Here is a 63,470-nt window from a genome sequence, read left to right as displayed (position 1 = left end):
AAATGTTTTCGGTATTTCAGTATTCCCAATTCAATTTTAACTGAATTTAAAAACTGATTAAGAAGATGACGACACCATATCAACAAAGCTTGTTCAGTGATATACTCAAAGCATTTCTAACCTCATTATAGTCGTATCGATCAAACAGAACTAAGGTTAACTCAAAGATTGCAACACTTGCATAAGCAAAACAGTCCAAGACCGCTTTCTTCCTCTGCTTCCTTTGTTTAAAACAAATTTGATAAATCCTTTACTCCCTCCGAACAACCCCAATATGTTCCTAACATCAAAAGCTTAAGGTAAAATATATACACATAAAAAATAAAAAATAAAATTTTAAAAAAGGACAATAATAATCATACTTAACCAAAATAAATGTATATATATCTTTGGTTCAGTATGAGATTCCCGAACCATTGAATATATAATCCCGATTCCCGTACCAAAGGGTTTGGAATCGGCTCAATATGGATCCTGAAAATTTCGATATTATTGGTTTGGGAATTTTTTGGTATGGGATCAAGATTCTTTTTTGTTTAGTTTGGGATTTTCGAGAAAATTTTCCAGCCCTAGCCGTAGTTGTTACATTTTGGAAACAATGAACAAATCCAAGGTCATGCTTAACGCTGTTCAATGTTTATCTCTGCTTGGACAACTTTGGGTGTAAATTATTGGATTGGGTTTGTGGGATAATTTAGGTTAACTCCTGGGTTTAAAAAGATAATAATATTAGATAAGTTAAATACAATATGATGTAGTGGGTAAGTAGGCTGTAGAGAGATATAAGATGGGTTTAAATAAAATTTTCCCTATTGATTTGAGCAGGTGAGAATATTTTATTGATTTTTTTATCAATTTCAGATTAAAAATTGAATCATTATTAGTTATGTGGGTCAACGTTTTTATTACTACCCGCTCTAAGAGCAACTCCACCCCTATCCACTTTGCACCAGCACCCAGCGCATTTATCCACTTAATTGAACAGTAATAGACCCAATGAACAGTAATAGGCCAAAGCATCTCCACCCCAAAAAAAATGTGCTGGCACCCAGTCTAAAAAATGCGCTGGCACAAACGATCTTCACCCCTACAAAATGCGCTGGCACCCAGTCCATTTAAAATATTAAATAATTTTTTTATAAAATAAAAAAAAAATAGTTTTAATTTCGGATAGGATTTTTAACCAATCTCGTCACGCCACGTGTCATTATCCGAACGTACTATTCTTTTAATAGATTTCCGCTAAGATTTTCAACCAATCCCGACAACCCACGTGTCACTTCCTGTTTACAATAATTTAGGCAAGATGTCGATAAGATTTTAAACCAATCTCGTCACGCCACGTGTCATTATCTGAACGTACTATTTTTTTAATAGATTTCCGCTAAGATTTTCAACCAATCACGTAGTGCCACTTGGCATTGTCCAGAACCTCATCTTCTTTTTTTTTGTCCATATAAACCCTACATCCCTACATCCATCCTCACACTAAACTCAATCCTTTTTTTTAGCTCAGAATTCTTCTTTATCGTTTTCAAATCTTGAGTTCTTTTACAATGTCTTCTTCAAGGAGAGCATATAAACAATTGCAAGAGCAGCAGAAAAGGTTGTTGGCACAACAGGAAGAATTGGTCAATCTTGACCAAGGTGGAGGTGGAGATGAGGCCTTCGCAATGGAGGAGGAAGAGGATGATCACCATAGAAGGCGGAGGGCCTCACATTCCCGCCGTATCATGGAAGCTATGGGTCAGATAGCCAAACCCGGACGTGCGGCAAACATCGATAAAAGAAGGGAAAGACGAGGTAAAGATCTCTTGGAAGATTATTTTATTCCCAACAGCGTTTACCCTGATCATGTTTTTAGACGTCGTTTTAGAATGCAACGAAGTTTGTTCGCTAAAATCATGAGTGATGTTTGCAACCATGATTCATATTTTGTGCAAAAAGATGATGTTTTTCATGTTCTAGGTCTTCTTCCTGAGCAAAAAATTACGGTTGCCTTGCGAATGCTTGCATATGGAGCATCTGCAGATCAAGTGGATGAGATCGCAAGGATGGGAAAAACAACAGTTCTGGAGTCCCTGATGCGGTTTTGCTCTGCAATTGAAGCCCTCTACACTAATGAGTACCTTCGGCAACCCACGACAAGGGACATGCGAAGGCTTCTGAGGAAGGGTGAGATGCGAGGCTTCCCTGGCATGATTGGAAGCATCGACTGCATGCACTGGACATGGAAAAACTGTCCAAGTGCATGGCAATGAGCTTATGGCGACAGAAAAGGAGCCAAAAGCATCATTCTGGAAGCGGTGGCTTCTTTTGATACATGGATTTGGCATGCTTTTTTTGGTGTTCCAGGAGCTCAGAATGACCTAAATGTCCTTGCCCAATCTCCAGTGTTTGACGAACTGCTACAAGGGCGTGGGCCGAGATGCACATATTGGGTTAATGGTAATAAATACGAGGGACCATACTACCTTGCAAATGGTATTTACCCAAGGTGGTCAACATTTGTCAAAACAGTCCCACACCCTAAGAGTGAAAAAGAGAAACACTTCGCAAAGTGTTAAGAAGGGTGTAGGAAGGATGTCGAGCGTTGTTTTGGTATCCTGCAAGCTCGTTGGGCCATTGTCAGGGCTGCAGTTAGAATGTTTGATGTCGAGGCTCTTCGATCCATCATGATGACGTGTATTATTCTCCACAACATGATTGTTGAAGACGAGTATGATTATGATTCCGTCGATGAATACAAGCCGGATCCGATGAACAACTCAAGAACACAAATCTACTATGCTCATGACCGGACCGAAGATCCCATGCAACACGAGCCGTTGGAACGGGATGGACGTTACAATGAATTGATCGTTCAACGATACACTTCATTGCAAGAGCCATACTGGCACATAGCCCGCCAGAATGACTTGATTGACCATCAGTGGAGATTGCACGAAGGCGAAGATAATTAAAATAAGGCTTGTGGTTGAAGAATAAAGTGTATTGTTTTTTAAGTAATCTTATTTAGTGTGTTTGCTTTTTTTTTTAAGTTTAAATGGTGAGGTTATGTAATTTTATTTCGTGTTTTAAGTTTAAATGGTGAGGTTATGTAATTTTATTTCGTGTTCTAAAAATAAATAAGAAATTACATAAAAAATAAGAAATTACATAAGAAATTAAATAAAGTTCTAAAAGTAAATAAGAAATTACATAAGAAATTAAATAAAATTCTAAAAATAAATAAGAAATTACATAAGAAATAAGAAATTACATAAGAAATTAAATAAAGTCTGTGGAGTTAGGATATGTGGTGCTAGGATCTTGGTTGCTAGGATTTCTGTAGCTGGAACCCCCTTGACTTGTTTCGGCATCTCTTGCACGCCTCCTTCGCACGACATCTCTTTTTTCTGATGTCCAAAAATATTTTGAATTCGGAGACAGTCCTACTAGAGACTTGTTCATAGTGTCACGATCTGTTTGAGCCATCCTTTCTTCTCTAAGCATCTCATTCTCTCGATGAAGTGCTTCTCTAATCATCTCGTTCTCTCGATTAACTATTTATCTTTGTCTCTCAGCCGCCGCATCACGAGCCTCAGTAGCTGCAATAATTGCTGCCATAGCAGCAGCTTTTTCCTCATCTCTAGTCTTTTCCCATGCCATGTTCAGTTCACCTTGACGAGTAAGTTCCTCCATATATTTAGTGTAGTCATTTTTGGAAGAACTACCTTTTTTCTTTGATGCCTTTTTACCTTGAGGCCTGAGGGACTGACGAGTCGGTTGGGTCTCTGGCACTTGTTCAAGCATCCCTTCCGTGTCTTCAAATGTGTTGGCTTCTTGTTCGGCTGTGTCTGCTTCTGGCGAACTGTGTAGACCCATACCGTGCATGACAACTTCTGGACCGGTTGCCACAATTTGGTATTTAGGGCAATCTTTGACAATTTGCCAACATTCCCATTTGTTGAATGATTTGTTATGGTTCTTTGCATTGTAGAATGCTTGTGCTTGTAGTGTCTATAAAAATTACATAAAAATTACATAAGAATTGTGGAATTCATAAAAATTATATAAAAATTACATAAGTATTGTGGAATGCATATTACATAAAAATTACATAAGAAATTAAATAAATTAAAATATTGATGTGGGTGGAATGCATATAAATAAATAAAAATATTGTTACCTCATCCGCTAAACTTGTCCCACTACGCAAATTACCAGAAGCATGAGAGAGGGCGTTTTTCCAACAAGTAAAGGATGCGTTGAGTTTTTTCCAACGACCTTGAAGACCTTGACTAGATCTTGCATCTTTTCCATGTACATCTTTTCCATGTACATCGTTGAACGATTTCGTAATTTTACTCCACATTTCTCGCTTATCTATCTCATTACCCGTAATTGGGTCATGAGTAGTGCGAACCCAACATTCACACAACGTAACATCTTCACTGAGCTTCCACGAAGTCATTTTTTTTCTCTCAAAGTGTACAAAATATTCAAATGTAGAAAGTGTAGAAAGTGTAGAAAATATTGAAATGTGGTGTAAGGTGGAAGATGAGGGTTAGGTATTTATAGAAAAAAAAAATTAATTTTTTAAAATTTTTCTGTATTTTTTAAAAAAATTTTGACATTTTTTAATTAATTTTTAATAAATTTTAATGTTGTAATTAATCTGGACCGTTGGATTTGAAAAATAATCAAATCCAACAGCCAACACGATGCCACGTGGCCAACGGTCAAATTTCTGACCGTTGGGCCTTTTTTTTTTTTTTTTTTTTTTAATTTTTGGTGAAATAAACGTGGACCGTTGATATGTGATCGGACGGTCCAATTTAAAATTTAAATTTAAATTTTTTTTACCGTTGGAAATCCAACGGCCTACAAAAACAAGCCGTTGGAAATCCAACGGCTCGGAGGAGGGCCACGTAGCCCCTACCCGGATGATTGCAAGTGGACCTGCACGCGGGCCCCAGCGCCTGCACAGCCTGTCGGCTACTCGCCTGGGCACCCGCGTGTTGTGCACGCGCCAAGCAGAAAGCCCGGCTCCTGGGTCTGTCCATTTTGGGCTGGGCTGTTGACTGGCACGGGCTGGGTGCCAGTCAATTGTGCGGGCTGGAGCTCATTTTAGGCAAACCGGGCCATTTTCTTCACTTGGTGCCAGTCAACTCCAACCGGGCTGGAGTTGCTCTAAAGATCTTAAGAAAATTGGAGTTTTAACGAAAAACCCGTAATATTGTTCACTTTAACGAAAAACCACATTTTTACAAAAGTCAAACCTGATACTATTCACTTTATCCTTTATTTTGTTATTAACAACATTTGCTTTTTTCCCAAAAAAAGATAATTCTCACGAGTTTAATCAGTTTTGCGAAGTTCTACAACAAGACCTATCTTCGTAGAATTTGCATGCACCGTAAGATTCTCATAAGGGAGCATAAACTACAAGTAAAGATATACTTCAACTACAATCTGCTCTTGTTTTGGTGTTCCACTCTTCCTTTTATGCTTGGTACAACATCCATCAAAGATCTCCTCTCATAAAACGAATGGTGAATAGTGGTAAGAACAAATATATGTGAATGGTTTTGGAAATGAATCGAAATCTGGATATCAAATTACCAATTTTGCATATTAATTAACAATGTTAGATGACATGCACAATCTTATTCAGTCTATTTGATCCCAATTTAATCCTTCTACTTTTTTCTTTTGATCCTCTTACTTGTAAGCTAAGATACACACAATGGTTCACCCTAAATCCCAAACCAAACCTTTAACATGGAAAATGGAAAGTGCCAAGTGGAAGAAAATTTGTGTGGGATATGAAATTGGTCCAAAATGTAGAACCAAAAAAAGAGACAAATTTGCCATATAAACATGCAAATGTCTCGGATCAACTTTCACATCCGCAAATATTTCCCTCCTTGCCATAGTCCACATTCAACCCCAAAAAAATCGGATTTTCTCTCTTCTAATAATAGCATATAAGATTTTCTAACACACTCAGAAAAAAAATTGCTAGAAACCCGAGTTTTCGATCGATAGTGTGTATATTATCAGACATCTATCTCCTTATATTTTTGTGTTTGATGGAATTTTTTAACCAGTTTTGCTTGTCGAATTTTGAGTGTTGAAGTGATAACAATGGTGGTAGCAAAGAGGGTTCTGTTGATTTCTTTTGTTCTTTTGGTTGTCTCGGCCAGTCTAGGTTATGCCAAAGGTAACAAGGCAGCTCCTGCTGCGGATGGGGAAACAGTGGAGGATACGGTTGAAGGGGAAGAGCCGGTTGTTGGAAAGAGCGAGAAGAAACTTGAAGTCGGGCAGGTGACATATGATGGCAGGTCCATCATGATCAATGGAAAACGAGAGATTTTCTTTTCAGGTTCAATTCATTATCCGCGGAGCACGGTGGATGTAAGTTTTTTAAATGTCTGTCTTCTATATTTCTTTTTGCACAAAGGAGATTACTTAAAATGAAAGCAATATGTATGTTATCCTCAGTGAGGTGAAGGAGTGAATGCTCTGAAGAAATGGAGCTACTAGCTCCCGCGTCTATCTGCTAATTTTATTTCTCGTGTTTGGTGATGAAATTCAATTGTTAACGTTTACTCTCAACTGAGTTTTTTCAGATGTGGCCTGATCTTCTCAAGAAGGCTAAGCGAGGAGGTTTGAATGTGATTCAAACTTATGTCTTTTGGAACCTTCATGAGCCTGTGAAAGGCAAGGTACTATGAAAAGTATACAGATTGTTGCTTAAATTACATGGATAAGATGAAATTAAACTGTGAAAATTATGGCTTGCACTAAATCTTGTTCTAGTGCTGCAGTGGAATTTCGAGGGAAACGCGGATGTGGTGAAGTTCATCAGGCTAGTTCAGGAGAACAAAATGTATGTCACCCTTAGGGTAGGGCCCTTCATCCAAGCCGAATGGAACCACGGGTATATACATATATAATATGTAACATTGATTTTCATCTTCATTCCCTTCCAATGGTGAATTATTTCTAACATATTTCGATTTAGAGGGCTTCCATATTGGCTGAGGGAGGAACCAAACATCGTTTTCCGTTCAGATAATCCAGCATACAAGGTACATCACACCTCAATGTGCAAAACTAGTATGATTTGAGGAGCCAGTGACTAATATTATAAGACCTTAAATTCCATTTGCAGCAACACATGGAGGCTTACGTGACGAAGATAATGAAGATGATGAAAGATGAGAAGCTATTTGCTCCACAGGGAGGTCCAATCATCTTAGCCCAGGTTGGTACTTGGTTCCACTCCGAAAATTGTACTCCAGGGAAGCGTTATTCATCTGATCGGGCTAACCTATTATGTTTCATGACACAGATTGAAAATGAGTACACTCATGTCCAGCTTGCATATAAAGAGTTGGGGACCAATTATGTGCAGTGGGCAGCAAATATGGCGCTTGCGCAGAACATCGGCGTGCCATGGATCATGTGCAAACAGACGAATGCTCCTGATCCAATCGTAAGTTTGCAAACTTAATTTCCGTTGATTCTAAGACAAATTAAGCATTAAAATTTACCGGTAGAACAAAGTTTGATCTGTTTTTCTGTCCTTTGATCGTAAAGAAAAAAAAAATCTTTCGTGTGTTCAGATTAATACTTGCAATGGAAGGCACTGTGGAGACACTTTTGCAGGCCCTAATAAGCCTCATAAGCCTTCTCTATGGACTGAGAACTGGACTGCTCAGTGAGTAGATATACAGAATATTTAGCGATTACATAAAAAAGACACTGGTTTTCTGACCACATTTCTTCTTTTTCATGATTACAGGTACAGAGTATTCGGTGATCCTCCTTCACAAAGATCGGCAGAAGACATTGCGTTTTCAGTTGCTCGATTTTTCTCCAAGGACGGAACCCTAACCAACTACTATATGGTAATTAATCGGTCACCTTTAATTATTTACAATGTATTAAAAGCGTAAGGTGTGGGCGAGGCGTTCAAGGGATAGCCTAGCCTAGGCATGAGGCGAACCCTCACGAGACCTAAATTTTTTAATATATACACTGAGCGTACACACATATATATATATATATATATATGTATATATGCAGGCCCTTTAAGGGAAGGGATTCCCATTTTTCTAAAAAAAAAAAAATGAGGACATCCTCTTCACCATTAGATTTGATTTTAATGAAATTCTGTGACTGAGATTAAATCACAGATCACAGAATCTCAACCACAGGATTTTATTAAAGCCAAATCTAACGGTCAAGAGGATGTCCCCATTTTTTTTGAAAAATGGGGATCCCTTCCCTTAAAGGCTTCCTATATATATAAAATAGAGGATGAAAAGCACAATGAGCACACATATAACAATGCACGCAAATAGCACACACATCCATTATATATATAAAAATTTTTTTAAAAAAAGGCAGAGAAACGATAATGCAAGGAAGAGGTATGAGGCAGTTAAAACCCTACCCAAAATTTTATATATATATATATAATAGAGGATGAAAAGTACAATGAGCACACATATAACAATGCACGCAAACAGCACACACATCCATTATATATATAAAAAAAATAAAAAAATAAAAATAAAGGCAGAGAAACGATAGTGCAAGGAAGAGGTATGAGGCAGTTTAACCCTACCTAAAATTTGAGTTTGGGAGTAAAAATAAAAAAATAAAAAAATAAAAAATCCCCAAAGGCACACCTTCTGCTGCCTTCTGCCCACTTCCTCAAAACAGAGGCGGCAACCCTCAAGCCTAGCTTCACAGGGCGCCTAGGCGCGTCCTGAGGCGAGCCTTTTAAAACATTGATTATTTACAAAATCATCACTTGCGGAATGCTATATAAAGCAACCTTATTTGACCCTTGCAGTACCATGGTGGAACAAACTTTGGAAGAACAAGTGCTATTTTCACAACAACTCGATACTATGACGAAGCTCCTCTCGATGAATATGGTAAAAGATCTTAAATTTTTTTTTCATCTACGATGATGATTCTAGATGGTTTCTCATCATATAACCGGGGCTTATTTTATTTTCGATGCAGGTTTGCAAAGGGAGCCGAAATGGAGTCACCTAAAGGACTTGCACAAGGCTTTGAATCTATGCAAGAAGCCTTTGTTTGCGGGCGTTTCTGGAGTACTAAGGTTGGGCAAAGAAACTGAGGCAAGTATCGGCATGTCCCCATAAATTGAGAATTAAGCAGGAAGAGAAGGAGAAGAAAGTGTCACTAATACGTTAAATCCCTTCTGCTTTGTAGGCTCGTTTCTATGAGAAGCCCGGAACAGACAGTTGTGTTGCTTTCTTGGCAAACAACCACTCAAAATTAGAAACAAGTGTCACTTGGCGTGGGCAGGAGTATTTCCTGCCACCACATTCCATTAGCATACTTCCGGATTGCAAGACCGTGGTCTTCAATTCTCAACAGATTGTGTCACAGCATAATTCGAGGAACTTCGTTCGATCAAAGGCTGCTAATAAACTCAACTGGGAAATGTCTCCAGAACCAATTCCAACCGTTGAGCAAGTGCCAGTGAATCAAAAGAAACCACAGGAACTTTACCACTTCCTCAAAGATGCCACAGACTATGGATGGTTCACCACTAGGTAAGTTCATGCGTGCACATGTTAGGATTTACAAAAATTTGACTTTTACTGCTTACTTGACTATTTTTTTGTGATTGCAGCCTTAACCTGGGTCCATATGACTTGCCGATGAAGGATTCTATTCGCCCAGTTCTCCGAATCCCAAGTCTTGGTCACGCAATGGGCGTATTCGTCAACGGTGAATATATTGGTAAGAGCACAGCAACAGTCCTGCATACATTACATCCGTCCATACTTCGTCAATGTCAATGTCAAGGTTAGTGACAGGGCATGCCCTGCACTTTCTTATGACTTTATGACTAAGCGATTCGAGGATGTTTTCAGGAAGTGAACATGGAAGCCACGAGGAGAAGGGATTTGTCTTCGAAAGACCTGTCACATTCAAACAAGGGATCAACCACATATCACTGCTTTGCATGACAGTGGGACTCCCAGTAAGTCAGCTCATAATTTGAATAGTACTGTTTGAGTAGGGTTTAGGGTTTAAAACAGGTGCTGACTAATTTATTCTCCATCGATGAAGGATAGTGGAGCATACATGGAGCACAGATACGCTGGACCCCGAACTATAAACGTCCTAGGACTGAATACCGGAACACTTGATCTCTCACAAAATGGTTGGGGGCATAGGGTATGTACCATTGAATTCTTCTCGTTATAACAAACAAATGATTTCTGCACTTCCGTTTTTCTTAAGAGGGAGGGCAGAAGGAGAAAACATGAGTGCGATATTCATTTCCCTTGGAATATTGAAATGGAGATGATGTCCAATTTTGTTGGCTCCCATTTTTCAGGTTGGTTTGAATGGCGAAAATCTACAAGTGTTCACTGAAAAAGGAGCACAGAAAGTCCAATGGACTAAAGCTGTAGGCAAAGGAAGGGGTCTCACATGGTACAAGGTAAAATTTCCAAAGCCAACATTTTCAACTCCGATTCGTTTTAACAATTTCTACATTGCAGTATTTCATATCCAATGCTTTTGTTGCAGACATATTTTGATGCTCCTGAAGGGAGAGACCCCGTTGCTATCCGGATGACTGGAATGGGAAAGGGAATGATTTGGGTGAATGGTTTAAGCATCGGGCGGCATTGGATGTGCTTCCTCTCTCCTCTTGGACAGCCTACTCAAACCGAGTAAGTGAAATTACACACTGGAAAAAGCGTACACTGATAGTGATGCAATATATCAATATAAATCTCCACGAAAACTGCAAAGTTAAGTTGCGATTTGTAATCCCTGTGATCAGGTACCATATTCCAAGATCCTTTATCAAGCCGAGCAAAAATTTCCTTGTTGTATTGGAGGAGCAGGGTGCTGACCCCAAAGACATTGAGATCCTAACAGTCAACAGAGATACAATCTGTTCCATGAGTACACAGATGCATCCTCCACATGTTAAGGCATTCGACAGAAAGGCAGGCAAGCTCAAAGTTGTTGCAGGCGTCCCTGGTGCAACTGCTCAGCTCAATTGTCCAAACTACAAAAAGATTGTTGCTGTTGAGTTCGCAAGCTTTGGTAGTCCTGAAGGCGCATGTGGAACCTATGCCATTGGCAAATGTGATGCGCCGGGAACCAAGAAGATCGTTGAAGAGGTAACAATCTCCCTGGTCATAATGCAGGTTCTTCAACCAATGTGATAAATTATGAATTCTGAAGTTCTAACCGATGTTTTTGTTTTGGCTTTTTTCAGAAGTGCTTAGGACAGACTACATGTACAGTCCCTAGTGACCCCAATCTTTTCTTCAAAGTGGATCCTTGCCCAGATGTCAAGATCAAAACACTTGCGATCCAAGTAAAGTGTTCCCACTAAGGGGTTAGAGGGTTTGATAGAAATGTTTCGGGGAGATCTGAAGATCCTGCAGCTAGTTTGCGGTGGTTTGAGATGGCTAAGTAGAATTTGGGATCTTAGAAGCTCAAAATATATGTTCTTAGTAAAACACGTCCCGTAAAGCTTTGTTTTCATCACTTGAAGCTGATCGATCAAGTGGTTTATCTCGAGCAAACGAGGCAAAACTTGTTTTACAAGTAATATAATCAAGGGGCATGACATTATGATTTTGCCAAAAATATTAAAAAATTATTGTAAGTTCATCTTCTTTGATACATCAGACTACAAGTGTCTACCAGAAACACTCACTTTCTTTGGTCGTGAAAAATGCAAAGCTGCATACGAGGAAGATACTTTATGCAGTGTATTACCACCAACAGAAAGAAAACCATTCAAACTTTTCAACAAATAAACACATCGCTATTCACCGGAAAGATGCACGAGCTCAGAGCCTGTTTGATAATCATTCACTTTTTAGGTTGTACTTTTAATTTTTCTGGATAAAGATAGAAAGAAAAGTGTGTGGAAGAAAATACGAATCAAGAGGGGTGAAGGAAGATGGAGACATGAAGAACATATGAAACAAAAACTTGAAAGTGAAACTATATTAAAATTAAAAATACTTAGTTGCTTACATGTTAGGAGAATCTCCTTTCTTCATGTATAAGAAATTTTGATTTTCATTGTTTTGATCAACTACTTCAATATATGTCGGCTTGTGATTTATAAGTAAGAAGAAATTGACTTTCACCTCCAACATAAAAAACAAAGTTTAAAAACAAAAAAACAAAAAATTTAAATATGAGTCGGTCATCTCTCTTTGTTGTCTCAGGTCTGCCTTAGATAAGACCATTCACCATATTGAAGGCATTTTGAAGGAAGAATTGAATGACTTCCTCCTTATCTCGTCTGAGTTGAAGGTTAATCATGAAGAGAGCTTGTTTCTTTCATCCTATCATATTTGTGGGAATTAGTAGGGATATATATTTTCTTCATGTCTAACCTTTAACTTGGACAAAATAAAGAAGCGATCATTCCCTTAAATATACCATATAGCCCTGTCCAAGCCAATCCTTTCTAACAAACGAAGCCTTAAATGTACAATTAGCAACTTCTTTTCGAATCAAGAGAATTTGAACTAGAGACCACCTAAGAAAAACATAGCTAGACAAAAGGCTAGTTGGTGCAAAACTAGCAACTTGACATATGTTTTGTTTCTTCATATTCCTAATGTCGTGGTTTGATGATTAGTTTCGGTTTCTTTATACCAGCCACCAGGCCAGCAGCGACTGGGCACCGGCGGCCGGCCGCCAGCCACTCGGTTTCGTTACGACATGCAAAGGTGGGGGATTGATGAAAAATGGAAATGAGCTGGAACAAATTTATTTGAAATCAGAATTGGAATGAAATTACAAGGCATAAAAATGTTTCACATGTTTTTGTTTCCCTTTCATCCTTTATACCGCCATACATGTATATTCTACCACCCTATATTTATTTACAGTCCTTGGCGGCTCAAACTGCTCTCTCCATTCACTCTCTACTGTTTAAAATTGCGTCGATCCAACCTGAAATGAATACGACCAACTTCAGAACCAAACCAAGTAAACTCAGAGAAAAGCACAAACACAGTGAATAACAATGCGTGAAGAATCAAAATTTTTGCAACTTTGGAACCGAAACAACGGAGAACCATCTGAAAACGTAAAGAAACTGACCTCAACAATGTTGATAAGTTTAGAACCGCGCCAACGACAAAAGCCATTATTTGAGTGGAGAAGTAGAAATGCCACTTCCAACATCAAAAGTCATCCAAGGCTAAGGCTAATAATTAATTGCAAGCGGAAGACAAAACACTCCTAATCGTTTTGAATGTAATTAATATACACGGATCAATACGGCTAATCCCCAAAAGCTCATGACAAATCAAAGGATCCTTGCCCTTCACTGATTGCATACAATAATTTCTTGAACATAATTTCCTGTTTGAGGCATCAGTCACAGCACACAATATCAATAATAATTCCAGTATATGACGGAAATTATGTTTGTGCATTAATAAACTTAAAACAATAATACCTTGGTTGAATAAGGAGGAAGCTTCAGGTAATTAGCGCATGTCATGACACTGGGCAGGTCATCATCTGCCAACTCTGAAACCCCAGTCCCGTTGGTTGCCGCATTATTTGCAGTCGAAGAATGCTGCACCAAAAATTGAATCATTTGACACCATCCTAAGTAAGCATGACCATTCTAAACATAACGTTATCATTCAATTACAAAACAGATGCCCAAAAAAATAGATCCTCAACTTTATAGGATACATCACTCGAAACACTCATCTTATACTGCATTTGCGTAAGGAACGAATTGCAACAGCCCACCTGTATTTAAATCAGTTGTACCATACCTTTCTCACAATCGTCAGTTTTGGATTCAGCACCGCCAAACCACCAGGTGGAAGCCGAGGTGCACCAGTAACAAACTGGCAGAAGGCACGCTGCTGCTCTGGCGTGAACTCACCCATAATCTCGAGCAACTACAAAATTATAAACAAGACCCATATAAGAACAAAACAGAACAATTCATCCCCAGAGCACTCCCATGGATACAGAACAAGAAGTTACATTAAGTATTGCAGGGCTCTTGGCATTGTATCCATGATCAAACTTTATATGATCAGCAAGGGTCTCCGCCTGCAAAAGATCAGAAGGAAAAAAGATAAAATAAGTTAGCAATGTTCCAATTAAAATAGTGTAGTTTAGCGAAGGGAAATAAGTAAACAATTACCTCCCACAACTCTCTACGACCACAAAGCAGATAGTCCAACTCATGTGGAGTAAATATTTGTAAAGACGATATGTCAAAGACCTGAAAGTCATGTAGTAAACACGAATGGAATTAATAATTGGACAGAAGAGAATTCTCACACAGCGCACAGAGAAAAATACAACTATCACAATTGAATACTAACTACCAGGTTTTAAGCTAGAGAGAGGCGCTTATAAAATAATTACAAAATAAAACTAGTGAGTACCAGACCAAAAAGTTAATAAACTACAGTGATAGGCCTGGTCCAGCAACCTACTCAACACCAGGTGCGGTTATTCACTGTTACAGAAGCATACACCCTTTTTACTCAATAAATTTTCAAATTCCTTCTCCCTCCACCACCATCACCTTCCCCCGAAACCTTCGTAGGTTTGAGTTCACTTGCAGTTGGAAGATACAATAAAATAATGCATATTAATTACAATCGCAGCAGGACATTGAACTAAACAATGATATTTGAAAGAATCCTAGCACATAAAATGAAACTTCAAACATTCAATGAATTTATTACGAACTCAATAATAATCAGATAAAAAAAACTGAACCTGATTAAACCCTGCTCTAAATGCTTCAATTTGCCTCATTATCCCAGTCTTCACTGTTGCGTCAACAACTAAAGATATGTACTCCTCCAAGTTATTGATGTCAACCTAGAAATTAAACAGTATGTTAAAAAATGTCATTGCACAATAGAAACCGAAAAAAGTAAATGAAGGCACAAAAATAAAAATAAACCAGAAGACAATTTTGCTCACATTTTCATCTCCAGGTTTCAACACATAATCTGGATAGCCAGGGAGTGTAAAATCTAAACACAGGTCATCAATTGACACTCCACGTAAACGCAATTCAACAATGGCATCACGATTATCACCATTTGATTCTAAATATAGTTTCCGGCAGACAAGATTATGTAATTCTTGCAGAGTCTTTCCAAGCTCAGCATCAAAGGAAAGGATATCATGTAAATCAAGCTCCTGAAAGAATGGGAAGAATGGAAGGAAAATGGGTTTAATTTCTACATCAAAACTGTTTTGGTAAAAATATAATACTAAAACACTTCAATAAAACTATATGTGAAACGAAAAAGGTTATTCTTCCACTGGCTTACTTGACCAAGCAAAAGCTTATAAAATGCTGTTGATAGTGGCAAGTCCAATAGCCGCCCGTCTTGAAGAGCCTTCGCCATCACACGCCCGACCAACCTAAAGTATTCTATCACTTTTGAAAACTGGCTACCATCAGAAGCAACAGCGTTTGGAGGCCAGGGACGAGGGAACAACCCAAGCGGAGCTTGGACAATGTCACCATTGCTTTTGCCATCTTTATGTTCGTCTCCATCAATATCCATTGATGTTTTCTCCATTGAAGAATTTGACCTCCACATGCCAAGTCTAACTCTTTGTAGGTCATGACTTAAAAGTGTGTAGAACTCAAGCGTAGGACCCAAGCCAGTGCCCACTTCACCAAAATATTCTACTTCAAGCACAGATTTTTGGCTGGAATACATCTCCATTACTTTTGCAGCAGAATCCAAAATCCGGTTTCGGGAAACGCGGACTTTCTGCCTTTGCAATCTCCCAACTCTCACCTCTCGTTCATTTGCACCATGACCATCAGCACCCTGCTGCTGCTGAAGACGGTACAGAGCGCGAGACAATCCAAAAGCTGTTGAATAGAAATACTGTCTCCGAGTCTCAAAAGGAAACAAAAATGGACATGCTTTTGTCAACTGGTAACACCAAGAAGGAAGACTCCCACTGCACAAGGCAAGGGCATCTTGAATTTGCCGGGCTAATTTGGGAGTGAGTTTGCTGTTAATAAATTCCTCATGAAAAACTCTAGCACCAGTTGTACTGAAGTCATCCAAATTCAAAACTTTACCCTCAGCAAAACTGTCGGAAACTATCTGAGCTCTCAGGCGAGGTGCAAGCTGATTCAAGCCCTCTAATACACGCAGTAGTGCCAGTATATTATAGGTAGGATTAGATTTTTCTAAATCACAAGGAAGCTCTCCCTGCAAAATACTATCCAAAAGTGACATTCGATGCAATTGAGATTCGGAGTTGGAATTGGAAGCAGAGCCAGATTTCCCAGATTTTGTTGCAGTTGTAGGACTTGCACCTCCGACAGATGCCCTGTCAGTTTGATTGTCTGGCCTCTGGTATGTGATAGTGTAAATATCACTCCATAGCCTGCTACCTTCACTGGATACAAAATCACTCCCAGCATACCTTTCATCATCATCCTCATCCTGCACAAGCTGTCTCTGAATAGCCTGATAGATAGTCAGATGCCTATTAAGCTGCTTCCCTCCAGAAGTAAAAATCAACTTAGGAGGATCACTAGAACTGCCAAAAATAGGACGTCCTTGTCTATCTCTGCCTCCCCTAATGCCCCTGCTGGCAGATCCAAGCCCAGCCATGGCGGCAGCAGCAAATGACATCGCACCTTTTGAACCATAAGCAGAATTACTACTCCTATGCTCAGCAGAATCTGAGCCTCTACCTGTAGCAACTCTGCTACTAGAGCCAGAAGCTGGGTTAGTCTGATTGTCACTTGTGGCTGAAGCTGCAGTAGCATCCTCAGTTGAGTCTCCCAATTTGACATCGTGTACTTTATCCGGCATGCAAACAGGAAGAGAGTCATCTCTTAGAACCTGCAAAAGTACCCATAATAGCAATGAGTAAAATACTCAAAGTATCCAATATCTCCTGTCCAGGACAATAAAAATTAAAGACTCAAATAACATACATCATGGTCATCATCTTCGTCATCTGAGATGTCATCATCTTCAATAACCAGTTCATCCATCTCAACAGGCGATATATCCAATTCCTCATCCTACAGAAAGACAACATCAATGACTGTTCAGACAGAAATATGTAAAAGGCAGATATGGGTGAACTATGGCAGCGATTACCTCCAAATCAAACAAAACGAAAAGCAAAATACACTAGAAAGAGGTCGTAGTGTATTAAACAAACCTCCTACAGATGAGTCTAAGGAAGTGAATTGCCAACCAACTTTAACCAATAAGGAAATTTTAGCATTAAAAGATAAGTGCTTAAAGAGCGACGGGGTGTCTACATATAGGGACACCAAAGTTAATGCACTGCCTTACCCCGCATACCATTCTAAATTCCCTTAGAAGGTTTGGTTTCACCAAATACCCAATAAACCCTTTGTTGAATAAAGTAGCCCATCAGAACAAGACCTTCTCATAATTCTGTCCGTTAGAATTTACATCTTTAATTGGATAATCAACACACTAAGCTCGGATGCAAACTGAATCCATATCGGAACCCCAATGCCATATCAAAACCCATCAGATATGCAAAGAAAGAGATTGCATTAGTGAAAAAGTACTACTAGAAGTGTTTGTTAGCATGAACAAAAATAACCCAAACACTGCATAATTCAACAATTAAAAATAATTATGAATGTCACTTTGGTATCAGTAACAAACCTCAGAAGTAGTGTCCCCATTTGTGGGCTTCATTTGAACATCTTTATCAAGAGCTGCTCGTCTACGAGCTGCATTTCTCGTTTGAGGTCCTCTTGCTTCCTCCTGAGAAGGCTTCAAAACAGCTTTACCCTTCCCTTTTGATGAGCTTGCGCTCTTCTCTTGTGATGGTTCCCTCCTAGCTGTATCTCCTATATTCACTGATGTTCTGGATCGCGTTGAATGGCGATGAGTGGTGGTAGCAGGATTTGAGGTAGACAGAGATGAAGCACCAGCACCTGTAGGTGTAGTTCCAGATTCCGAGTTTCCAGCAGAGGCGGCAGGCTTCTGACCAGATTCCCCTCGCTGTACTCGAGGCCAAAGAAAGTCTTCTACAGCAGCTAAACTTGCTAATGGATCAATCAGAACAACGTTCGATGAATAGTCTCGGAGGGTCTTTTCTCCTTGTGCTCGACAAAGACGCAACTTAAAGGGCTGAGATAATGCACTAAGTCCAGAGGAGAGGCGTGCGCTCCCAGTGGATGACCTAGATGAATGACTCAGCACGACCGGAAAACGCTCTAAGGACGACAAAGCATTTTGGAGCTTCTGAACAAGGACAGTCATTGGTGCTACACTTCCTTCATTAATACTGAAAGGAAGAGCAACAGCAACAAATGACTTAAATCTTCTAAGTGCTTGCTCATGAAGCTTGGGCAAATTAGCTTCCGAAATCCTCTCCTTCGAGAAGTACCCATAAGAAAAATAGTTGAGCAATGCTGCCACAACACCACTACCAATGAACTCAAAAGTGGATACCCCGTCCCCTTTGCTTAGTTCGGCTAGCATCTCAGATACCACACCAATCATGTACTCCTCCTTACTTGCAGAACTATCAACCAAGCGAGACCCAAAAGCTTTCGACTTTCCCTTTGCTTTCGTTTTTTGGTCATCAACACCTGAATTCAACTTCATGCATAGATTCTTTAAATGTAATAGATCATCTGTAACTCCAACTTCAACAGCCCCAGGATCTGAAGGGAAGTACTTGTCTTTAAAAGCTTTAGCACATGCACTGACAGCCATTCGAAGGCTGGAGTTAACAGTAGGAATCTCCACTGAACTTGGAGGTGAACCGATATTTGCTGAAGGGGGACTCTTAGTTTCTTCCAATGAATTTCCATCTGGATTTGAGTTACTGTTGCGTCGTCTATAACGCCTAGAACGTGATGATGTTCCAGGAACAGGATCACTATCCTTTTCAGCAGAAGATACTGGGACAGGAACTGAATTTGGAGTACCAGGTAAGATGAGTTGGTCCACGGCATGAACAACACCTTCTCTCACAAACACCTTGGAGAAAGTATTGGGAAGCTTCTCCATGAGTATCTCAGCAATTTGGAGAGCAGGAACCAAGACATGCGGATCTTTCCATGCTAAGACACCGGCTAAGAAACTATCAAATCATTTAATAACATACAAGTTAGTAACTGTAGTACCATGCTGTCCTCATATCAAGAGATCTGATAAAGAAATATAGGATACCTTGAAATATTTGTTGAACTTAATAAAGACTGTATCATCTCTGCATTGCTGAAGTACATTAATTTCCCAATTACTGAAAGACATTTGTGGCGAACAGGGCCATTAACGCTAGAACCATAAATCTGTTTGGCAGGTACACAAAAATCAATTATCAAATATAAACAGTTAATAAAATCAGCTGAATGCCAAATACTAACCTGTATTAAAACAGGAAGGAGATCCATTCCAAATTGCTGGAGAAGCCCAGGCTGTTCATTCAATAATTTCTCACGAGCTGAAACCTCAGAACCAGTTCCATTGGTGTCTTCTTGTTTCCCAGAGCCGCTAGCAGACGACTTTTTCACAACAGGACCCTTCATAAATACATTGAAGCTGGATGGAATGGAAATGGTTCCTTGTGGCAATGGAGGAAGTAGCTCATTTGCCAGATTGACAATCTCAAAGATCTAGCCAGAGTATAAAAAATCAAAAGAATTTAAATAACAATAATAAGAATAAATTGCAAGATTAAAAAATGGTAACCACCATATAAAAAACTTTCCACTAACAATTCAAAACCCACTCAACAATTCTAAACCAACCAAGTTTGCTTCTTTTAGCCGTCCAGAAAAACTACCCGACGCAATGGGCAGTTAGACAAGTTTTCATTGTTATCTCAAAGTGATTATACAAGGTCCAACGAAGTTCCATGTGGTATAGATGTCCATACTACACAGCATTCAGTTACAAACCCTGTACTGATGCTCTCTCATGGATGAACTCCCATGAAAAACATGCAATTTCCCAACTCAACCCTACTAAAAAAATATTTTGATAACACCACCATCAACGTGAATTTCAACCCAACTGAAAAAAGAGCTTGATAACAGCACCATCAATACCATTTTCAACCCAACTCAAAAGAAACTGATTCTATGTCATAAGTTTATAAATGCACAGAAAATACATTAACTTTCAGAATAATCATTAGCTTACAAATGTAACATAGGTACATACTCAGAATAAAAACTTTTCAGTTTACCCAAACAGAAGAAATAATTAAACGGAGAAGCTAAAATGTAACCAACAAAAAAAATTTACCTGCTCTGGTGGCTTACTTAAAGCAGGAGAAACTGATGTGCTAGAAGAAATTCCAGAACCTGAAAGTACATCTTTAAGAATTCCACTGATCCCAAGAAGAAGCAAAGTTTTAGACCCTAATGGGGAACCACTTGCACAGGTTGATAGTAGTCGAATTAAACCCTGGATGGTTTTCCAGTCAAAGTTTGAAACTTTTTCACGGGCATATGTGGTAAATGTTCAAAGTATCAAAATAAATAAAAAATAAAACTAAAAACAAACTGCACTCACAGTATAAGTAGGTGTACTTAGAGTTGACTGACCACCTCCAGAATTGCTGGTGGAAATAAGGGACGCAGCTTGAGTAACTAGCCCATGGTTGCATAATTCGTCAAGTTTGTCAGGAGATGATGCAAATGCTTCAGCAATTCGTGTCAGACATACAGAAGCATGTTCCAAAACCTACATAATAACAAAAGGGGAACATTACGCAATGGAAACGAAAACTAGATAGACTTCTGCTGTTTTAACTTAGAAACTCTGGAAAGATGAACTTACCTTTGCATCATGATACTGCAGAAGGTTTGTCAACAATGGGACAGCTTCCATCACAAAGTCAGCTGCATCTAAAGGAAGTTTCTTGCACATATTCGCAGCAGTTGATAATGCCACACGCTGTAACATAGAAACAGTTGAAGAAAATCCAAAGTAAAAATAAAACCTTACTCAGCATATACCTAATTAAATTACAATGTGAAAAGTTAACTAGCAGGATTACCTGGACTCCTGTGGAGAAAAAATCCAGATAAGAAAGCACTGCCATAAGAGCACCGGCTCGAAGACAGGCAGTTGGGTGTTCTTGTGATATTTTCTTGAGAGCTTGCAGTGACTGTTTGCATCATAACAACCGTAGAAATTAGAACAGAGTAATCCAAACGTGCATCTAAAATGTGCACAAAAAAACATATATAAAAAGATTCTCAGGAAATACCAATACTTCTGCTCATTACACAGCAATCAACTTAATATATGAACAACAAAGACAAACCTGCTCTGCCAAGTCCATGTACTCAATCGTCAACAACCTTGCACAAAAGCAAGAAACAGCACCATAATGTACCACGGCGGCACAAGACGATGGAAGCACATCGCAAAGATGAGTGAGTGCTCTAGCTGCAAGAAGCATAATATCTGGATTGCTCTCATGATTAAGCAATCCCACAAGCACAGGCACAAATGAATCAACCGAAAACGTGCTCAACGACTCCTCAGTTCCAATTGAAAGCATTTCACACAGCTGAGTCAAAGCTTCCACCTGTTTCCCTTCTTCCCCATCAGCTCTTAACCCAGATAAAATCTTCTTCAGCCTCCCGCTCTGGTGCGAGGACGAAGCCGAACCCATTGCCGAAGAAGGAAGTAGGTCATCCAGTCCGGCACCGATCTTCCTAAGAAGCCCCTGAAGGGCACTACTCGCTGAAGTCAAGTTCTGGTGCAAAATCCCAACACCGCCTTCGCTATCATTGTCATCGTCGTCGCCAGTTCCACCTGCATCCATATTCAACCCTAGGTTTCTCTCAGCTTCCCTCTCTCTTTCCCTCTCCCTCTCCCTCTCTCTTTCCCTATCCCTAACCCTAACCTCATGCTCCTTCTCCTTCCCTTTATCCGAGCCATCCTTATCGGAACTCTTGTTGCGGCGGCCGCGCGAGCCGGACGATTCATTCGTGGGGTCCATGGGTGCGGCGGGTGCGGGTTCGTTTTGGGTGCGAGAGGCGCGGGACCGGGTCGTAATCGGAGTGGGGCTAACAGAAGATAATGAAGAAGCAGAAAGACGAGCGCGCTTGGAAGAACGAGTGGTGCGACCAGACGAAGAAGAAGAAGGGGCTGCTGAGGTGGCCTCCGCCCGCTTCCGGCTCCGAGTTTCCATACAAGAACCCCAACCCCCGGAAATTCGTTTCACTCGCTCGCCACCGAGCGGCGATCACACCATAGCGGATCCGATTGTCGCCTGCGTCAAATCCTAAAGCCCTAGGAAGATGAAAAGATCGAACCTTTGTCGAATTCAGCTCAGCAGGAGCAAAACCCCCAATCTGAAACCCTAGATTATTCGCACTATAAATTATTGAAACAAAAAAATCCTAAAAATCCACAATTGAACGCGAACCTGTATTATTCGGGGACATAATTGATTGGATTATACAGGGATTGGGATTGACAAATGAAATTCCAGTTCGATTTTTCGATTAGAGAGACGTACTGAGGACGAGAGTGTGAAAGGGGAAACGGAGGAATGAAACCCTAAAAAGTGACTGGAGAATAAAGAAAAGAAAGAGGAGCAGACCTCTATATATATATATATATATATATTCGTTAATTTTATTTTATTTTTGTTTGTTTTTTTAATTTAGTTGGGAAAGGCAAATTGGGAAATCTCGGTTGCTGTCTTGGTTGGACCGTGTTGGTGTCGATGTTGGTGTTGGTGTCGGTGTTGGAGAAATATATAAGGTGGTTGTGTGTGAAGGCTTGTGAGCTATCATGGCGGGTGATTATCTGTTGGGCTTTTTTAGTTTCTTTTCTAATGATCACATGGAACGGGTCGAGTACCCATGTTTAAAGCGTTTAATCCATGACGAACTTTATTTTTAGACTGAAATTTTATCAAACGGATAGTTGAATTGTAATTTGATGAAATTTATTAGGCCATGCTTTCAGCCAAAATGGTATCAGGCTGGCCAACAACAACCTTCCTACCAGCCCAATTTTTGGGGCCCAACACCAGAGCTTCATATAACCCAATAATAGTGTTTGAAATAATCCAACAGAACTCAAATTGGTAATTCTCAAAAGAAATCAAATATGTTGGACCCCTAGCTGCAAATCAAATGTTTCGAAAAAAAACTCAGGCTTGTAAAAATCGATTGATAAATCCACACAAGAGTGAGACGTAGAGCAGAAAGAGAAGGAGAGAGATTTTGTGAAAATTTTACTTGTAGTGGAGGACTAGCGACTCGTGAAGAAGGAGAGGGTTATGCCGTTTTTCTTCCATTTCAATATTTTACCTTCAACGGTGCATTTTGATGGGAGATCCAAAAATATTGTATGGTCTTTTTTTGGTACAGCAAACTATGGTCTATTAATAGAAATTGGATAACTATGTGCCCCTCTCTCTCCCAAAAACCCCTAAACTTCTGAAACCCACCTTGCCATCGGCCTTAGCTCCAACTTGGGGTTGGTGGTAGTCCAATGCTCTCCCCTCCTCGCTCTCACCCTTTCTTCCACCCTCTTGTTTCCTCCCTTTCTCACCATCTCTCCCTATTTTTTCAATCACATCCATCTTCCCCTTTCTTCCACCACGTTCTTTTGGTTTCCACCCTTTCCTCTTATTTCGCCCACTCTTTCCATTCCCAACACCTTTCTTCCCCCCATCCCCCACCCCCACCACTCCTTTGCTTCCCCTTTTCAAGTTTTCCTTTACTTTCCTTTACTTTCCTTTTTCTCCTCTATTTATGGTTTTTTTTCCTACACTACTGTATTGTTGATTTACTTTGGCTTTCCTTGAGCTTTGTCTCAATTCTTTGGGCTTTGTCTTAATTCCCCTGAGTTTGTCTCAGATTATGGCATTTATGCACCTTTCTTTCTCTAATGCTTTTTTCCATCGCATGTCCTCAACTACCAACCACTGCTACTCAGCTTGAGTGCTTCTCCTCAGTGATGCACTTTGGTTTTCGGTCGCTGTTAAAGTGCAATTAGCGTTATTTGGTAGGATTATGGGAGCACTCACTACGCGGGTGGCCCACTCACCCTTATTTGTTGTTGATCCAGTTGTTCCATTTCGTTCGTTCTCTTAGTGGTAGTGGCCTTACGATGGAGGCGCGTTGGCTGACTTAGTGGTGGATGCTGGTTTCCTCTCACTTTTTAGGGTTTTTTGTTGTTTCTCAGTTGGGTCCTTTTAGGCTTTTTGTTGTATTTGCTTGTCCCTGTTGGGCTTGTATTTAGGTTATGGGCTTTCTTTTCCTTGCACTAGTCTTTTTATTTAATGAAAGTAACTTAGTTTGACTAAAAAATTATTTATTGCAAGGTTATAATTTTGGATGAGGCTATGTTTAGCCTTATGGTTGGAGATGGCCTAAGGCAATGACTCGTATGATATGACAACATTGCTAATGTGTACCCGTGACATCCAATGTCATGTAAGTTGTTTTCTCAAGTAGAAATTGACACAAGGCTTTTAGGCATGTTTAGATGACTTACATAAAATAAAGACGCCAATTTGGTGGTGTCCTAAATCATCGTGAAATGTCTGATAAAATAAAAGTAGTTAGAGATGTTTTATTAGTTTAAGATGTCATATTTATGTCTTGACATGTGTAAGCAAGTCTTTCTCATTAGATACATGCCTTCATACAAAGTATTTCTGCTCATGTTTCAAACCACTTCTAGTAGAAGTACGTGATATTATTGATACTCAAGTACTTTATGGAAAAGAATTTTAGAAATACTTCTTGAACAAGCACTTATTCTTAAATAATTATCTTTTTTTCAAGTAAACATTTTTCCAAGTGTTTTAACCATTATAAGTACTACCAAACCGATCTTAATTTGACTAATGATTATTGAGTTCATGCCCAAATAAAACAAAATTTAATCAGACGAAACCAAAATTGAATCCAACCGATCATCTTGTTCGGATGCTTTTGGATTTGATGAAAACCAAACTAGACAATGTTCACTTCAACTTTTTCTTCTCACTATTCTAGTCCCTTTTTTGTTTGGTCGAATGGTCTCATTGCATGTATATCTTTTAATACACAAAATTGATGTTTGTATTAGAGGATGTGTAAGAAAAATGTTTCAGTGTGCCAAAAATCTGATCATGTACACTAAGTGTTATAATATAAGTGGTTGGAATTTTTCTTTCAAGTATCTAATAACTTGTATTATAACACTTTATATACCGTTGAAGTGTATTGGGTGCAATCCCCATTTACACACGAATCAAGTGCAAATTCAACAAAAACAAGTTGCATGGCAACAAACAATGATTGGCCTATTTGAGATTTAATGGGCCTTTCACTAATAGAGGCAAGTAGACCCTCCCATTTTAAAATATTATTAGTTGCTCCATGATTTGAGACAAAAAATACTTTAAAGCCCACTATCCTCTATGAGAAATTTTGATAAAACAAATATAAATCTCAAATGTCCCCTTCTAAAAAAAAATCTTATGGGGAAGACTTGACGTGCAAGGGTAAATGACATAAAAAATAATATGAGTTCTTATATCAAAAAGGGAAAATACAAATTTAAAGGAAAATCTTTTTAGTTGTGACAACATGTTCTATCCAACTAAAATATGCTTTGAAGCATGTATCATCACTATTTAATATTTATCAACTTCCCCCTTCCCCTCACTCCATTTTTTAGATAGAGTACTCATATAAAACTAATGTTTGAAATATCTTGAATATGCTCGATATTTCTATGAAAATATCCAAAATTTTAGGAAACGATAGGGAACCATATCCGCGATATTTTTGGAAATCAGTCAATTTCCTCAGTATTTAATGTATCTTGAAAAAATTTTGACAACAAATTTGTAGATGGTTTTTTAGGGACACAAGATGAATGGCGTTTCAAGATGAATCATTTTTGGTCATCTATACAGTCTGGGGTTTCAAGATCAAGCTTCGAATTTGACGCAGTTGTCTAGTGCACTCTTGCACGTAATCTGTTTGACGAAATGTATCAATGAATAATTTGGTTTCTGAGTATCAACAGTACCAAATTATTGGAAGTGGGTAGCGTGTCTTAACAAATGATGGTACCGGTGGGAGAAAATATAACAGAGAGGATGATGGTGGTGGGGAGGAAGACAAGGGACTTAATGATGGAGGAGATGAACAAGAAAGTGATGGACTTACATGCTTGAACCCGTTGACTAGTGAGGATGTCTTTACTCATGCCACCTAAGATGAAGATCATGGTTGTAGATAAGCTGGTGTAGGCATTGGTGCAATTGGAAAGTATTAAAGGAAGGCCAAATCAAAATTAAAGATTTACTATCAGTTTTAACTCTCTGGGCCTATGCATTCTTTATGGTTTAATTTGTTTATTTATGGTAGTCGTTTACTTCAATAAAATCCGTGATGCTTTCATGATGAAAATTTCAATTAAATTATGTATAATTTATTCGTTTTAGTGAAATGTTTTATTTTATTACTTGTCATTAGAAATAAGTTTTCTTTCTCACATATCACATACTTATTTTTTACACAGTATCTACTCCTTAATTCTTGATTCATATGTGTATTGTGACTTCATATGACATTTCCTAGACAATAACTTTAAATTTTCATGTTTTTGAGCAAATTTCCACCATTTTCACCAAAGGCAATCGAAATCGATATATCCATCAATATTTCCAACGATACAAATATTTTAAACATTGTATAAAACAAGTTTCACTGTTACCATAATGTCATGATCTTATGATATAATGTTGTGTATTTTTTTTATATGATATTGCATATGAATTATAACATCATGTGGCTTTGAATCTCTTTCATGTCAGTTAATCTCCTTTACACAAAGTTTGTCCAACATCCCTAGTTATTTCATCCAAAAAAATGGAACTTCAAACTATGTTGTAGGTATCTGTTTTGCCATTATAGTTAGAGCACCTCTAACGGGAGTAACAATTGGGTAACAAAGTTAAATTTTTTTATGCCATGTAAGAAAAATGCATCTCCAATAAAAGTAGCAACCCAATTAGCAAATTAAAGAATTGGCAGCTAACCTTGTAAATACAAGATCCATTAGGTACCGTTTGGTACGTGGGACGGGACGGAACAGAGTGGGACAAGGCGTTCCGTCCCACGTTTGGTGCGCCTAAAACGGGTGGAACGAGCTGTTCCACGCTACGAGTTTTGGGTGAATTTTCATTCCACCTCACCCTCCTAGAACGACTCGTTCCACATCCGTAGGACACAAAATTATAACCTCTTCGTCTCCTTCTTCTTCCTCCTTGTTTCCATCCGAGGGCATCTTTGCTCCCGCTCCGTTCCGTTCCGTTCTGTCCCGTCCCGTCCCATTCCGTTCCGTCCCGTTCTGTCCCGTCCCATCCCATTCCGTTCCGTCCCGTCCCGTCTGCATACCAAACAATACCTTATTACTTCTTCAAGTTAGTAATTGGGTCCCACAATATATTTTGCTCCAAAGTATTATTTGGTAAAGAGTTAAAAGAAAATTTGGGTCCTATAAAATAAGATAACGTTAATATATTAATATTTTAAAATAAACGTAAAATTTGAATAGCTAATTGGAGAGCATGTTGAAGTGATAAATTTTTAAAGTGATATAAAAGTGCCAAATAAATCAGCAAATGACACTTTTAATTTCTTTTTTACTAATTTCTTCAAATATGCTTTTATAAAGTCACGTAAAATTAGAGTTATAAGTTCTTGAAAAATGGGCAAGCAAATTTTACCAAAAATAAGGAAAAATGGGCAAGCAAACTATCACATCACTCTAAGACAATCTCCAACCCTTAGGGATAAAGCTTAAAAATTTAAGTCATAAGCCAAAAACTGTTTTTCTTCTCCAACCCTTATGGTTTAAAATTTTAGCCCGAGATTACTACATATGTTATAAACTTCTTATTTAAGTGTGAATGTGTAAATCCTAAATTATATTTGATTATAGTTATTATCCTTATTAGGACTGTATTTCTTGGAGGAGAAGGATTTCGTCCCTCTCTTATTACTATAAATAAAGGCACTGCTTAGAAGGAATAACACATCCTCTACACAGCCCTACAAACGCATATTTCTCTATATTTTCTCTATGCCGCCAACCCCCTCTTTTTGTCAGTTAAATATAGGCCACAACACGTTATCAACACGCTTTTACTATTGCGCTTAGGAATCTGACGTGAAAATTATTCGTCTCCAATCAGGGGAGTATTACGTTTTAATTATTTTTAATTGATTAAATTTTGATTTTACTAATTCATATACTTTTATTGATTCAATTTAAATTTTTTGTATTGAACGTGATACAAGCTTTGGAGATGAAAAGCCAAAATTGAAGAAAAATTTTCTGCATCAAACCAGTTCATCAATATCATCACGCAATCAGGTTTTTCCAAAACAACGGTTTTTATCTTGATATAAGCCCTGATATCCTGAACATTCACCATAATGCATAACTCAACTTTACGTTTTTTGAATTTTAGATTCTACATAAATTATGTATGCATTATATTCATAATTGTTGAATTATGTGAATTGATATTGCTATGAATCATGTTGAATATATGCTTATGCATTAATTGTATAGTTTGATTGTGCATGAATTCAATTGAATTGAATTGGAAAAAAAAAAAAAAAAAAAAAAAAAAAGAAAAAAAAAGTTAAGGTTATAGAACCCACACTATGCAGCGACCTCGAGCAGCGCCGCCGACCCCTGAGCCTAAGCCGGAGCCAAAAGCTCTAACCCTTTGGAACCTAAACCCACGACGTCATTTGGACGTCATCCACCCACCCAAAATCTTGACGTTTTTCACGGTGTCACATGCATGGCCCGTGGCCATGCCCAGCCACCACGACTGCCATCTCCGATGACCTGTAGTCATTATTGACCATGATTTTGGCCAAGATTCGTATGAATCTCCATGAATTTTGAAAACCCCAATTTGAATCTGAGGGTTTTTGGTTTATGGACGTTGAGATTTTTCGTTCTCCGTCACACCATCGAGGTTCCACATCAAACTCGTGACTCATTCCGAGTTCTTTGACCAAAACATGGCTGCCTGAAGCTGTGGCGTCGACCTTCTTCCCCGGTGACCATACCCAGTGAAGTTGGGGTGTTCTTGAGCTGAAAAAAAAAAGTTTTTTTCCTTGTTTTGGGCTCGCATACAGCAACCCATTACTTTGGTTCAGCTTGCATGACATTTCCCGTGAGGCTATGGTGTCTCAGTGCACCGTGATGCACACGATCACATCCTTGTATGGTTGTGGTGCTCCTTTACAACTTGCCGCACCAGATCGCAACCACAAGCTGGTGCATCCGTGCATACAAAGCACACGATCGGTGCCCTCATCAGGTTGCTGGATCTTACCCAGTTTTGGGCCTGCTTCCTGACTCTTGGCCCGTGACATTCCAGCCCATTTTTGGGCTTGAATCCCATTATTTTCACGGTTTTTAAAAGCCCATTAGGGCTTTGGTCCAATGTTTTGGACCACCAATTATATTGCCTTTTTTTTAGGCCTTATGGGTTTTAATTTTTTCGCCCAAACTTTAATTTTGGTCCGAAGTCCAAATAATTAATTCAATTATAATCATAGGCCCCGAAGGCCTACTTGTATATATTTGTTGCATATTTTTGTATATACATGGGTCTGTTTGTAGGTACTATGAACCTGAAGTTCACAAACTTTTCTCGAAAAAAAAAAATTGAATGGTTTTAAGTTTTCAAACTTTTATGCATGTGACTGGTTCAATTAATTTTATTTCTAGGTATGACTAGTGGGATTAGTGCAACCACGCACACCGTTTTCCGTGAACGCATCTATTTCACTAACTTCATACATAAGAATGCACCTCTGACAACCCTATCAGGCATCCAAATTGATCGAAGGATACGGAAAGGCTTGCATAATGTTGTCCAATGGCATTATTTTGACCATTCAAAAGACAAATTATTCTGCACGTTCTGAAAGAAAATTGTTGAGCGTTAAAGATATTCGAGATAATAATTCAACAAGAACTACCACGTTGAAACCTATGTAGAAAACAAAGTTGAATTTATGTGCATCACTTCATACAAATATGGGCAGAAGCGTATTCTAGAGAATATGGAGCATATCCCGAGTAGTTTGTTTACTACAACCATACGCCCTATAGAGAGCTACTATGTGGTCGGCCCTACCTCAGGGACCGCGCATGAAATTACACTTTGGCATGATCATTTAGGACACCCTAGACGAACAGTAATGCGCCGTATCCTCAAATCATCACACGGTCATCCACTGACTTGAAGTTTAGGTTTGATTCAAGGAATCGCATGTCAAACCTGTTCTATGAGAAATCTTATTATTAAGCTTTCTTATGACAAGATTCGTTCAAATAATCCTATTTTTCTACAAAGGATTCAAGGGGACATTAGTGGACTGATTCACCCTCCATGCTGACCATTTAGATATTTTATGGTATTGGTTGATGCTTCCACATGTTGGTCACATGTGTGCTTGTTGTCCACAAGGAACACTGCATTCTCCACACTAGTGGCTCAGATTAACAAGCTCAGGGCTCACCACCCTGATTATCCAATCAAATCTATTTGATTAGATAATGTTGGTAGAATTCGCATATAAAACTTTTGATAACTATTACATGTTGGTTGAGGTTGAATTGAACATCAAGTACCTCATGTTCATGCCCACAATTGCCCAGTAGAGGCATTCATTAAGCGCTTACAAATGATTGCTCGATCGTTGGTCATACGTACCAAGCTCCCAATCACTGCTTGAGGACATAAAATATTTCATGTAGCCATGTTAGTCCGCCTGAGGCCTGTTGTGACCCAACCATATAGCGTCACTCAGTTGGTTACCGAATACGAATTCGACATATTGCTTCTGTGCGTTTTTTGTTCTGCGGTTTATGTGCCGATTTTGCCGCCCTTATGTACAAAAATAGGACCTCAGTGAAGGATGGGAATATATGTCTGATATGATTCTTCTATGAGACAATATTCCCGTCGTTAGGGGGAGATAAGAACATCAATGTTCTTAAAGAACGACGCGAATTATCGTGGACGACTCCCACTTTGTCTCATTTAGATCCCCGCACCACTCAGTTTGAAATTGAAGTGTAGCTAATATTATATCTTCAAAGCATAGCTCAGAGCATGCCAGATGCTTTCACTGATCTAGCGCGAGTAACAAGATCACATATTCCAGCTACGAATGTGTCTGCAAAGATAGATGTACCAAATGTACAACAAATTTCCCTCTTGGAGACCCGAGACGCCACTTTGGTCTATCCACGTACATTAGCGGCTAGCCAATCATCTGCCCCTACACAAAAGCGTGGCAAACCTTTTGGTTTAAAGGATTCACATCCCCGAATGAGGAAACCCACGACATAAGCCCCTGAAGAGCCTACTGTGAATTTGACTGTCGCTTACTTATTATATCTAACTCATGAGGAAAATTTAGATTACGAAAGCGTCATTGAATAGACGAATCCACCTCTCGAGAATCATGAGATTTCGGTTCATTATTCTAGCTTGGATGATGTTTGGTGTATAAATTAGGGGTGGGCCATGCAACCGCACCGAAACAGAAACTTTTTGCGTTGCAGTTCGGTGTGATTTTAAAGCCAAAATTGAAATGAAATCAAAAGTTTGATTCAGTTCGATGTGGTTTCAAATGGTTTCGGTTTGATTTTTTGAGAAAAAATTACAATTTTAAATTTACACCTATTTACTCATAAGACGATCTCATTTTCCTTGTACATAAATCAATGAACCTGCAACAAAAAAGTTCAAAAAAAAAAAAAAACTGCAGTTAAGGAAGTCAGAGATAGAGAGATTTGTCTGACCATATGCAATAGTAGCACAAATCTACAGCACACAACCATTAAAGAAAGTATATATGTATATATTTTTCATACTGCACAATTTGTATAAGTTATATATCAAGATAAACATTGTTATTAAGCACATTTCTCAAGCAAAAGAATGCTGATATTTACAAGTGTGTTGCATTAATCAGATTCAAGCTTCTAGCACATCTATGAACTTTGTGCGTTATTTAGATCGACTGAAGTGTTATGATCAAGGGTTGGAATTAGTAATTATACTGCAATATAAGTCCTATTGACTGCACAGCTTATTGTGTATGGCCAGATAGATAAACATGAGTTTTGAGAGAGAGAGATGTATGGACTCGAATAGAAGTGCAAAATTTGATGACATTCTATTCTAGTTTAGTTTAGTCCATACTAGAAATGTATAGACTATAATAAAGAACCAATTAGAACATAACATTCAATATATGGTGTGGTTTTGGTTTTGGTGCAATTTTGAAAACCCAAAACTGAAGCCAAACCTTTTTCTTAGCCGTTGTTCAGTTTCAAAATTGCAAAACTGAACAGTTTGGTGTGTTCCAATTTGATTCATGTTTTGGTTTTAGTTTTCGGTTCTAAGTGCCCATCCCTAGTAAAAATGAGATGATCGTCGACGATGCATTAACATATACAGTAGCTACTGAGATTATGTTGAGTGATGACATTGAACCCCGTTTCGTTGATGAATGTTTACGTAGAATTGATTGGTCAAACTGGAAACAAGCAATCTAAGTCAAACTTGATTCGCTTGTGAAACGTAAGGTGTTTGGACTTGTAGCTTGTCACATCCCAGTCCGGGCCCCCACCACATCCCAGACTCGACTCCACTGTAACACGATATTGTCTACTTTGGGCCCCGACCACACCCTCACAGTTTTGTTTCTGGGAATTCACACGAGAACTTCCTAGTGGGTCACCCATCCTAGGATTGCTTTCGCGCGAACTCGCTTAACTTCGGAGTTCTGATGGAACCTGAAGCCAGTGAACTCCCAAAAGGCTTCGTGCTAGGTATAGATGAAAATATACATATAAGGCATAGAGGATCCATTTCCCTGGGTAATGTGGGATGTTATAATCCACCCCCCTTAGGGGCCCGACGTCCTCGTCGGCACACTTCCGGCCAAGGATTAGCTCTGATACCAAATTGTCACATCTCGGCCTGAGCCCCCACAACATCCTAAGTTCGACTCCACCGTATCACGATATTGTCCCTTTTGGGCCCCGATTATGTCCTCACAGTTTTGTTTCTGCGAACTCACACGAGAACTTCCTAGTGGGTCACCTACCCTGGGCTTGCTTTCGCGCGAACTTGTTTAACTTCGGAGTTCCGATGGAACCCGAAGTCAGTGAGCTTCCAAAAGGCCTCGTGCTAGGTAGAGATGGGAATATACATATAAGGCATAGAGGATCCACTCCCTTAGACGATGTGAGATGTTACATAGCTCCTACTCCTCCACATATGAAGCCCGTTTGATACAAGTGTGTTTTCATTTGGAAGCGTAATGAGAAGAACAAAATGTGCATTACAAAGCTCGTCTTGTTGCGCAAGGCTTCTCACAATGCCCCTGGATTGATTATGACGAAACTTATTCACTCATTATGGATGTGATTACTTTTCGCTACCTTATCAGTTTTGTAGTTTCTGAAAAACTGAGTATGCAGTTAATGGACGTAGTAACTGTGTATCTCAATGAGGATCTTGATACAGAAATTTATATGAAAGTTCCCAAAGGACTTACATTGGCTAGATCAAATATTTCCAAATCCCGGAACACACTCTCAATTCAATTGAGGCGTTCACTCTATAGTTTGAAGCAATCCGAAAGAATGTGGTATAACCGTTTGAGTGAGTATTTGACTAGTTAGGGATATGTGAACAATGAACTATGCCCTTGTGTGTTCATTAAGAAGTCACATTCTAGTTTTGCGATAGTTGTAGTTTATGTCGACCATATGAACCTCAATGGAACTCCTGAAAAGCTCGAGAAAACAGCCACGCACCTTAAGTTGAAATTTGAGATGAAAGATCTAGGAAAGAATTCATACTGTCTTGGTCTCGTGATAGAGCACCGTTTGGATGGAATCTTAGTACATCAATCAAACTACACCTAGAAAGTGTTGGGTCGATTTAACGAGGATAAAGCGAAGCCTTCAAGTACTCATATGGTCGATAGATTGCTAGATGCAGAATGAGATCCATTCCGTCCGAATGAGGGATGATGAATAGATTTTGAAGCCTAAAGTTCCTTATCTAAATGCGATAGACGCTTTATTATAATTAGCTCAATACACTAGACCCGACATCTCCTTCGCTGTTAATCTTTTGGCAAGATATAGTAATGCACCAACACGCAGACACTGGATTGGTGTTAAAGACATTTTCCATTATCTTAAGGGTAACATGGATTTGGGCTTGTTCTATCCTCATGGATCCTTGAGTGATGTTGCACCCCTTATCTCGAGTCGGTTATCACCTTGTTGGTTATGTTGACGCAGTATACTTATCTGATCCGCACAAGGCGCGCTCTCAAACGGGTTATGTCTTTATCGTTTGAGGCACCACGTTCTCTTGGAGGTTAACTAAACAGACCTTAGTTACCACTTCGTCTAACCATGCTGAAATTCTCGCCCTATATAAAGCAACTCTAGAATGCTTATGGCTAACAGTAATTGTGGGCCATATTTGAAGCTCTTGCGATCTTTACCTCGTCGGTGACGTCCCGATGATGATTTGTGAAGACAAAGTAGCATGCATCGAACAACTCAAGAAGGGTTACATCAAATGAGACAACACTAAGCACATTGCACCGAAGGTTTTTTTCTCACATCAACAGCAAGAGCATCAGAAGATTGAAGTCATGCAAATCTGTTCATAAGACAATTTGGCCGACCTCTTCACCAAATCACTACTGAAGGCGACGTTTCAGAAGCTTGTTCAAGGAATTGGTATGCGTAAACTTTATGAGTTGTAACATTTTTAGTTCTCTTTGAAATTATGTCAAACTTAAGGGGAGTATCCCAAAGTATACTTGCTTGATCTTAATGTACTTTTTTTCCCTACGATTAGCAACATTTTTCCCACTAGGTTTTTGCTACCTAACAAGGTTTTGACGAGGCACCCACCTTGGGTTGATCATATCCCTGATGTCATCTCGTAGACGTTTCATTTGACTTTGTATTTCTCACACATTTTCCTTAGCTTATGGGTTTTGTCCCCACTCAGGTTTTACCATAGTCATTGGGTTTTTTGTGAGACTTAGTTCTATATGCAAGTTCCTACTGTACTTTGAGACTAGTGTGTTCCCAAAATCAATGCCGACGAGTCGGCTTTCTCAACTCTATATAATGCCAAATCTACTTGAGTATTTACACACTCAAGGGGGAGTGTTATAAACTTCTTATTTAAGTGTGATTGTGTAAATTCTAGATTAGATTTGATTCTAGTTATTCTTCCCTATTAGGACTTATATTCCTTGGAGGAGAATGATTTCTTCCCTCCCTAATTACTATAAATAAATAAGGGCACTGCCTAGGGGAAATAACACATCATCTACACAATCCATCAAACATCTCTCTATATTTTCTCTGTGTCTCTGGCCCCCTCTCCTTGTCAGTTAAACATAGGCCACAACAAAATAATGATTTTAGCCTAACTTTTAGTTTTCGGTAACTTTTTTTTGAAAATAAAATTTATTTGGATTATCCTAATTTATTTTTATGAACATTTTAATCTAAAAATATTTAAATTCCGGTAAGTAATTAAAAATCATACAAATACATAGGTATTTATAAAGTTTTAAGTTAAATTTGATTTAAATTATTTTAAACGTTAGATTTAATTTTAAGTAGTCAATTTTTTTTTTCTTTTTTTTTTTACTATTAGATTTGATCTCATCACACCATTAGTCACGCTGTAACATCGCATGACAACCTTGAATCAATTAATCAAGAGAATGACACTCCACCAAACGGCGCTCGACCCCTTTATATGATTGTTTGACTTCAAGTTCGATTCACTCCAATATGAGAAAAATAATTATAGGGAAATCAAAATTGAACAAAGGTTAAGACCTTAAATTATGATATTTTAATTGAAAAATTAATTGAACAATGATATCTAAACTACATATTAATAGAACCTTTTTTGTCTATCAAAAGTGGGTGAAAAAACTATTTAGTCTTCTATCACACCAAAAAAGGTAAGGGCAGTAACATAATTTTACAAAATAATATTTTACTGTTTTTTGTATAAGCCTCATCTATAGGTGATTTTAACATCTCTAATTTAAAAAAAATTATAAAATAAAAAATAAAGAATAAGCCTCTCTCCCTTTCTCCCCACTACCATGTTCTCTCTCACTCTCTTCATTTTCCTTTCAATTTTAAAAACAAAAATAAAAAAATTTGACTATACTAGCAGTTAAACCAAATCTAACAAAATGGAAAATTAATTGAACTTTGAATTTTCTATTTCTGAGAAGACTGAAATGACCATTATGACCTTGTGAACACGGCGAGTGCGGGTCCGTTTGAAGGCTGGTTTGGTATTGCGGTGCTTTGAAAAAAAACTACTTTTGCTGTATTGTGAGGATAAGTAGCTGTGAAATAAAGCAGCAGAATGTTTGGTAAACTTTTTTTGTAAAAGTGCTTTTGAAAAAATAAAGCAATATTATAGTGTTTGATAAACTTTTATGTAAAACAGGTGTGAAAAAGCTAGTTTTTCAAAGTTAAATTTTACAGCTTCGTATTTTTGACTTTTTTTTCACCAAAAATTATGAAAAAAAATTAGAACTAAATATTTACCAAACATAATAAAGCTGGCAGCTTTTTTTTATAACCATTTTTTTCATAATCAGTATGAAACTAGGCGGACTCAGGGCTGGTTTGGTATTGCTGTGCTTTGAAAAAAAGCTGATTTTGCTGTGCTGTGAGAATAAGCGGCTGTGAAATAAAGCAGCAGAGTGTTTGATAAACTTTTTTGTAAAAGTGCTTTTGAAAAGAAAAAAAAAACAGTATTATAGTGTTTGGTAAACTTTTATATAAAACAGATGTGAAAAAAAGCCAATTTTTCAAAGCTGGGTTTTGCAGCTTCTTATTTTTGGCTTTTTTTTCACCTAAAACTGTGAAAAAAAACTGAAACTGAATGTTTACCAAACATAAAAACATCTTCCAACTTTTTTTTATATCAGCTTTTTTCAAATCAAACCGGTCTCAATCTCCTCATTTGCCGGGGCCGTTGGCTCTCTCCCTTTCAAAATCTCATTTGCACAGTTGCAGTTGCACTGTCACTCTCATTGTTCTCTCTTCGCTCCGAGTCGCAGTCGAGCACCGACTTCCAGTTCCGATGACATCGACGCTCGTTGACAAAGAGTATTTCAATGAAATCGACAAGGCCCGCCGCCATCTCCGCGCTCTCATTTACAGCAGAAGCTGCGCTCCGATCATGCTCCGCTTGGCGTATGCTCTCTCTCTCTCTCACTCTTCTGTTTGTTTCCCGAGAAATTTTTCGATGAATGAAAAATCCGATTCGGTAGCTTGCGTTTTCTCAGTAGCCAACATAAGTTTTACTGTTGCTCGGTGTTTCATACTTACAGAATGGCCTTTGATTTCTCTTTGTAAATGAAGTGTTTGCATGTCATTGTTTGTATCGATTTTGTTAGAGTTATGGTGATTGATTGTTTTCGGAGGTGTGAATTTGTAGGTGGCACGATGCTGGGACCTACGATGCCAAGACGAAAACGGGTGGGCCGAATGGGTCGATTCGTAACGAGGAAGAGTACTCTCATGGTTCCAACAATGGCTTGAAGAAGGCTATTGATTTTTGCGGTATGTTCGTTTCTGTTGTTCCGTATCGTCAATCTTTATTGGATTTACGAAACTTGATCAGTTGATCTTATGGTTGAAAAAGACCAGTAATTAATTTATGCAACATTCAATTCTGTATACGAGAATCCAGATGATTGTAAGTTTTTTTTTTTTTTTTTTTTTTTTTTTTTCTTTGTGTGTCATGTGACATGCTATGCAAGCTTAATTGATTCATTGGTTGTTTCTGTGAGTTTATCGGTGATACTGAATGTGCATCTATGTTACAATTGGTCTTTGTTTGCAATTCAGACAGCGAAAGTCCTTAATGCCAAGGATTTAACAAGTTTAGATGGTTTCACTGTCTTGTATATGTAACTGAGAAGACAATGTGCTTACTTGGGTTAGCTTCAATTCTGATTTTCTAAATGAAACTGATGAGGGAACTATAACGAAACCATACGTAAGCAACTATGTATTGAAGTTGTCATTATGTAGCATATTATGTTGTCTCCAAGGTGCTTTACAAGTTTCAGTATTTGTGTAATAATAGTGCCATCCTTTTGGCCATTATACAAGATTGTATGATCACTAATTCAACAAAGAGTACCTACAATTAATGCGTTTGAGAGTCATGCTTTTGGGATAGATATACAATGTAAGGTGTTTTGACGGGTGCTTCTTTTTTATGTCAGAGGAAGTGAAGTCTAAGCATCCAAGGATTACATATGCAGACCTATACCAGGTGATTATAGTTCTGAATGATTTACTCAGCCTGTTATATAATTTTAGCTCATCAAATTATTTGCAAATGAAGAGCTTGTACAAAGATCATCATAGTTTTTCCTAAAAAATACGTGGGAGATAGCATGGATTCTTTTATGAAGATAGCAACTAAGGGGCATGATTACTTGTATTTTCAGCTTGCAAGTGTTGTTGCAGTTGAGGTCACTGGAGGCCCCGCCATTGATTTTTCTCCAGGCAGGAAGGTATGTTGCAGCCAGTGATCACATATTTAAAGAATCATGGCTAGTTTCCTTATCATTGTTGTCAAGTTTTCTTCTGCTTTTTTCTACTTGTTCTTAGGATTCTAAAATTTCTCCTAAGGAAGGACGACTTCCAGATTCTAAACGAGGGTTATTCCAATACCTAAGATATCTTCTTCAAGTTTTATATTTCCCTATTTTAATATTTCTCATATGCTAGCATTTTAGTTGGGTTTTAATTCATATATGTTATGCATTTCAATATAGAGATTTAGAACATTTTTGTTTAGACTAGATTAAAAGTTCTCTAATAACATCTCTGTTATATTTTTGCATTGCTGTTTGCTTTCTCTAGTGCAAGAAAATGGAGAACACTATTTCAAGCATTTCATCTTGTAATCCATTGTTTTGCTCTAATTTCTTCTTTTTTATATACATAGAATAAGTTTCCATGCAATATAATTTGCAATTGGAGCTTGATGGCATGAGTTTAACAGTGAGGTTATCTTTATTGTATTTCAAGTGAGTTAAATATGATGCCTATGGAGAGTACTTCTCCCGGTACAGTGGTACTGGTAACATAGCTTGCTTGTATGGAAGAGAGATCTATTATCCTAGAGTTTTCTTGTTCAAATTTGTTACTTCTATAAATGTTTTGCTATTAGTTTGTAAGAGTCAGAGATACTTGTTAAGCAACTTTGTATCCATGTCAGGATGTGGAACATGGTACGTCTTCAATATGTAGTTCTTGGTGTTGGTTGCAAGCTCTTTATGCAAATAGTTCTAGTCATTAGCGTGCACTGGATTCCTATGGAACTCTTCAAAGCCACAGAAGCAACCGAGGCTTCCAACTTTTATTTTGAATATTACTCATTTTTGGTTGCCACACCACAATTATATTCTAAGTTCAGATTTGGGATTGTTTCTTGGTTTACACGGTGGGATTGCTCTCTTATTCCATGGGATTGCCCACTCCATGTTAAAACTCAACCCACTTCTCCCCATCTCCTAGGTTTCTTAATGTATTTAGAATGCTGGAGATTTATGACAAGTTGTCAGGCTTGCTTGTGTGTCATTTTCAGTTAAATTGTTTGGGAGATGAAGTTTTTGTTGTTCATTAGTAGAAATTTAATTTCTTGTCAGTGTCTTTTGTCTTTTGATAATAGGTGCACCACATTTGAGGGAAATGTTCTATAGAATGGGGCTGTCTGACAAGGATATTGTTGCACTATCTGGGGGTCATACACTGGTAATTCTTCCTCCTTGTTTGTATCTATAAATGCTCTTCTTTGTTATTAGTTAGACATGTTTACTCTGTGTCATTTGCTCTCATCTTATAGGGAAGGGCACATCCAGACAGATCTGGTTTTGATGGTCCTTGGACTAAGGAACCTCTACAGTTTGATAACTCATACTTTGTGTAAGACTTGAAAAATTGGTGAAAATTTACCATTTTATGTCATTATGTTTGCATGTGATTATGAACATTTGTTACTACTCATTGTTGATAGTGAACTATTGAATGAGGAATCAGAGGGGTTGTTGAAACTTCCGACAGATGCAGCTTTAGTGGAGGATCCTGAGTTCTGTAAATATGTCTATCTGTATGCAAAGGTAATTTCGGTTCGGGCTTGTTTCAGTCCTATTTGCTGGTAAACAGTGTTGCGTGTTGTTCACTGCTAGTGCTAGATTATATTTACCGACTTACTTTGTTTGTTTAGAGCTACTTTAATATTGTTGATTGGCACTAATTTTAACAAATAATCAAATGTGGCTCACCCATATTCTGGTGGTGCGTGATCTGGTCAACCCAGACCCGCCAACCACTCGGAAATTGCTAGATTTGGATTGAGCCATATGTAAGATGGTTCACTTCTTAGTTCTTATAAGCCCTTGTAAATTTTAAGCAATCCAATAGAAAAAGGTTTGGTCTGGATTGAAAATGGAGTTTACTCAAGTAAACTATGTCTCCTTTTCTTCAATTTGGGCTAGCATATTATCTGAATTGATATTAACCGGTACTGGGTTAAACCAGGCTCATTGTCCCTAATATGCAGTAACAGAACACCTCTTCTGGGACCATTGCCACTTAAAAGTTGAGGCTAATTTGGTTAATTTTTACATTTGTCATGGTTCTTCAATAGGACCCATTTGCAGCAGATACTGAACCCCAATTTCGTGTTTGGTTGAATTGACTGAACTTTGTTAGACCAAGTTACTTAGCTAGGGATGGGCATGGGTGAGTTCAGGGCCCTGCACCAGCTGGGGTGCCTGTCCCGCTGTGCATATATTTTTTATATCATTATTGAATGTTACATTTTTATTAAGTTAGATGATTTACCTGATTATTTTAAATTATTAGTTTTGACATCTAATTACAGTAATTATTGTGTCAAAATTCAGTGTTTGTACGATTATCTGCGGTTAACATTTAGACTAATATTTCATATTTAGCAAGATTTGTTTCAATTTCGGACGTGTAGCTAATACAGAAAAAAAAATATAAGGTGGCGGGACGGAACATCTGAGGGTGGGGATCAAAACACCCCATGAGGTGCGGATGGAGCTGATGAATTTTAAGGGGAAGTTTGGGATGATGAGTTGCATCCCAACCCAGTTATCTCTTGTGCCCATCCCTACGTTTGGCTTTGATGTTTTTTATTTTTTTATTTTTAAGGGAGGAGTAGGGTTTGAAACTTTTCCAATAATGTAGGGGTGGGGGAGTTCCGAACCCATGATGCATGGGTGGAAGCACCCCATCCACTAAGTTATTGGACTACATAAAATCAAATATGTATAAAATTAGGATTTTTTTTTAGATATCTATAAAATTAGCTATCGTTGCGAGCTTACTTATACTTTTTTATTTGACATTCCTTTTCTTACTTTTGTTAAATTTGGCGCATGACAGGATAAGGAAACATTTTTAAGAGATTATGCTGAATTGCATAAGAAACTTTCAGAGCTCGGGTTTACTCCAAACCTCACTTCCTGTAAGACAAGTGCTAAGGACAGCACCATAATGGCACAAGGAGCAGTAGGAGTTGCTGTTGCTGCTGTTGTTGTGAGCTTAGGCTACTTGTATGAAGCTCACAAAAGAGCCAAGTAGAGTCGTAGAAGTCGTGTACTTGCGTAACTGATTACCTCGATCTTCTTTATTCTTTCCGGCTGGAGATTTCATTGATCCCGTATGAATAATTGCCACAAGCCCTTGCAGCTTAGTAGCTCGATTGGGTAGTAGAAAGATATTAGTAAACTTTATACTCATTTCGAAGAAGATAGTGACATGAACACTAAGAGCAACTCCACCCCTATCCACTTTGCGCCAGCACCCAGCCCATTTATCCACTTAATTGAACAGTAATAGACCCGATGAACAGTAATAGGCCAAAGCATCTCCACCCCAAACAAAATGTGCTGGCACCTAGTCTAAAAATGCGCTGACACAAACGATCTTCACCCCTACAAAATGCGCTGGCACCCATTCCATTTAAAATATTAAATAATTTTTTTATAAAATAATATAAAAAAATAGTTTTAATTTCGGATAGGATTTTTAACCAATCTCGTCACGCCACGTGTCATTATCTGAACGTACTATTTTTTGAATAGATTTCCGCTAAGATTTTCAACCAATCCCGACAACCCACATGTCACTTCCGGTTTACAATAATTTAGGCAAGATTTCGATAAGATTTTTAACCAATCTCGTCACGCCACGTGTCATTATCCGAACGTACTATTTTTTTAATAGATTTCTGCTAAGATTTTCAACCAATGACGTAGTGCCACGTGGCATTGTCCAGAACCTCATCTTTTTTTTTTTTTGTCCATATAAACCCTACATCCCTACATCCATCCTCACACTAAACTCAATCCTTTTTTTTAGCTCAGAATTCTTCTTTATCGTTTTCAAATCTTGAGTTCTTACAATGTCTTCTTCAAGGAGAGCGTATAAACAGTTGCAAGAGCAGCAGAAAAGGTTGTTGGCACAACAGGAAGAATTGGTCAATCTTGACCAAGGTGGAGGTGGAGATGAGGCCTTCGCAATGGAGGAGGATGAGGATGATCACCATAGAAGGCGGAGGGCCTCACATTCCCGCCGTATCATGGAAGCTATGGGTTAGATAGCCAAACCCGGACGTGCGGCAAACATCGATAGAAGAAGGGAAAGACGAGGTAAAGATCTCTTGGAAGATTATTTTATTCCCAACAGCGTTTACCCTGATCATGTTTTTAGACGTCGTTTTAGAATGCAACGAAGTTTGTTCGCTAAAATCATGAGTGATGTTTGCAACCATGATCCATATTTTGTGCAAAAAGAGGATGCTTTTCATGTTCTAGGTCTTCTTCCTGAGCAAAAAATTACGGCTGCCTTGCGAATGCTTGCATATGGAGCATCTGCAGATCAAGTGGATGAGATCGCAAGGATGGGAAAAACAACAGTTCTGGAGTCCCTGATGCGGTTTTGCTCTGCAATTGAAGCCCTCTACACCAATGAGTACCTTCGGCAACCCACGACAAGGGACATGCGAAGGCTTCTGAGGAAGGGTGAGATGCGAGGCTTCCCTGGCATGATTGGAAGCATCGACTGCATGCACTGGACATGGAAAAACTGTCCAAATGCATGGCAAGGAGCTTATGGCGACAGAAAATGAGCCAAAAGCATCATTCTGGAAGCGGTGGCTTCTTTTGATACATGGATTTGGCATGCTTTTTTTGGTGTTCCAGGAGCTCAGAATGACCTAAATGTCCTTGCCCAATCTCCAGTGTTTGACGAACTGCTACAAGGGCGTGGGCCGAGATGCACATATTGGGTTAATGGTAATAAATACGAGGGACCATACTACCTTGCAGATGGTATTTACCCAAGGTGGTCAACATTTGTCAAAACAGTCCCACACCCGCATAGTGAAAAAGAGAAACACTTCGCAAAGTGTCAAGAAGGGTGTAGGAAGGATGTCGATCGTTGTTTTGGTATCCTGCAAGCTCATTAGGCCATTGTCAGGGCTGCAGCTAGAATGTTTGATGTCGAGGCTCTTCGATCCATCATGATGACGTGTATTATTCTCCACAACATGATTGTTGAAGACGAGTATGATTATGATGCCGTCGATGAATACGAGCCGGATCCGATGAACAACTCAAGAACACAAATCTACTATGCTCATGACTGGACCGAAGATCCCGTGCAACACGAGCCATTGGAACAGGATGGACGTTACAATGAATTGATCGTTCAACGATACACTTCATTGCAAGAGACATACTGGCACATAGCCCGCCAGAATGACTTGATTGACCATCAGTGGAGATTGCACGAAGGCGAAGATAATTAAAATAAGGCTTGTGGTTGAAGAATAAAGTGTATTGTTTTTTAAGTAATCTTATTTACTGTGTTTGCTTTTTTTTTTAAGTTTAAATGGTGAGGTTATGTAATTTTATTTGGTGTTTTAAGTTTAAATGGTGAGGTTATGTAATTTTAAGTTTAAATGGTGTTTTAAGTTTAAATGGTGTTTTATGTAATTTTATTTGGTGTTTTAAGTTTACATAAGAAATTAAATAAAGTTCTAAAAGTAAATAAGAAATTACATAAGAAATTAAATAAAGTAAGAAATTAAATAAAGTTCTAAAAATAAATAAGAAATTACATAAGAAATAAGAAATTACATAAGAAATTAAATAAAGTTCTAAAAGTAAATAAGAAATTACATAAGAAATTAAATAAAGTTCTAAAAATAAATAAGAAATTACATAAGAAATAAGAAATTACATAAGAAATTAAATAAAGTCTGTGGAGTTAGGATATGTGGTGCTAGGATCTTGGTTGCTAGGATTTCTGTAGCTGGAACCCCCTTGACTTGTTTCGGCATCTCTTGCACGCCTCCTTCGCACGACATCTCTTTTTTCTGATGTCCAAAAATATTTTGAATTCGGAGACAGTCCTACTAGAGACTTGTTCATAGTGTCACGATCTGTTTGAGCCATCCTTTCTTCTCTAAGCATCTCATTCTCTCGATGGAGTGCTTCTCTAATCATCTCGTTCTCTCGATTAACTATTTCTCTTTGTCTCTCAGCCGCCGCATCACGAGCCTCAGTAGCTGTAATAATTGCTGCCATAGCAGCAGCTTTTTCCTCATCTCTAGTCTTTTCCCATGCCATGTTCAGTTCACCTTGACGAGTAAGTTCCTCCATATATTTAGTGTAGTCATTTTTGGAAGAACTACCTTTTTTCTTTGATGCCTTTTTACCTTAAGGCCTGAGGGACTGACGAGTCGGTTGGGTCTCTGGCACTTGTTCAGGCATCCCTTCCGTGTCTTCAAATGTGTTGGCTTCTTGTTCGGCTGTGTCTGCTTCTGGCGAACTGTGTAGACCCATACCGTGCATGACAACTTCTGGACCGGTTGCCACAATTTGGTATTTAGGGCAATCTTTGACAATTTGCCAACATTCCCATTTGTTGAATGATTTGTTATGGTTCTTTGCATTGTAGAATGCTTGTGCTTGTAGTGTCTATAAAAATTACATAAAAATTACATAAGAATTGTGGAATGCATAAAAATTATATAAAAATTACATAAAAATTACATAAGTATTGTGGAATGCATATTACATAAAAATTACATAAGAAATTAAATAAATTAAAATATTGATGTGGGTGGAATGCATATAAATAAATAAAAATATTGTTACCTCATCCGCTAAACTTGTCCCACTACGCAAATTACCAGAAGCATGAGAGAGGGCGTTTTTCCAACAAGTAAAGGATGCGTTGAGTTTTTTCCAACGACCTTGAAGACCTTGACTAGATCTTGCATCTTTTCCATGTACATCTTTTCCATGTACATCGTTGAACGATTTCGTAATTTTACTCCACATTTCTCGCTTATCCATCTCATTACCCGTAATCGGGTCATGAGTAGTGCGAACCCAACATTCACACAACGTAACATCTTCACTGAGCTTCCACGAAGTCATTTTTTTTCTCTCAAAGTGTACAAAATATTCAAATGTAGAAAGTGTAGAAAGTGTAGAAAATATTAAAATGTGGTGTAAGGTGGAAGATGAAGGTTAGGTATTTATAGAAGAAAAAAAATTAATTTTTTAAAATTTTTCTGTATTTTTTAAAAAAACTTTGACATTTTTTAATTAATTTTTAATAAATTTTAATGTTGTAATTAATTTGGACCGTTGGATTTGAAAAATAATCAAATCCAACAGCCAACACGATGACACGTGGCCAACAGTCAAATTTCTGACCGTTGGGCCTTTTTTTTTTTTTTTTTTTTTTAATTTTTGGTGAAATAAACGTGGACCGTTGATCTGTGATCGGACGGTCCAATTTAAAATTTAAATTTAAATTTTTTTTACCTTTGGAAATCCAACGGCCTACAAAAACTAGCCGTTGGAAATCCAACGGCTCTGAGGAGGGCCACGTAGCCCCTACCCGGATGACTGCAAGTGGACCTGCACGCGGGCCCCAGCGCCTGCAAAGCCTGTCGGCTACTCGCCTGGGCACCCGCGTGTTGTGCACGCGCCAAGCAGAAAGCCCGGCTCCTGGGTCTGTCCATTTTGGGCTGGGCTGTTGACTGGCACGGGCTGGGTGCCAGTCAATTGTGCGGGCTGGAGCTCATTTTAGGCAAGCCGGGCCATTTTCTTCACTTGGTGCCAGTCAACTCCAAGCGGGCTGGAGTTGCTCTTACTACTGCTCTTTTATCTACTCTCTTGAAGGTTTTACTTTGGTACTCGAATGCGTGACGTCCTATAAAGGGGCTTGTTGTTTCGTTTGCCTGCAAGTTGGCTAGTTTTGTTATTCCCAGTAGATTGCTTAGTCCACCGTACTCTAGTTATACTTGACATTTTCTCGGTACGATATCCGTTCATTCACATGATTGATTATTTGAAGGATAGATTCCTCGTTTAGAGCTTATATTTTAGGTTTTAAGTGCAAAATGTGAAAATTAAAACCTAAAATTTAAATAATGAACCAATTCAAGACTAAAGGGTTGAATTTTAAGCTCTAACAGGTGATTCTACGCTCTGAATAATCATCTTGATAAAAAAAAATATTAAGGTTGAACAATTTAGAAAAGAAGGTGAAGATTTATCAGAGAACAAACGTTATATTTAGAATAACAAGAACCGTATTATCTTTTTAGATCATTGTCATGATATCTTTGGTGGCCAAAAATTGGTCCCATGACAGCCTTCGTGTCACAAAACCCATGCATCGAATTCCGTGTGAAATTAAAAAGGATACCAAATACGCTAGGGAAGTTAATAATAGGATTAGGCCTAATTTTGTGAAGGGTAGAGGTTTATCCAAATGCACCATTGTCCATGCACTGCATGTGGGTCATTGAAAAAATAGACCGTGCCCTAAGTTCCAGAGATGCCCCCACATGGGAAGGGGCAGCCGACCAAAAGAGGTAGGTAAAGCGCAAAGGACAGCCCTCCACCTCAATACCTAAGCACATGACATCCACGTGTTGATGTGCTGGCTCTCACCTTACAAATACAATTGTGATTAAAATTTCCGATCTAGGGTTACATACATTCATACCCTCCTAAAGTTCCCTTAACCAAATTGCCTAATTGCTTTGATTAGTTTTGATTCTCTTGCCACGTTTGTTGTTGCTCCCTTTCTTTGCATTGTCCATGTGCCAATGTGGGTGTTTTGTAGGAAAAACTGGCTGCAGATAGAGACCATGTAGCTAATCACTGGTGTCAACACACAACCTAAAAGATTGCAATCATTGAGTTCAAGTTAGTAAAGAATTCAAGATTTGCTAGATGTGGAGGTAGATTTAATAATACAAGTCTCTAACAAGTCTTTTTTTTTTTTTTTTTTTTTCTTCTTCTTTCAATCAAGCGCTAGCTGATCTTGACCATTGATGTATTGTGCATTTTACTCTATAAAGAGTAGATTTAGGCTAAGTCGTCCTAGTGGCTCAAATTTCGTAATAATTACATATATGCAAGAAGAATGCTAGAATCTGAGCTGATCTTGAGGGTTGATGCATTATGCATTATGAATTGTACAATATAGTTGGAATTAGTCAACGAGTCCTTGGCCTCAATCGACCTCATCATTACTCTTAGTTCAAAAAATATGGATAGGGTTAATTGTGAGGGGAAGTGATTAAGAGAGTTGTACTTGTAGCTTGTGGGGAAGGAGTGAAAATATTTGTTAAAATCATGCCAAAGTTCAACATCAAGGAGTGAGTGAAAGAAGCCATAAGTGGGAGGATGAGTTGCACTGGGTGCCATAGGACAGTCTGAAAAGGATGACAAAAGGTAGGTGAAATACACGCACACATAACAAGTGGACCTCTCCCTCCCTCTCTCTCTCCCCCCTCTCTTTCGAAAACAACTTGTGCCCATGATCCTTAACTCTCCGCCTACCATCCACTTGAAATACATGATCATGAGAGAGAGAGAGAGAGAGAGAGAGAGAGAGAGAGCATGTGTGGTGGTGGGTAAGGTAACAAAAAAAATTATATGCAAATCCCCCGGGGGGGGTGGTGTGGAGATGACAACAAGAGGGTGAATTAAAGCTTCCCATCGCGTCCCAAACCCTATCCCTTGTTGCCTAAACTTGCACCACAAGGTTGGAAGGGGAAGGAAAAAGGTGGAGGGTGAACCAAGGGTCACATACAACTACAACCATACTAATTACCCTACTTTTTCTTTATCATCCTCCCTCCCTTTAACCCCAACTTCCCACCCTTCTAGAAGCCCTTCTCCTCTCTCTCTCTCTCTCTCTCTCTCTTTCTCTCTCTCTCTCATGCATTACCAATAGAATAAACAACCACAACTACCATCTCTGTTCTTATGCACAAGAATAGCCAAGTCAGCTAGTGACATCTCTTCCCAAAAACCCACTACAACCAACTTATTAAAATAACCAGGTTCATTACTTTTACAAATCTACCTCACTTCATGATCTAAATATAAGTCTCACAAATTTTGATTGGTATACAACATTTACTCAGATATGTACTCGACAAAAATTTACAATATCACTAGTTGCATACAATCATATGTCTATTTGTCTTATTACATTATTCGTCACAAAATGACAAAAATTTACAATATCACTAGTTACATACAATCATATGTCTATTTGTCTTATTACATTATTCGTCACAAAATGAAGAGAGGTAGGAACACGTAATCGCTTCTCTCATGACATTCCATGGAACCACTCTGAAGCATTCAAGACTTCCAACAGTGAGCAATAAAAACTAGCCGAAGAAAAAGAACCAGAATTTTGCCTTGGGAGGGGGACAAATGAAAAGTACTGCAGACAAAGACTCTCATGCCCGGTATGATGAAATTCAGTATGTACCAACTACTACACCATTAATATTCAAATAGTTTCCATCTACAGAAGTTTCATATTTTATCTCAAAAGTTTCATATGTTATCGTACATGTCTGGTGAACTGGAGTTTCATATTTTATCTCAAAAGTTTCAGACACACACACAGATAAAACAGAAATCTCACCATGTTTTTGCCCTAATAAATAAAGAAAATTTTGAATAACACTTCAAAAATCTTATTTTGTATTTTAAAATTTCTATATTTAAAAAAAAAAATACACTTGTAAAGAATGTATAATAAAATATTTAAAATTCTAATAACAGTTATTTATATATGTATGTATATATACCTTACTTTTACACCTACCTGAAGGTTACTAGTAGGGCCAACAGTTAATGTCCCTTTAACTTATTATATGCGATTTTGATGCCATAATAATATCTATCTAGTCAGAGAGAGAGAGAGAGGAGAGAGAGTCCACCAGCCCCTCCCTCTAACCCGTCTCACCAACTCGCATCTAGAAGCAATTAGGTCCCCTTCTCTCTCTCTCTCCCTCTCTCCTCTTTTCTCTCTCTCTTCTTTTTCTCTTAGTCAAAAGGCTATAAAATCATACGCCAAGTCCTCACAAGGGCCGGCCTTTATGTTGCAACAAATGCAAATACAAAAAAACAAGGCCTTCCATTTTTTTCCACCACCACCAGCACTTCATCTGTGTCTAAAGCCAAAAAACCAGGCATAAACAACAACAAAGGCAACGGCTTTTATAGCTGCAACTAATTATTCTTCTTAAAGCTTTCAAGTTTTTTCCATATTTTTTTTAAATGGGAAGATCTCCTTGCTGTGAGAAGGCTCACACCAACAAAGGAGCTTGGACCAAGGAAGAAGACGACCGCCTCATTGCCTACATCAGAGCTCACGGCGAGGGTTGCTGGCGGTCACTGCCCAAGGCGGCGGGCCTCCTCCGATGCGGGAAGAGCTGCAGGCTGCGGTGGATCAACTACCTTAGACCTGATCTCAAGCGTGGCAATTTCACTGAAGAAGAAGATGAGCTCATCATCAAACTCCATAGCCTCCTTGGAAACAAGTAAGCGCAACTAATTCATTTATCTCGTCGTGCATACCCTGTTTGAAAAACTAAGTGTTTGCGAGTTTAGACGAGAATAATACTATGACGGGTAAACTCATGCGAAGTCCTCGTGTAATAAAAACATAGTGTTTAAAAACATTTGAAAATTGTGTTATATGTTTTTGGCTTCTTGAAGAGTAATGGGTTTTGTTTGGATTATGTTTTCAGATGGTCTTTGATAGCTGGAAGGCTGCCTGGAAGAACAGACAACGAGATAAAGAACTACTGGAACACCCACATAAGAAGGAAGCTTTTGACCAGAGGGATTGACCCCACAACTCACAGGCCACTCAATGAGACACCTCAGGAATCTGCAACCACAATTTCTTTTGCTGCCGCTTCTACAAATATCAAAGAAGAAGATCAAAAAATCTCCATAACCAATGGGCTTGTTTGCAAAGATTCAAAAAACCCAGTTCAGGAAAGGTGCCCTGACTTGAATCTTGAGCTTCAAATCAGCCCTCCCTGCCAGCCTCAGCAACCCAGTGACGGTTTGAAGAGTGGAGGGCGGGGACTCTGCTTTTCTTGCAGTTTGGGGCTTCAAGATGCAAAGAACTGCAGCTGTGGGAGGGATGCTATTGGTGGCGCCACCAGTGGCACCACCAATATTGGTTATGATTTCTTGGGGTTGAAAAATGGGGTCTTGGATTACAGAAGCTTGGAGATGAAATGAGTTTAATTAATGAGTCATGAAAAATTAAAAAATTGTAAGATGTAGTTGGAATGAGAGTGGTGAAAAATGAGAGAAAGAGATTGCTTTTGCTAATTATCCCGTCAAAGCTCTCTACTTTTTTCTCTAATGTTTATGACTGTTAGTGCATATTTTAGTATAAAACCAGTACAGAGCTGCTGATTGATGACGAAATTATTTCCCTTTTTTTTTCTATTTAAAAGGACAAATTGGGATTTGTCAGATTTATACCAGATCTTCAAAAGGGTTTAATGCCATGTTATGGCGGTTGTTGCTAACTAGCAACTTTAAGTAAGAGTGATGCTATTAACACATATTTTTTATTTTTTGCACAACTTTGTTTATTGATTTTTTTATTTAATTTATTCGATATAAATACCGAAAATTAAAAAAGGTATACAAGAGATAAAATAGATGTATAGATAGCATCATCCGTTTTTTTTATTGGGATCTTTTTATACCCAAAGATAGGGACATGGTTTTTGAGATTTTTGTGTATTTCTCTTCCAAACGCAAAATAATGACACTTCTTCTTTTTTCAACTAAGAGCAATAATGTTGTTTCTTTTTTTAATTTTGACAAAAATGATATTTTAAGTTATTTTGATATAAGAGAAATTTTTTTTTAACTTGAATATAAGATATCGAGCACACTAAATCTTCGAAACTATAATGATTTTGCTTCAAGACTTGAACATAATAGTGTGGTCAATCCTTACCCTCCTTATTGGAGATATTCAAAAAAGCATAGTTTCTTTTTTATTAATTTCTATAAACAATTGTTTTTAAATATCCAGTCATCTATGAAATCACCAATCCATTATTGAGATTTGATATTTGAACCAGTTGTTAGATTCTTTATCGGGTTGGGGGGTTTGTCTCTTTGTTGAAGAAGGTGATTGAATTATAATTTGGGAGGAGATGGATAAGCTCTGAGAGGAGGAGAAATGAGAGGGATGGGGAGTGGTGGGTAACCTATCACTTCTTTAGTTAAAAGCCCAGGAAACTATTTAAAAAGCGTGTAGGGAACTAACAACTGTGCGTAGTATCCCCATATCTCTACCACCAATCTCCCAATTAGCCTCGAGTCCCACCTTCAAATTATCAAAAACCCTTGAGGACCCAACCTACCTTACTATTTAACACAAATATGAAAAACGTACGATAGGTACAACCATCATGGGATGACCTAGTAGTTGGAGACAAATTCCAATTTTGTATTTCACACGGCATGTCTTGGGTTCGATTCTTGATGCTGGCTAATCACACGATGATAGCTATGGGAGGCTGAAATGCTTCTGGCCTCTAGAAGAGTGAACTGTCGTGACGAAGCCACCAACTCGTCCCTTTTTTATTTCAAAAAAAAAAAAAAAAAAAAAAAAAAAAAAAAAAAAAAAAAAAAAAAAAAAAAAAAAAAAAAAAAAAAAAAAAGGAAAGAAAGAGAGAGAAAACCCATACCTACATCTCCCCCTCTTGTTAATTTGATTATTTTCTCATTCATGACACCACCTTCTCTCTAGCGAAATTCATTAATACTACCATTCTCAGAAAATCTACTCTATTTTTTAGGGTAACAAGCTATGTCATGTAAAGAAAAAGAAAAAGAAAAAACGTATAATTATATACAACTGGTGACACTCAAAGCTTTCTTATTTCATTTAAAATTTAAACCAAATCAAATTACTTTGCAAGGGTATTTCGTTCTACAAACAATGAAAAGTTTGGGATTTAAGGGATATTCATTATTGGAGATAATCATTGTAGTGTGCATACTAATTATCTTTCTAATTTAGAAGTTTTACAATAACCACTTACCTAAACCCTATACATCCCACCATATTTTTAACCACTAGAATACTTCCACTTATATATATATATATATATATATATATATATATATATATATATACACATATGGAGAATTTGACCATTAGTGGTAAAGTAATTCACTTCAACAGCCATGCCAAGAGCTTGACTCTCGTCTTCTATTTCATAATCAAATAGAAAACTCTTTTCACGAGTTTATTTTTCCTTGGGTGCAGAAATGTATAATGTACATATTACCATAAATTATGGTACATAATTTTGTTAGGCCTTAGACTTTCTCATGAAAATTAATAGTCCAGTGATGCAGTATGAACCGTAGCATGTTTGGCAAGCAAACTTAGTTAATATAATTGGTTACAGGTTGGTGCTACCAGCACCAGCTACCTCCATTTATATATATGGATGAGATGATAAATAAGCAATATGGAATAATTTGGTTGAATTATGAAACAAGAAGTCGGTGATTATACATTTTAAAATTTAATTCATGAATTTGAAGTCTCTTCTACTAACAAATTGACTAGACTTGAAGAGTCAACTCTTTCCCATTATTTTTTAATTTCTCATTCTTTTTCTATGCTAATTAATTAGTTAATTAATTAATTAATCAAGTTCAAAGACCTTGAACATGTCCCGAGTTCGATGCTCTGAGCTGGTGAGTTTGCTGACTATGGTCACGGACATGGTGAAATTTCCCATAGCCTCTTCAAGACCGAAAAATGTGAATAATCGTAGCTTGCCACCAGTTGTCCCCCTTTTTCATTAAAAAAAAAAAAAAAAAAAAAAAAAAGGGGGGGACCTTTAACATGGAAGAAAGAGGCTTCCACATGTAGCATATATAGCTAGATTGTCGATGGAGGTATCACAACAACAACAACAACCTGTATGTATATTAGGTCAGAATTTAAGGGACACCATTGATACTGGCTACCAGAAGATTTGAAGCCCTTATTTATTGACTTCAGCATGCATGTTATAGTTAACCAGATTGTAAATGGTCTACCGGGTTTGATGATTTTGTCAACTCTAACATATACATTATGCACCAATTATTTTTCTTTTGTTTTCAGATAGTCAGGGAGGGAGGCTTGTTTCCATTAATTATTTAATACTTGCACACCTTAATTGGACAAGTAGCACGGTAATGCATGCCCAGATAGTTGGAACTCAAGATTTTGCATCAAACAGCTCCAGTGTCGAGTGCATGTACTCTTAGCACTAAGTTTACTATTCATGCTCGGATTAGGGAAAGATAAAATGGGTGCGTATATACAATATTTAGTCGGATATGTGTTACATCTTTTCTTTTATAATACTCTTTGATAACTATCAGTTTCAATAATATAATGACTCCGATGAGTTCAATTTCAATGGTTAATAATAATATCTACTAGGCAGCGTGTTTATGACTTTATATTCCTTCATTCGAGCTTAGACCATGAAAAATATAATGTGAAAAGTACTTTATGAATCATGTAACAATACACGTTACATGTGAGTTCTTCTCATTCAAGCATCAAAACTTTTATTCTAAGTTTTCTTAAGTTGTAGTTCTTATGCATGCCTCATGAGTTCTTCTCGTTACATGTGAGTTATTCTCGTTCAAGCATCTCTCACTTAAACTACTTTGTTTTCTTAAGTTGTAGTTCTCATGCGTGCCTCAATCGGAGGTCAATGAGTCCTAGCCACCTTCCAATATTTATCAACGTACATATTCGTTGGTATGTTATGTCACTTTGGGATCCAACTAGAACAAAGAAATCTTTATTAATTCATCTAGTAGGTACTATCTGGTTCTGTTTTACTGGTTTAGACTTAATCCGTGACCACCTAATTATATAAGTAATCACAAGTAAAACCCTATATAAATTAGTGATTAATAATTGCGTTATAGACATATTACCAACGTAATTATGTTTAGTTTAGAGATTAGTGCAACACATAAACAGAGGCAGACAAAATACAAAAGTGAAATCTCCCAAAGAAGAAAGATGAACAAAAGACCAATGACCCTTAGAAAAGGAACTGCTTTAATTTTTTCTTCTTTTTCAAAGGTGTTAGGTAGAAGCATTGGAAGCTTCCATGAGATTTTTTTTTCTTTTCACTAATTAATTCCGAAGAAAAAAATTGCTAACCAAAGACTAAACTAAGTTAATGATTAAGTATTGCTTCTCTCTCTATCAATACTCAGTAGGGTAATTATTGTTCCACCTTAATTATATATATTGTTTCAATGGCTTCAACTTCCACCAACATCATATGCATCACTGACCCTTTAATTATTTTATTTTATTTTATTTTTAGTGGGTCTTTCTTCTAGATCCTCGGATGTGTTTTACTTAAATACCCTTAGGGTTTCCTAATTATTTAATAATTGCTTTCAACCATATGCTCCTTTTTGTTGGAATAGGATCATCGTTGTGAGGATTCTAAAGATGTGTTCATTATATTCGTTCGTTAGTCATCCTGCGGTTAGAAATTAGTTGAATTTTTATTTAAAATTGAATACAAACAGTACATAATAAAAATTGGCCGTACAATGTACAATGAACAATTAAGATAAATTGACTATATAAGCCTCACAAAAAGGATCCGAAGACGATCCTCGTCCCCTTTTGTTTGGTAAAAAGGTATTGTTCCCCAACTGTTATTAGATCAAGCAGTTTTCCAATTTAATGACAAAAATGTGGATGTTATATGAATAATGGTCCTATCATCCGACTCCACATGTGTAAAGAACTAAACTAATAGTGGTTCACGTTCACATCATATTGCCCTGCACTGCACCCCAAAATAAACCAAATTTAATCAAACTTTATAAAGAATATAATGGTTGGGAGAACGTGACCACACAAAGGTTGAGCAAGAAATTTATTATGCTAGGTTAGAAGAGTTATCAAGAACTTGACAAATAAAGTGTTTTGTATCCTTGCAATTATATATCAGTCATTAGGCAATTGTGAACGTGTGACTGAAAAGGGATGAGCAGTGGGCATCCATAGCGTGTAGGATTTTTCGCCTTTGATAAAAGTGGACCTTTTGAGTAATACATCGTCCTACTATAAAGGGTTGATATCGCTACGAATGACTTTTGAGGGGGGGTCGGGTCAGTGGGTATAGGACAATTTCATTGGATATACTAGACACCATTACATTTTATTAAATTAAGATACGAGAATTAAGACACGGGATAACTTAAAGTGTTAAGTTTTTCATTAGAATCCGTAATCAAATACCTAAGGGGGACTAATTGATTTGATTCCCTTCCATATTTCTCCTCGTTCTAAGTTCTTCATTTATTTTTTTATTTTTAATATATTTGTTAAGTAAACATACTTTAAGAGATCGAAATAAACAAAGATGTGTAAAAGAAAATCAAGGTGCGGATATCATTTTCAATTTTAGAAACCAGATTTGGATCCCATCCGGATTTTCTTTGTGAGGAATCCTGGGGAATCTCACATTCTATCCGTTCATTGTTCATCATGGGATTAAAAATCATTTTGAATTTTTTTTATTTAAAATAAAATACAAATTGTATCTAACGAAAACTGATTACACGATGTATAATGAATGTATAGGATGCTAGGATTCTCACAAATAGGATCCTCATCCTTAGCAACCCAATTATGAAAAGGGTATAATTAGCCTAGTTATGGAATTGGATCCTCTCCTAAGCACAAGGAGTGGATCCTCTTGACCAACACACATGGGCCGTTGAATTTTTATCTAACGGCTACAAACAGGAGGATCCCTTTAAAGTTATAATAGTTATAGTTGTTGGATGAAAATTCAATGGTCCACATGTGTTAGTCAGGAGCATCCGCTCCTTGTGCTTGGGAGAGGATCCAATTCGGTCTAGTTACCAATAACTAATGACAGGTTTGTAAATTAGTGGATGATGAAAGGGCAAATAGAGAGAGAGCAAAGGGTTTCCATGTTGGGTTGTTTTTTTTTTTTCGCTGGGACTAATTTATTTTATATTTACATTGAAAATTAAAAGAGGGAAAAGGGTCTCTGTCCAACACGCTACCAACTCCCCTTGTTTCGGGCAGTAGTTGGCAGCCATCCGACGTAGGCTCATGTGCGCGGTTGCGGCGGTGGGCCCTCCAACCTTTCACTATGCTTTCTGGGACCCATGCCTACTCACCCTCAACGACAACGAGTTCACCTAATTAATTATTTTATTATTTGTACTTGTCCTCCCTATAAATATGCCTGCTTTAATTATCTTTCTTTTTCATTTCTGTCATTTTCTTCTTAATCTTATTTGTTCTTCCTAACCTATATCCTAACCTAACTTCTTCTTCTTCCTTCTCCTAATCATACGTTAATCTTCTAATTAATAATATTTCACGACAGGACGGTCGTTGGCATTCTAAAAAATTTATTTTACACTTCTCACAAGTATATTATTGTTATTAAATACAAAAAATTAGAGTAAAATAATAATTTTAGAATGACAATAACAATTATCCTTCTCGATAAAAAAAAAAGTTAAATTAATGTCTAGAACATATGAACATGCATGTTCAAAGTTTGTTTAAATTCAAATAACATGAGTAAACCCCAAAAAGCACCCAACTTTGCGTCTATCTCTTTGCATGTCTATGTCCCCGCTTGCAAATCTTAAAAACATGCTAATCTTTTCGAGATTATGAGAAGAATTCATACATGATTATAATTAATTAATCTTAATTATATTTATAATTATACCTCTGGGACTAGCTAGGAGCTTTTTGCACATTCGAAATGTCAGGCTAGGCAGCTATACGGTTAGATTATAGTTTGTAAGTGGCTTCTCATCTTTTGAGAGTACTATATTAATTTGCTTTCCTAGGACACATGATAATATCTCGTCATTAGATCTGTATTTTCGTTCCTAACCTTTACCTGGTGCTAATATTTTGTAATTTTTTTTAACAAATGATATTATTTATATTAAGAAGGTGATGTGAGCTTAACTTTACAATGGATTAGTAATAATATGATTCACATTACTTATAAGTGAAGAATAATATCTCTAGACCGTAGTACTAAGTAGCGCTATTTTGTATTAGCCCTTTTATATTTTTATATTTTAGGCTTGCAAATTATCAATGATACATTTGGACTTTCGCAAAATCTGACCTCAAGAATTGGGTCAGGACTTTTTCTCAAACTAGATTATTTCAAAAAGAAGATCTGAGTTTGGATGAGAGAGTCGATCTCTTATTGTTAGAGATAAAATTAAAGAACTTAATTCTTGAAGACTTCTAGGTTAATGAGAGAGGTAACCATGTCATGTTCAAGATGCAGGAAATTGGAATCAAGGTAGGAATAATAAGAGTTACTTAAAGGGAGGCAAATTGTTTGTCTTCCTGTTTGGTGCCCTTTTCATCTCCTCCTATTTTGTATGGTCACAGTTAAGTCACGTTAATATTTTCTATTTTTTTTATTTTTTATAGAGATAATAAGACAAAAAATAATAGGACTATAAAATGTTAATGTGTCTTAACCGTGACCGCACAAATAGGAGGGGATGAGAAGAGCACCCAAACAGGAGAGCAGACAATCTGCCTCCTACTTACAGATCAACAACAAGAAAATTTGTAATGCACAATTGTTGTCCAACAGTATAATGCATTCTAGTCAGAGAATGAAGTGAGACATTTTTCCGAATCAAGCGTGCGAAGTCGAATTCTTGTCATAAATATACGAGCAAGTGATGCTAATAACCTACAGCGGAGCTATAAGGCCCATAAAAACAGAAAGTGAATCGTTTCTAATATCTCTACATACTCCTTGTATAGCATCGACGTTGGAGAAGAATTTTGTTTGCTACGTTTATTATTTTTGTCGTTTTTGTGACAAATCTAACTAGTGACTCATGGTTATTGTTGTGGCAATTGTGTAGGGGTTTTCCTTCTTTTGCGAATTTATCTCTGTATCAAGAAATTGATCACTGGAGAAATATATTAAGAGATTGATCATTGGAGAAATATACTCATTTTGTGCTTTCTTGTATATGTTTGTGTGAACGATGACATTCTTTATAGCTTTAGAGAGAGAAAGAGACAGAGAGAGAGAGAGAGAGAGAGAGTTTGTTTGCTTATCAATTAGCATCGACCTAGGATAAAGATTTCATCCAACAAGGATATCATTATGGCATGACATCCCAAACCAATCATGAATTGCTATACAAAAAAGTTAAATTTCTCTTTTGTATGCAAATATTTCTCTTCTAACAAAGTCATGTAGACACGAATAATGCGGAAAATGAGGTGTATAGGTTAAGAACTCTACGTTGAGGGAGGTACATGATTAACAATAATAATGTGGGATAAGAAGTACAAACAGACACAAGCTTCGCATTGGATTGGATTGGGGGATGAGTTGAGAGAGATGGCAGAGGATATGAATCAAAGCAGTGTGTGTGGCTGAGATCGATGGATGCTGAAGTTGTTAGGTGGTGGTCGCTCGGATGATGGCGACGGATCCCGAAAGTCTATCTCAGAATATCAGTCCACTTTATGTCCTTTTCAGTTTTCACTACCACCCTTATTTTCTCAGTACAATTTATAATTATAGGGTTCTCCTCCTCCACCCTCTCCTCCTCCTCTCACCATCTTCTGCCCATGTCATCCCTATTCATAAATCCCCCTACCTGCCGTCCACTCTTCTTCTAGCTTTATCTTTTAAATCATACATAATATTCATATGTAATATATATAAAAAATAAAAGAGGGAGATGTCTATCATATTGAATCGTTGATGCATTAGGCTGTCTACAATGCAATATATCTAAATTCTCATATTTGAGTTTAAAAAGTGATCGAAGCGGCTTAACACTTTTTACAATTTTGTTTAGTCTGACTTCAAAAGTTTTATCCACTCGAATCTAGATACTTGTTTTGAACCATATCTAATCTCACATGCGAAGAAGCCCCACTTGTACTTTTATAGAAATCTTAATTTTAGCATTGGAGAGGATCTTCTCTTTCATAGAGAAGTGCCTTATGCCAAAAATTAAAAAAAAAGATCCTCGCATGCTCACTTTTATTTACTTATGACGGGTAGATTAAATAAATCAAAGATAACTAAATAAGAGCGTGCACAAAATAAAAAAAGAGCGTAAGAAAACTATATTTTTCTTGAAATATTTGACATCTATGTTAATCAGAACATCATTTTGGACTAAATATTCAAATGACCAACAATCCAGAATTCTAGATTGATTGAAGTAAATTTGACAACATAAACAATACGTTCGCTGTCTTGACAAAGAGAACATTTTCTTAATTAATATACAAATGATCAAAATATCAAAATGTATAAAAAGTTAAAAGGGAAACAATGGGGTGGCCCACATTGCATTTGCAGACAAGGAATGATTTGAAAGTTGGGGAAAATGGAAGGGTGATGAAGGTGTATTCCCGGTATCTAAATCCTGGCCGTCCGTTAGCCCATTTGGGCCAAAAGGATAAGTTAAGTAATTGTAAGGTATGTGATATGAGTCAAATGGAATAGGACGTCTATATAAATATATGCAGCGAAAAGACAAAAATTAAAGTGAGTGAGCAAAATAGTGGGTAGAAAATTGTATGCCAAACAAATGGGTAGGTGCCTAAATATGATTAAGTAAATAACGGTGGATTATTCAATGCCAAACTTTAATCATCTGAAGAATCAAGAATGCTTTACCAAATAAATACCCAAAAATACAAACAAACAAAAAACCAAGAAGAGGAAAAGGACCCTTTAAGACCAAGTCCTTCCCCTCATGCTTTACAAAAATGAAATGCAAGCTAAAGAATTTCTACAGGTCTCTAAATTATATATGTTAAAATTAGTTTTAAGAAAAAACTTTTAACGAAAATTTTCTATGGGTCTCTAAGGGGTAGTTTGGTATTGCTGTGTTTTAAAAAAAAAACTGTTTTTGTTGTGCTGTGAAAGTAAACAGCTATAAAATAATTTTGTTAAGTGTTTGGTAAACTTTTTTTTTTTTTTTGTAGAAGTGCTTTTAACAAAAAAAAATAGTGCCCGAGTGTTTGGTAAATTTTTATATAAATTGCTGTGAATATGTTAAATGACTAAAAATGATGATATTTAATGTGATATAGTAATTGTCAAAGAAAATAATGTAGGATAATGATTGTAATTTTGTAAAATATTTGGGGGTATACTTATCATTTGAAAATTTCATTAAATGGGCATTGATTATTATGTTTTGAAAGAAAAACATTTTTTTTTAAAAGTATGGTAGACCCTGCTTCTGTTTTTTTACTGTCATTAACAACAGTTTTTTTAAGTAAATACTTTTTTTTGTTTTACCAACACATTTGATGTTTCAGATTTTAATAAGCTTTTATTTATTTATTTTTTTTTATTTTTTTTTAAACACTACAGTCCCAAACTAGCCCTAAATTATATATGTCAAACTTAAGCCTCGAAACAACAACAGTAAGAAATTATTTAACCAAAAACAATTATGGTCATACAAAAATTTAATCTTTATAGTATTGTTTTGTAACTTTGGCGAAAAATGTGTTAAAACGTGACATGAGGAGTTTTTGTTTTTGTAGTATCTCTATCTTTAGTCTCAACTTGTTGAAGAGAAGTCAGTTCCATGTGTGCGGAAAATTGAACATTAAATATCAGAGGTCCATGCGATGGGGAGGCATCACATATTTCTTCGCCAAATAAGGTTAAATTAATGTTTGTTGGAGAGAGAGAGAGAGAGAGAGAGAGAGAGAGAGAGAGAGAGAGAGAGACAGAGAGAGAGAGGATAGCAGGTTAGAAGGATTGATAAATCCGTGTGACTGAGATTGTTATCAAAAGGTTGGGTCAGGACTCAAGTGGGCATGATTATTGTTGTGTAACCTTGATGCTCCAAACAGCTAACAAGTTGTTGTATGCCAATTGAATGAAGGGATGAATATCAAAGGAATGTGAATGTGACTGCCTAGCTATAGGGGTATTATGGGGAAAGTCTTGGTCGTCATCGAGATATATCCTGACGTTCTTGTAACGCTCATTTCTGATTGTATGCAAGTTTTACGTGATAAGTTTTATAAGGACATGGAGAATTATCTCTAACTTCAAATATATGCCGGTTTCACGCGATGAATGATATACGAATACGAAGATGTATCTTTGACTTTATTTCGCGATGAGTGTTATATATAATTATGTAAATGGGTATAGAGTGTTATATATAATTATGTAAATGGGTATATCTAATCTAGAATGTAATTAGCAGTTTCCATGTGGTGAATACTATAAGAATAAGATGATACATTCCAGCCTCGATTATATGCATATTTTACATAATAGACATATCTTTTAGAGCATATGTAAGTTTCTCTCTTTATTATGACATGGGTGTGGTCTAAAAGTTTAGCCAAACTCATGTGAACTCATATATGCAAATGCAACCGCCAAGTTTTGAATAGGAAGCTGAGAAGCGCACGCAATTGATAATAACCTTTCAAAAGGCACTAGTCTGACTGGGTTGGTGCCTTGGTCCCAAAGGCATTGATCACAAAAGAGGTTTTTTCACGGTCAACAACTGTGTGCTGCCAGTCAAGTTTGCTCGTACATGGTTTTGGTGGAGTTTGTAAATTGTTTCTGCTCTTTGAAAATTCTTGGGGAAGAGATATGAATGCTTTGTGTACTTCCAGCATTTGACAGCCCTTTCGTGTGGTAAAAATAAAGGAGTGGAGATCTTTTTCGGACTTTATTGTCCAGAGTTCAAAGGTCAAGAAATTCGGACTGTTCAAAAAAGTCATTGCATATTGGATGTATCTTCTGATCTAACCAATGATCAATATGACAACAAATCTTTTAAAAGTAATAGAGTCGGAAAATTTCAATCAGTGAGATATTTAAAAGTTGTAGAACATATCCATTTGCTTAGAGCAGTCTTGGTTAATTAGTGTAGAGTCTGTTCCTATTTTCTTTAAATAGGAAACTCCATCTGGTATCAATTTTACTTTGTTTTAGTTTGGCTTTTTTTATTAATTTGTTAAACTTAGTTTTATCAAGAGACGGATTTTTGCTAGAATATTTCCACTGAACTTATTAGATTGAGGTTGGAAAGAGACAACTCCAGTCCAATTGGAGATTAGAGAAGGTCAGATTGGACCACTGTATATACATTAGTAGAAACAATTATTTGCGCGACGAAGCAAATCTCGTCACACAATTTATAGCTTCAAAAAAAAAAAAAAAAAAAAAAGGTAAAACAACCTATGCAACAAAAAATCGCGTCGCGCAATACAACTTTGCACGAGGAAGACATACTTTCGTCGCACAAAGAGGAAGAAAAAACAAGGGTAAGGTGAGTTTTTGGCGCCAACAACTCGTGCGACGAAGATTTTCCCACAACAATATTGCACGAGGACGTCTCGTCGCGCAAAGGGCTCTGAAATTGCAAGTTGAACGTTTCTCGCAATGTGATTACTGCAGCCTTTGCGCAACGAAAGGTTCGTCGTTTCAATATCTTGCACGACAAAACCTTCATCATGCAAAGTGCTTTGAAAATGGCAAATTGAACGTTCAACCTACGTCACGCAAAGGTCCCTTGTTTTCTTTTGCCCAAACCCCTTATGTCCTAGTTCGTACGATGGCTAATTCCGCCAATGGTACGAGTAAGGGGTGTGAGGGAGAAGGATATAGAGAGAAGAATGCAAAGATTACACATACATGTGGTAGAAGAGGAAATAATGACGGGCGCAAGCAAATCAATTTGAATGATTTCAGGGGATCTGAAGGGGAGTCTCACGCTGAACTTGCGCATGAGA

General features: G+C 37.6%; 4 protein-coding genes across 4 annotated transcripts; 3 read left to right on the top strand and 1 right to left on the bottom strand.

Moving 5' to 3' along the window:
• Window positions 1–6,132: 6,132 nt before the first annotated feature.
• LOC137729729 (beta-galactosidase 11-like) lies at window positions 6,133–11,676 on the top strand. Its single transcript, XM_068468738.1, has 18 exons — window positions 6,133–6,402; window positions 6,618–6,713; window positions 6,816–6,928; window positions 7,013–7,079; window positions 7,163–7,255; window positions 7,343–7,486; window positions 7,617–7,711; window positions 7,796–7,901; window positions 8,855–8,939; window positions 9,031–9,149; window positions 9,244–9,590; window positions 9,671–9,780; window positions 9,915–10,024; window positions 10,114–10,221; window positions 10,385–10,489; window positions 10,579–10,724; window positions 10,838–11,183; window positions 11,282–11,676. Exons 1-18 carry the CDS (start codon window positions 6,133–6,135, stop codon window positions 11,399–11,401), a joined length of 2,580 nt encoding a protein of 859 aa, XP_068324839.1. The 3' UTR covers window positions 11,402–11,676.
• A 1,110-nt stretch (window positions 11,677–12,786) lies between these two features.
• LOC137729700 (E3 ubiquitin-protein ligase UPL3-like) lies at window positions 12,787–22,613 on the bottom strand. The gene is made up of 18 exons (XM_068468707.1): window positions 21,349–22,613; window positions 21,079–21,189; window positions 20,859–20,975; window positions 20,592–20,762; window positions 20,322–20,483; window positions 19,439–19,687; window positions 19,242–19,363; window positions 17,721–19,152; window positions 17,006–17,095; window positions 15,363–16,910; window positions 15,007–15,228; window positions 14,797–14,901; window positions 14,210–14,290; window positions 14,047–14,115; window positions 13,830–13,958; window positions 13,499–13,621; window positions 13,138–13,401; window positions 12,787–12,987 (listed from the first exon to the last, which is right to left on the bottom strand). Exons 1-17 carry the CDS (start codon window positions 22,222–22,224, stop codon window positions 13,336–13,338), a joined length of 5,673 nt encoding a protein of 1,890 aa, XP_068324808.1. The 5' UTR covers window positions 22,225–22,613; the 3' UTR covers window positions 12,787–12,987; window positions 13,138–13,335.
• Window positions 22,614–37,140: 14,527 nt separating this feature from the next.
• On the top strand, window positions 37,141–42,000 carry LOC137729554 (L-ascorbate peroxidase 3-like). Its single transcript, XM_068468529.1, has 9 exons — window positions 37,141–37,385; window positions 37,630–37,754; window positions 38,426–38,475; window positions 38,654–38,719; window positions 38,817–38,871; window positions 39,889–39,965; window positions 40,057–40,136; window positions 40,228–40,330; window positions 41,628–42,000. The coding sequence occupies exons 1-9, from the start codon at window positions 37,273–37,275 to the stop codon at window positions 41,823–41,825; spliced, it is 867 nt and encodes a 288-aa protein (XP_068324630.1). The 5' UTR covers window positions 37,141–37,272; the 3' UTR covers window positions 41,826–42,000.
• A 7,660-nt stretch (window positions 42,001–49,660) lies between these two features.
• LOC137728701 (myb-related protein 308-like) lies at window positions 49,661–51,179 on the top strand. Its single transcript, XM_068467440.1, has 2 exons — window positions 49,661–50,127; window positions 50,338–51,179. Exons 1-2 carry the CDS (start codon window positions 49,865–49,867, stop codon window positions 50,840–50,842), a joined length of 768 nt encoding a protein of 255 aa, XP_068323541.1. The 5' UTR covers window positions 49,661–49,864; the 3' UTR covers window positions 50,843–51,179.
• The last annotated feature ends 12,291 nt before the right edge of the window (window positions 51,180–63,470 follow it).

Source organism: Pyrus communis, chromosome 3, assembly GCF_963583255.1.
Source record: "Pyrus communis chromosome 3, drPyrComm1.1, whole genome shotgun sequence".
NCBI classification, from domain to species: Eukaryota; Viridiplantae; Streptophyta; class Magnoliopsida; order Rosales; family Rosaceae; genus Pyrus; species Pyrus communis.
Note: the sequence above shows the minus strand (reverse complement) of the source record. Positions and strands in the feature narration are given on the sequence as shown.

Coding starts and splice junctions, on each gene's coding strand:
- LOC137729700 (XM_068468707.1), bottom strand. CDS start 22,224: ATGGAAACTCGGAGCCGGAAGCGGGCGGAGGCCACCTCAGCAGCCCCT. Junction 19,688..20,321: donor TAAGTAAGCCACCAGAGCAG/GTAAATTTTTTT, acceptor TACTCTGGCTAG/ATCTTTGAGATTGTCAATCT. Junction 13,959..14,046: donor AGAGCCCTGCAATACTTAAT/GTAACTTCTTGT, acceptor ATAATTTTGTAG/TTGCTCGAGATTATGGGTGA.
- LOC137729729 (XM_068468738.1), top strand. CDS start 6,133: ATGGTGGTAGCAAAGAGGGTTCTGTTGATTTCTTTTGTTCTTTTGGTT. Junction 6,714..6,815: donor ATGAGCCTGTGAAAGGCAAG/GTACTATGAAAA, acceptor CTAGTGCTGCAG/TGGAATTTCGAGGGAAACGC. Junction 10,725..10,837: donor GGACAGCCTACTCAAACCGA/GTAAGTGAAATT, acceptor CCCTGTGATCAG/GTACCATATTCCAAGATCCT.
- LOC137729554 (XM_068468529.1), top strand. CDS start 37,273: ATGACATCGACGCTCGTTGACAAAGAGTATTTCAATGAAATCGACAAG. Junction 37,386..37,629: donor CCGATCATGCTCCGCTTGGC/GTATGCTCTCTC, acceptor GTGAATTTGTAG/GTGGCACGATGCTGGGACCT. Junction 38,476..38,653: donor CATATGCAGACCTATACCAG/GTGATTATAGTT, acceptor TTGTATTTTCAG/CTTGCAAGTGTTGTTGCAGT.
- LOC137728701 (XM_068467440.1), top strand. CDS start 49,865: ATGGGAAGATCTCCTTGCTGTGAGAAGGCTCACACCAACAAAGGAGCT. Junction 50,128..50,337: donor CATAGCCTCCTTGGAAACAA/GTAAGCGCAACT, acceptor TTATGTTTTCAG/ATGGTCTTTGATAGCTGGAA.